The following is a 71,266-nucleotide window of genomic DNA, read 5'->3' as shown; positions in this document are numbered from 1 at the left end:
AACTTTTTTATAAATATTTTTTATATTTAAATTATTTTTTTATATGCATCGTTTCAACTTGCCCCGCGAATCGGGGCAAGTTGAAACACTGTGTTATATTCAGACGTAAGCTAACTTTGGCGTATTAATAACAAAATGTATGTACTCAGTGACACTCAAGACGCACGAGGTTGTAAAGGAGACTATAAAACTGCCAGGATTCGCATAAGAGTCCCATGTAAGTTTTTGACGATTTTAATTTTCTTTCAGAAATTAGCTGAAAATTGTCTCCTGTTTAAGAAAAACTGATGAAATAGTAGGCTTTGTTCTAGAAATTTGAAAACAAATCCCACTTTTGTTGTCTCATCTTGATATTTACTCGCATAAAAATCAGATTCCAGGTCTATCAAAACTTGTGTTCTTTTACACAAAAAACAAACTTATGGTCCATTTAATTGTCCCACAGCAATAAATACGGATAAAGAATATTATGTCATTTTTTTTTTTTTTTTGAAAGATACCAGTTTTTTTTCCAATTTATTATTATTTTTTGTATTTCTCCATGTAAAACAAGTTTGATAAATTCAACTGCAAATTACTCAAGTCGGTGAAAATGACATGGGACTCATATGCGAATAAGGGCAGTGCACAACAAAGCCACAAGCGTATTTTCAAAGACTTAATTCTGAAGAACGCACTACGCTGAAAATTTGTCAAATTGATTTCCTCCTACTGGTGACCACTCGGATTACTATTCAGGATGCTTCATTATTTGGTTCACTTGTATATTGCGCAGTTGATTAATTCGCTTGTGGCTTCTTCACAAATGCACATTAACTAACCAGCCATCATATCTTTCATAAACTCTTCGATTGGAGAAATAGGCAGCTGGGGAAGTGAAAGGTGGAGTTAACGAAATGTTTACATACTCTATGTTTCATTTTTCTGAGAGTCAGTGCTCGTAGATTAAGAATCTCAAAACTGCAGTTTAAACATGACCCCTTTTCATTCTAATGGATATTGTAGGAGGGTTGCATTCATGACCGAATGTGCGAAAATTTATTAAATTTATGTTCAGAAGTTTGCATATTTTTATAAATTTGTGTTTTTCGAATGTATGTTTTTTGAAACCATGCTGAAATCTGAAAAAAAATTACTTTTAATTGCAAGGGTGACGTTTTGAATTGTTGTTTCAACTTGCCCCGCATCACGCATTTCTATTTGCCCCGATGAGTTGAACATGCAGAGCAATATCAAACAACCAAAATACAAAAATTAAAACGGGTCTTTCATCCATTTTTCATAATCATTATGCTTATTCAACATTGAATGATTGCCTACCGTGAAAATTTGATGAAAAAACTCTTCCAAACATTGTTTTGAGACCTGTTTCATTGGCACGTCAAATAGTTGTTTTGGATTTTGCAAAGGGCAAAAAATAAACAATGGCAGGGATTGCCTTTGAAAGCTGCAACCTTTCGGGAATGGCAGTCAGAAGGTGCGTTTAGGCGAGAAGTTTGTTGAAAAAAAAATCAGAGCATTCGGTCTTTTCCTATCTGAATTACAGCTTCCGTTTCAACTTACCCCGCATTTCAACTTGCCCCGGTGTACCTTACGCACTTACCGCAGTGCGAATATTGAATCCGACCACTACCTCGTTGCATTATGTCTGCGCTCAAAACTTCTCGAATCGCTTCGAAACCCGTAGAGGGTTACCGCAAGGTGATGGTCTTTCGTGTCTGCTATTCAGCATCGCTTTGGAGGGAGTAATACGAAGGGCAGGGATTGACACGAAGTCCGTCCAGTTTCTTGGTTTCGCCGACGACATTGATATCATGGCACGTAACTTTGAGAGGATGGAGGAAGCCTACATCAGACTGAAAGGCGAAGCTAAACGGATTGGACTAGTCATCAACACGTCGAAGACGAAGTACATGATAGGAAGAGGCTCAAGAGAGGTCAATGTAGGCCACCACCCACGCCACGGTGGTGACGAAATCGAGGCGGTAGAAGAATTTGTGTACTTGGGCTCACTGAGAAATTCGGAGGCGCATAGTGGCTGGAAGTCGTACGTACTTTGGACTCCGTAAGACGCTCCGATCGAATAGAGTACGCCGCCGTACCAAACTGACTATCTACAAAACGCTTATAAGACCGATAGTTCTCTACGGACACGAGACCTGGACGATGCTCGTGGAGGACCAACGAGAACTGGGAGTTTTCGAAAGGAAAGTGCTGCGTACCATCTATGGTGGGGTGCAGATGGCGGACGGTACGTGGAGGAGGCGAATGAACCCCGAGTTGCATCAGCTGTTGGGAGAACCATCCATCGTTCACACCGCGAAAATCGGAAGACTGCGGTAGGCCGGGCACGTAGCCAGAATTTCGGACAGTAATCCGGTGAAAATGGTTCTCGACAACGATCCGACGGGAACAAGAAGGCGAGGTGCACAGCGGGCAAGGTGGATCGATCAGGTGGAGGACGATTTGCGGACCCTCCGCAGACTGCGTGGTTGGCGAAGTGCAGCCATGGACCGAGCTGAATGGAGAAGACTTTTATGTGCAGCACAGGCCACTCCGGCCTTAGTCTGATAATAAATAAATAAAAACAACACGAAGATATGAAGATATGAAAATATAATGTGAAAGTATTGATAAAAATATCACAATATGACAATATGGACATAAATATAAATCATGAGCATATGGAAATATGAAATGTAAAAAGTAAACATTTAAAAAATATAAAAATTAGTTTCACACTTTTATATTTGCATGCTATGAAAATAAAAATAAAGGTAGGGGGAAAGACGGCTTTGGCAGGTTTTGTTCTATTATTGGCAGGGGGTTTTGTCGACCAAACTTTATGAAATTTGGCCACAATATACTTTGATATGCAAAGAATGTTTAGGCCAAATTTGAGCATAATCAGTCATAAAAAAACCCCTGCCAATAATAGAACAAAACCTGCCAAAGCCGTCATTCCCCCTATGTAAATATGATTATATGAAAAAATAAATATATGAAAATATATAAAAATATTTCATTAAGAAACGATAATATGGATTATGGAAACAAGATAGCATGTGAATATAAAAATATGGAAATGAGATAGATGATAGAATGAGAGCGTGATAATATGAAAATATATTTGAAAAATAAATACATGAAACTATAAAGCAATAACATATGAAAATATATAATTAAAAAATATAGTTCTTTATCAGCATTTTAATTTGGGTTTTCCGTGTGAATCTCGTTGGAACTTGTCCTCGTTCCCATAGGAAATATGAAGTTATAAAAATACAAAAATACAAGAAGTAAAAAATATAAAAATATGACAATATAAAAACATTGAACTATAAAGTTATTAAAATATAAAAGTATAAAAATATGAAAACATGAAAAGATGGTAAAAGGCAAACATGTGAAAATAAATTAGAAAACGAGAAATTTAGCATACACCACTTTTGGGGTGCAGATACTCGATACAAAAAGTGCGAGCTAGGAGTATGAGGGAGAGAATGGCCATATTTCTAGCCGCGTAATGAATAGATCTCCATAAGAGCAATGACAACGACACCTCCGAAACATTTAACCCCCAAAACCCAAAGTTAAAACCATGGATCCTTCTCGATCCGACGTGAGGTGTCCAAAATATATTGCGCGAACACCGTTCCTGAGTGTCCTTTGTATCATCGATACAGTTCCAAACATTGCCACATTGCACATTAAATTCACTCCTACCAAATCCCCTTCGAAAGCTTCCGTAAATATCAAAGAACTATCCCCAAATATCAAATCCAACACCATCCGCTCCATCTTAATTAGGAATCATCCATCGATTTATTATTTTTTTTTTTTTTGAAGAAATTCCTGCATTTATACAAACCAAAACCAAAAGAACATACCATCTCACAGAATCTAAACAAAATAGTCCAAATATTAGGATTTTTTAACTAATTTTTTTTCTTGGTAGACTCAGTCGTGTATGACGCTTTGCGGAGCCGCAATTCTTTTGTATGGAAATTTTAGCGTTTCAAAACCCATCAAACTCTCTCACAATGATAGAGATTGCATTTAAATACCCCTGGGCTTTTAAACTCCCCGCCTCATCATGCAAGATGTTTTTCATTCAAAATATGTGTTTTTTTTTATTTATATGGAGCTTGAGAAAATAAACAACCTCCTCCTTTTCCCGTTAGCCCTTACATAATTAGTGCACGACCCTCGCAACCTTTAAAGTGCTCTCAAAATTCGGAATATCATACAATTATCATGAAATTGGGAAGAAAGTGCGGCCCCTCTATTTGAACGGTTTAGAAGCTTCCAACATATCACACAAACGTAAATAAAGTCGAGTATTTTCGCCATCTCTTTCTGCAAAGCCGTTCCGTTCCTGTGTTCGGATCTGGTGAGGGGGCTTTCCAACTTGCTTGTTCAGGCAAGTATTCTGAAATAAGCACATTTTCGAACTCTGAAGCTCGTTCCAATTGCAGCGTTATTTCCACTGTATACAATATCAGCTCCTCATTTACAAGTAACACTGTACATCAACCATCGTCGACAACGGAACGCACAATTAATAGCATTATGGGGCCCCTGAGCCATTCGTCACAGTCGAGCCCGGCCGATCTCTAGATGATGATGTCTGTTCCTGCCTATCAAGTCGTTCCGTTCCTGTGTACGGATATGGCGAGGGGGCTTCCCACCTTGCTAGCTCAGGCAAGTATCATGAAATGAACACTCCTTCGAACTCAGAGTCCCATCCTGCTTACAGTGTATATTCAGCGGGACAATCTAACAGCACCGTTGAACTCACATGCAACCCCAGTCGTAATGGAATTCTATCAACTACGGAACGCACTTCGAACAGCCTTATGGAAGCCCCTAAGCCGTACGACACAGTCGAGTTTTGTAATGCCTCTCTTCCTGACAATTGCACGAGTCATTCAAGCCGTTCCGTACCTGTGTTCGGATTTGGTGAAGGGGCTTTCCATCCGGCCTGCGCAGGCAAGTACAATGCACACTGGGCCACGGGGCGGAGCTAGCCCGACCAAATCTCTTAATGCCTAGAGGATGCGTTATTTTGAGTTGGTGTCTTCGGAAGAGTATCGTGTTTTGAAAAAATATGAAGCTCAGCGTCGAGCATTAGTTCAAATTTTTGCCGCATAGGTGGCGCTGCGATACAAACTTGTTTATTTTACGTTTTAGAGCTTCGGTGTCTTTGGAAAAGTTACAGAGTGTATAGAATAAATGTAGTTGCAGAAGACACCTAAGTTCAAAAAATCAAAATCACAGAGATATGGTTAAAATTATTAAATTTAATTGATTTTTTTTTTGTATTTCGCGCTATGTTAACCAAAATTGACAAAAACTAATCACACGCGACAGAACTAACTGATTTACACAACTGATTATGGTTATGGTCCATGCTTGAGTTGTTTTACTGTAACTTGGTATAAAAGTATCATAGAGTTAGGGAAGTTATTGAATTCGAAATATTAAACTATCATATTAAGATAAAGGAACCGATCAGAGTAGTCCATATTTTTATCGAGTAACAAAACACACAGTACAAATCATCGGATAAAGATCGATTTCAATGAGTTAATGCAATCTAAACGCATAACCTCAGACAAACAGACATAACAGTCGTCAAATTTCCATAGTTCACTGATTTACTGGTCAATTCAAATAATCATTTGTTGGCCAATCGATCACACGTGGCGCGCGTATCGGACTTGCTCGAGTTTGACGTTTGCTCACTATCGCCATCTGGTTCGTGATTTGCCCAACTAACTGAAATCAACAGATGTTGTTAGTGTTTGAACGACTATGAATTTGATGACTAAATGTTCAATGTGTTATGTCTGTTTGTCTGTGGCATAACATTATTGACATTTTTAGTCATATATATTTGTTTACGATAAATTCAGTCCTACTACTAGGATGTTCAATTGGGTTGTTTAGCAAAGAAAAATATGAGATTTTATATAGTATAACATAAAAGCATGCTTAGCTAATCTCGAACAAATTTTTATTTTGTTTGTAAACCTTTTATTTACATGTTTATACAGCAAACAATAAGCCATTTCAATCGATAGAATGACACTAACATTCATAGAATGACAGTTGGCCCATAATGCATTCAAAATGCAAATTAAAAATAGTTCCGAGGCTCAAAAAATTCTGAAAAATTGGGGTTAGGCTCAGTTTTTTATGCAGATTCAGAATATGTAAAAACATTAATACCCCTAAACAACCCAATTATAGTTTATGTTGATAATCGATGCACAGTAACGTGTTCTGCAAATATTTGCCACAACATATCGATTAAGAATCGTAGTAGGCAAAGCGTATGCTGTTGATCTTAGTATACATATTTACTGAGGGTTATGCAGGTGAGATTTCAAAATCAAAACATTTCATCTTCATTAATTGTGGTTTTCTTGTTAAACATTATAGCGAATGTAAAAAACACATTTGCTTTTATCCGATAATCGATATGGCTCAAGGTAAGCTATTTAATCAGTTTATACATATCATACATTTATTAGTATATCAGTATCCAGTATCACCATACGAACATTTTTTTTTTATTTCTTTATTAGAGTGATTTTTTAATATTTGATTAAGTTCATCACTACCATACGAACAATTGTCGAGAAAACAGTTTCCTCAAACGGCCAGATATTTTTTCCCAGAATCAGTGCAACTACTATTGAAGTGAGCAAATAAAAGCATTTTCATAATTGTTTGTATATTAGTAATTTTTATTATTTTTTCTTTCATATGTCACGTTGTCCAATGAAAGTTGAAGTCTGGGAAAAATAATAGAAGGCAACTGAAGTGTATTGAGTTTGCAAACTCGTTTTCTTGGTTAGCCATGAATTGTTTGCTTTGACCCACTAATGTTTCAATATTCAGGTTAATATTTCTCTTTCAACTTGATGAAATATCAAAAACTCTTGCATAAACCATGAGCACTATCAACTGTGACAGACTACTATGTTTTAATATGTTATTTTTTACATTTTTCGTAAATAGTCCAAGAAAATCGAAAAAAGATGAAACTTTACTATTTTACTATATCTCTGCAAATAGAAGGTATACAGCTTAGGTGTCTTCGGCAACTACAATTATTTTTCCACGTTCTACAACTTTGCCAAAGACACAAAAAAAAGTTTGTATTGCAGTGCCACCTATGCGGCGAAAATTTGAACTAATGCTCGACGCTGGGCTTCATATTTTTCAAAACACGAAACTCTTCCGAAGACACCAACTCAAAATAACGCATCCCCTAAGCTCCAAGGTATTTTGTCAGGCTGGCTCCGCTCCGATTGGCCCAATGCACAATGGTCCCAGAGTCGAATCTAGCAAGACAAAAATGTTTGCCTAAAACTATTAGTTTTAGATATATAGTGTCTTTGGGAAAAAATTCATATTTTTGACGATTTTTTTTCCATGTAGTGAAATTAAATTGGTACCTATATTTCCGAAGTTCATAATATCAACTTTTAAATTTTTCGATAAAGACTTGTGCAATGTTCCACAGAGTTGTAGAGCAATTAATTTTGAGCAACTTTGCCGAAGAAACCATTTTCTATCACTTATGGTTCACAAGTTATGAGCTTTTCAATAAATACGTTAGGGCGGTCCCTTAAAATCGGTATTCTTCACATAACTTTTTATACATTCATTTCTCAAAAACTTTGTTCCGAGCACTTTTAGGACTTTTGAAGACGCACATTTTGTTAAAGAACCATGGATCTATCTCTTTTAACACAAAAGTTATTCGAGTTTTGTATGAAAAACATGTTTTTTCATATGCGTATATTTTAAAATGGAGCAAACCGATTTCCAATCTATTGGTTCTATTCAGCTCACACTTTTCTGCGTTTATGGTGGGAAAACTGAGAGAGCGTTTTTTGTTCAAAGCGTTTTATTTCATTTTGAAAAGATATGTTTTAATCGAAAAATGCCCATGACTTGATAAATAAACGAGATAGGTGCATGGGTCTTCAACAAAAAGATGTGCCTTTAGAAGTTCTAAATGTGGTCCATACAAAGTATCCCTCAAAAATCAATACATAAAAATATATTTATAAAAAACGGTTTTCGTAAGGAAATAAACGTTTGTTAGATCAAAGTAGGCTGGTCGACAGAGCGTTTGATTTTTCTTGACGTTATTGTGCCTTGCAACAAAAATTACAACTTTCGTGATAATTTTCCAAAGCTCTCATAGATGTGAAAAATTTCTCCGCAGTACAAATAGCACGTGCTATCCAAGCATTCTCCACTAGGATGCACCACGTGGCGGCCAAATGTTTAACGTAATAATAATAAAAACATTTCAGTAGCTAACCACTGGTCATCTTCGCTTTCTCCCACTGGCGATACCGAAAACAATCTAATCAAAACAAGATAGGCTTGTAACAAAGGCTATACTTCAAAAGTGACGTACTTTTAACGCTACATATCCAACAGAAAACCAAGCTACTACCATTAATATGCATAGTAGCCTGATTTTTTGTTTGATGTTTAGCATGGCACACAAACGACATGGCAGTCTCAATGCGTATGTAAACATTCAGTATGAATGAACCGGTGAATCGAGAAAATGCGCTCTCTAGTTCAGCCTACTTTGATCGATCTAATGTTTATTTCCTTACGAAAACCGTTTAAAAAAAAAAAAATTATGTATTGATTTTTGAGGGATACTTTGTATGGACCACATTTAGAACTTCTAAAGGCACATCTTTTTGTTGAAGACCCATGGACCTATCTCGTTTATTTATCAAGTTATAGCCGTTTTTCGATTAAAAACATATTTTTTCAAAATGAAATAAAACGCTTTAAACAAAAAACGCTCTCTCAGTTTTCCCACCATAAACGCAGAAAAGTGTGAGCTTTCGAATAGAACCAATAGATTGGAAATCGGTTTGCTCCATTTTAAAATATACGCATATGAAAAAAACATGTTTTTCATACAAAAACTCGAATAACTTTTTTGTTATAAGAGATAGATCTATGGTTCTTTAACAAAAATGTGCATCTTCAAAAGTCCTAAAAGTGCTCGGAACAAAGTTTTTGCGAGAAATGAATGTATAAAAGTTATGTGAAGAATACCGATTTTAAGGGACCGCCCTAACGTATTTATTGAAAAAGCTCATAACTTGTGAACCATAAGTGATAGAAAATGGTTTCTTCGGCAAAGTTGCTCAAAATTAATTGTTTCTAAAACTTTGTGGAACATTGCACAAGTCTTAACCGAAAAATTAAAAAATTTGATATTATGAACTTCTGAAATATAGGTACCACCCTAATTTCACTACATGGAAAAAAATCGTCAAAAAATATGAAATTTTTTTCCCAAAGACACTATTTATCGCAAAACTAATAGTTTTGGCGCAAAGATTTTTGTCTCGCTAGATTCGACTCTGGGACCATTGTGCAATGTGCAATGTATTGAGCAAACTTTCGAACCCTGAATCTCGCCCTGGTCCTAGTGATAGCCCGTTTCGGAACGATAGCAGCTGCATCGACTCTAGTCCTCATCTGAGTTCATCAACGGAACGCATATCAAACAGCCTTATGGGAACCCCTAAGCCATCCGTCACAGTCGAGCTGCTGCGTTCACCTGATGTTGATTCCTGTTATACAAGTCGTTCCGTTCCTGTGCTCGGATTTGGTGATAGGGTTTCCCACCTTGCTGTCCTAGGCAATTATTCCTCGTCTAACAGTAGCAGCACTACGGAACTTCAATCCGAGCCTCTGAACACTCCTGTTCGCGTCAATGCATCGTTGGCAACAAATGTTCGAGTGATACCTTGCAATGTACCCCCGATAGCCTCGGCTATGGAGGGCAGCATTGGAAATGTTAGCCATTCCCAGCAGTCTATCGAAACCCCTCTGATTGGTTCCAATGGTCTCCTGGTCTACTACCATAATGTGCGTGGATTACGAACCAAAATTGATGACATCTTCACGGCTGCTATGGTTTCGGAATACGATGTTTTGGTTCTCATTGAAACTTGGCTCGATGACCGAATAGGTACATTCCGCACAACTATTTGGTAATCAATTCAATGTATTTCGGAATGATCGCAATCCTTTAAATAGTACGAAGACACGTGGAGATGGCATTTTAATTGCAGTATCGAAGCGGCTAGATTGTTGCTTGGACACCGCTGTTATTAGCACATCAGTTGAGCAACTTTGGGTGCGGATTACAGTATCCAATCGTAGGATTAGTATCGGTGCAATGTATCTTCCTCCAGATCGTAAACATGACACGGTATACATCGAAAATCACATCAATTCGATCGGTGCAGTATTTTCCCGATTGAACAATAACGACTTGGCCCTCCTGTATGGTGACTATAATCAAGCTGGACTGGTTTGGAATGTCGCTAATAACGAGCTTCCATCGATTGACTATTTGCGATCCCATATGCCGATACAATGTTGTACTCTGTTCGACGGCTTCGATCTACATCGTCTGGCGCAAATCAATGCGGTGTTGAACCGCAATTCCCGACTACTCGACTTAGTTTTGGTGAACGATGTTGCACTTCCTAACTGCAGAGTATCCGAAGCTCCTGAGCCTTTAATAGGACTTGATGCTGATCACCCAGCTTTGGAAACACTGGTTGATATTTCCATCCCTATTCAGTTCGAAAACATAGAAGATCCTGTGGCGTATGATTTTAATAGGGTGGATCTCGTTTCTATGAAGCACGCACTTACGCAGATCGACTGGCGACTTGTTGATACGTTTGAAAGCATTGACGATGCGGTTGAATTCTTCACCCTTACTCTAAGTCAAATAATCTCGGACTGCGTTCCTCTTCGTCGACCTGCCCCTAAGCCTGCATGGGGCAATGCGCGGCTTCGCTATTTAAAACGTTTAAGAGCTAAATCACTTCGGAAATACAGCCAATCCAGGAATGTTTTCACCAAGCGATCCTTCGTTCTAGCAAGCAATAATTATCGTATCTACAACCGTTACCTATACAAACGTTACACCAGGCGTATGCAGCAAAACTCCGTCGTCATCCTAAGTCATTCTGGTCATTCGTGAAGTCAAAAAAGAATGAGGGAGGCCTTCCTGCTGAAATTTATCTGGGAAACAGACGCGCTCGATCTGTCGTTGACAAATGTAACCTTTTGGCGGATCGCTTCCAGCAAGTTTTCAACGACACTAGTGCCTCAATTTCTCAAGTGGAGGCGGCACTCATTGATACACCCAACGATGTAGTCAATTTCAACAGCTTCGTTGTAAGCCTGGATATGGTTGAATTGGCTATCAATAAGCTAAAATATTCCAACGCTGGGGGCCCTGATGATATCCCACCGTGTATTCTGAAGAAATGTTCTGCCGAGTTAATCTTGCCGCTGTCTAAGCTCTTCAGCCTCTCCCTGCGTCAAAGTACATTTCCTGAGCGCTGGAAATTTTCTTTCATGTTCCCTGTGTTCAAAAAAGGCGACAAGCAAGACGCGGAAAACTACAGAGGGATCACATCTCTGTGTGCATGCGCAAAAATTTTCGAAACAATTGTGAATGACGCACTGTTTGCTGCCTGTAAATCGTATATATCACCTGATCAGCATGGATTCTACCCTAAAAGGTCGATCTCAACTAATATCGTTCCATTTGTATCGTTGTGCCTGCGTAATATGGAGCTAGGAGCCCAAATGGATACAGTTTATACAGATATGAAAGCTGCTTTCGATCGAGTTGATCACGATATATTGCTTGCGAAACTGATAAAGCTAGGCGTCTCTCCAGATTTAGTACATTGGTTCGGCTCGTATCTGAAAAACCGCAAACTTTGTGTAAACATTGGATCGACACAATCCGAACATTTCACATGCTGTTCGGGAGTACCACAGGGTAGCAATTTAGGGCCGTTGTTGTTCTCAATTTTCTTGAACGACGTTGGATTCGTCCTTCCTTCTGGATGCAGGGTATTCTATGCCGACGATGTCAAGATATTTGCTGTTATCCGACACCATGCCGATTGCCTGCAGCTACAGCAGTTCATCAACGATTTCAGCGAATGGTGCAGTAGAAACTTCCTTACGCTGAGTTTCCAAAACTTAAACTTGATTAGTTACCACCGAAAGCAAAACCCAATTCATTTCGATTACACAATTAACGATTTAACACTGCAGCGTGTTGATACAGCACGGGATCTTGGTATTATGCTAGATTCAGCTCTTACATTCAAAACGCATTATTCGGATGTTGTTACTAGAGCTAATAGACAATTGGGATTCATCTTTAAGATCGCCGATGAATTTTGGGACCCTTTTGCCTGAAAGCACTGTATTGCTCACTAGTTCGATCGATTATCGAATTTGGATCAGTTATTTGGTGCCCGTATCAGAGAGTTTGGATATCTAGACTGGAAGCCGTGCAAAAGAAATTTGTTCGCTACGCCCTACGTCATCTTCCTTGGAACGACGCTGTTAACCTACCGCCCTATGAACACCGATGTCAGCTACTAGGATTAGACACTCTGGAGCGTAGAAGATCGATAGCTCAAGCTGTTTTTGTCGCGAAAATACTTGTAGGTGAAATCGATTCTCCTGAAATGCTTGCTGCTCTTCGAATGTATGCACCAGAACGACCACTACGAACCAGAAACATCCTTTACCTTCCACCACGTGTTGCAAATTATGGACTGCACGATCCTGTTCGGTACATGTCATTACGCTTCAATGAGTACTACAGTGCCTTCGACTTCAACTCCACGCCCAACGCCTTCCGACTACGGCTGGTGCGTATTTTACGCAACGGAATCAGTACTGGACGATGAATCTAAAGATGCATTTATTTTAACACTAAGACCATTCTTATTTTTATATTGTATTTGTAGTTTTAATCTGTTATGTATATGTCGAACCAGCTTTTGTAATGTTTGTTAAAAGATATGGGGTTTTTATGCCTCTTTCAGTACAGCACATCGCTATCTCAAATAGGCTTTTCCCCATCCCTATTTCATTAAGACATTTTTTGTCAGATGAAATCAAATAAAATAAAATAAAATAAAAAAATAAAATAAAATAAAAGAGATCCAAAAACTGTAAAGCAGATTTATGCACAAGTAATTCATGGAAACACAATGAAATACGCTCAAACTAGATACGATTAGAGGACATTGCGATTAAAAATCCTCAGTTTACATCACGCATTAAGATTCCCCCAAACACGCGCGACGCGACAGTCGCGACGCGATTCTATCGCTTGGCGACAGCGATTTTGTCGTCGTTGGTATGGAACCGTTAAAGAATACTGCCTGCAGCGACCCAACGATAGAATCGTGGCGACTAGTTGTCGCCGTCGCGGCGATGAAATCGCTTAGGTTTGGGGGAGCCTTTAAGCTATAAATAGTACAATGAATCTGAAAATTAGATATGTATTGACTAAATCGCACCATTACTAGAAATAGAATCGCACCATTATGAAATTCAACTCTTATGTTTGTAAAATAAGGTATATCGAAAAGATAAGCTATGACACACATAAAATTAACTGATAAGTTGTAAAACTACAACAAAAACTGCAATTTTGAAATTATATTTCAACTCAAATACAAAACATTTAAGAATTCGGCATCACTGCAATCATATCGTTACGTATACCCACGAGTAATAGTGTGCGTATTTTATGTTGGAAACAGTATTATTGATATAGGCATAGGATTAACCGATTTTGAATGTTATTGAATGATGTTTTTCAGCTAAATAATCCGGCTCTCTTTAGCCGTGCGGTAAGACTCGCGGCTACAAAGCAAGACCATGCTGAGGGTGGCTGGGTTCGATTCTCGGTGCCGGTCTAGGCAATTTTCGGATGGGAAATTGTCTCGACTTCCCTGGGCATAAAAGTATCATCGTGTTAGCCTCATGATATACGAATGCAAAAATGGTAACTTGGCTTAGAAACCTCGCCGTTAATAACTGTGGAAGTGCTTAATGAACACTAAGCTGCGAGGCGGCTCTGTCCCAGTGTGGGGATGTAATGCCAATAAGAAGAAGAACTCCTATAATGTGATAAAAATTTCATTTTTGAAGTTTTTGAAGTTTTTGTTTTCAATTGTTGTTTTTGTTCAAAATTGTTCAAAACGAGTTGTTTTCAATTAAAAATTACATGAGCCGAACATAATTATTCTCATGTTTCTTGATTATTGGGTGAGAAATCAATGCACTTCATTGCTTATTGCTATTGATATAGGAACAGAGATTTAACTACACTCAGTGGAGGGACAACACTCCCCAGAGACAACATTTTTATAAGAAATTTTTTTTCGAACCCTTTTAATTTCAAAAAATGTTCAGAAACTAAAATAACCCAACCTGACCCTCCCCCCCAGGCCAAATTTCTGGCTACGCCTCTGATCACACTGTACACGAAGAAAAAATGTAGTAGAATCAATCAGATTCTGCTTCAAATCAACAATATTTTTGCATTGATAATAATATTTTTGGTTGATACAACCACAAATAGGGTTGAATCAACCATATACGATAGTTGATTAACTCTCATATATATTTGTTTCAACCATGCTTTTCAGCTGTCACTGTCAAATAATACATCAGAAAACAACAATATTCATGGTTGTTTTTACTTTCGAAAATGCTGCGAGACTACTTTATCGACACTACGATGACATCAACAAAAAATTGCGACAGAAATGAAATCGAACTATTTCCATGGGGTGTGAGAGTCATACACCTTACCTCTGCTCCATGCTTACTTCTTGTAGATGGAATGATTTATGTTGATCAGTATTGTGTACTGCAACTGATATGTATTGCAAATACTATCTGAGTGTATTAGTTTTAAAGTGCTTGATTCAGCAGCAGGCAGCGCTGCGCGCAACACTGCTGCTGCCTTCGTGTTTAGAATAAACGAGAGCTGAGCTCTCTTCTGCTTCGACAGCCTAACGAACAACACGTTCTTTTTATTATACTCCCGCGAAAATCCCTTTTAAACAGTGTGTAACTCGAGATATAATAGTGGCGATTATGCAGTTTATCCATATTACGGAAAGGTTGTCAAATCAAAACGATATTATTTTTGTTTCAATCATGCGATGCAGGATTGAAACACCAATAATGTTCCATTGAACTAAGCAGTGAATCAGCGTTGAAGTAACAATTTTGAAGATTGAAACAACTACATATATCCACGTTGTTTGATGCAACAATCGAAATAGTTGTTTCAATCATACAAGATTGTTCTGCGTGTATAAAATGCTGTCGAATGTTAATGTCAAAAGAAGTGCAGTGTGAACCATCCAATCATTTCACACAATGCAAATCTGACGTCATTCACTGTGCGGGAGAATGGACAAGTTAACACTTTGCAATGAAACACAAGCACTGACTGGTTTTCTGCTCGCCGCTGCCAGCATTCAGGCAGTAACATATGAGGGTAAAAAGCAACATGCAGTTAAATCGTTTATTAAAGAAGTTACATTTTGCAGCGCCACCTGTGGCTAAAATTAAAGCTACAAATTTTCGCCGTTCGATGCGCTATATTTTTGTAAAATTTATTCCCGAAGACACTGATACCAACCTTAAAGTGGTAAAAAAAGTTCACGATTTTCGCCAAACGCACCACTGTGGTCCCGAAAAACCCAGATTAATCCACCTAGCGTTGATGGTGCCTTTCTCGCATTTAGTTAAGACACCAACCTTATATGGAGTTTATATGGTCCGATGTACCATTTTCTTCATAACTTTTAAACGCAATGACCAATCGTTATAAAATTCAATAGCGATCAACAAGGCTTTGTCCCCTGTCGAATGAAACTTGTTGCGAGAAAATCGGTTAAGGATTACTATGCGAAAAGTTGTCTAATGTTTTTTATAGTTTTTGTGCACACACATACACACACATACACACGGACAGACAGACATGTGCTCAGCTCGTCGAGCTGAGTCGATTGGTATATAATACTATGGGTCTCAGAGGCTTCTATAAAAAGTTCGTTTTCGGAGTGAAATGATAGCCTTTCGGTACAACTTAGTTGTACGAGAAAGGCAAAAAATAGTTTTTAGCTTCCACTTTCATCAATTCAAATTATTTTCAAAAACTGTCTTAGCAACGCTTTACGGTCTTTTGGTTACATAAGATGGTTAATAGCTTCATTTTCAAGCATAATATAAGCATTTTTTCAATCATATTCTGAAAGTATACATTCAGGCCCATCAAAATCATAATACAGGCATACCTGGACAAACGGACACAATGGACTCACGATTAGATGGACTGGCAACGACAACAATAATGGTAATGGAAATCTAAAAACAGATTCTGTGTGGATTCTGCACAGAAGAATACCACAGTAAATCTCGGCACAGTAGCGGTTAAGTAACACAGAGTGCCTAAACAAATAAATAAAGAAATAAAAAAAATATTATACTATTATTTTAAACAGTTCGAGGAACATCTGAAACAGCAGATAACATACTCTAAGGATAATGACATGTTGACGCGTCGAGCGATGTGGAGCGTATCCAAGTACGCACAAAGCCGATTATCAGCAAGTAAACAGGAGTTCTCTTGTGTTCAACGTGTCTTGGACACGTTCGCACACGCACACGCGTGAGTATGTCATCGGCATAAGAGTATTATCAGTAAGGGTATGCGATAAGACACTTTTTCCTGACGAAACGAAACGAAACGAAATTTAAAATGTCTGTATTGATTCGAAACGAAACGAAACGAAATAAATATTTTCTTTCGAGATTTCGAAACGATACGAAATCAACGTCAATTTAATTCGAAATTTTTCGAAACGAAACGAAATTTCAATTTTTTCCGCGGAATTTTTGTTGAATTGATTTTACATTATGTGCGCAATTCTGATTTCATTTTCTCAAAGTCAAATAACTGCTTTGCGATCAATAGAATTGTAGTTACAGAAGAAGCAGTCTGTAATAAATCGCCGTGTGTGCATTTGTGCCGCTTTCAAAGAAATTCATCGTGGAATGAGTGCTCGCAAATGTGATCAATTTTATATCAGTTCAGCTTTATATCAGTAAGTATGTATATAAAAATATAGGAATTGTGTGATTTTTTTTGTATTCTGATTCAAATTCTATTTTAAACCTTATTTCATTTAAGACTTATGTTTATGCTGAAGCATACTTCATATTCATTTATCAGCGTGGTTTTATGGTATTGAGCTAAATCAAAACCAGAATATACGAATATAGTTTATGCAGATAGAGAATTGCTAATAGCATACATTTGCTCACTAGACGAATCCTCTGCACCTTTCTAAAATGCACAAAGATATGTCTTTCAGATTGTGTTTCAGAAATGTGATCGCAAAGTTTTTACGACTACAGTTTGCCAGGTATGAAGAAATCTTTTCAATATCATTTTCTTCCAAATTCATCTTTTTTATAGTAGGCTCGGAAACCCATAGTCTTTTATACAATCAACTCAACGAACCAAGCTATTGTCAGTTTGTCCTTGTACATGTGTTTGTGCATATGAGGCATGCAAAAATTGTTGTCAAATTTTCATCCTCAACCGACATCAATAAGGTACCAGTCAAAACGATTAATGCAAGAGATGGCGTTTTTTCAATGGTAGTAAAATCGAAATTTCATCACTATTGGACTACTAATCAGTGCAAACTAAGTGCAGGAGACAATCTTTTCACCTCATACTTCATCCTTATCACTACTTTCTTCAAAAACACCACCATTTTCCATAAATTTGCAAAATACTTGATTTTCCCATACATTTTATCGATTTGCAACTACCATTCTTCCATGAGTTCATGGTGGAAAATGTGAAAATCTCAGAACATAAAGTAGCAGGCTTAACAGCACAGATAGAAACGGCGGTATCGCCACTCAGTGACGAGTACCGTAAACATGGTGCACGGAAGGTTGTTGTCTACACTTTTTACGGCTGCTGCACCCTGGAAGTAAACACCATCGATGTAAACAGTCGGTCCCCCATTGAGTGCAAGAAACAGCTGCTATGGGCAGTATGAGCCAGTCACGCCCTTACAGTCAATTTAGGATCAGGAGAGGAAAATTTGTTTGATACTTATTATTATAAGATAATAAGAGGAATGCTCTGCATCTCCGTGAGTGCCACGGGAAAGGAATGCTTTGGTTTGTTGAAAAGGTAATTCATGTGAAGCCACCTTGGTAAACAACTAAATATTAATTGTGAACGAAGTTTTTTTTTTTGAAAACTCGAAGACGAAAACCGTGTTTCAAATCAATCCAACGCAAAATCATGTGCTTCGTTTAACGTTTTTCTTAGGGCTAGGGGTTCTATTTTTCCCGGGGATCAACTTCTATCTATCGTGGAGAATGGTATGAAATAATAATTTAGGATAAAAATATACTTTCGACCTAAAGGGATCGATGCTTGCAAACATTGTCCTCATATAATAAATGAATTGTTGAAAATTCTGAGATTTTTTCTGTTCAGTTGGAAAAGCGGTAACTCTTTCTGCAAAACGTTCGCCACTTCATGAGTATTATTTGGCGCTATGTGCTACATTTCCATAATGTTCGCATTCATCCTTGAAAAAGACGACATTGGGAGGATTTGTTCTATCATTTGTATTGTTGCCGGAGAGTTTCTAGCATTAATCATTCTGAAACTCGCCCATATATACAAACAATCTTTTGGCCAAGGTTGATTGAAATACCGTTTTGATTAATATTACGAAAATTTGAGCATATTTCCTCTTTAAATTTAGGGTATTTGAAGTAATTTTTGAAAATACATGTTTTAGAAAATAAATTGCCACAGAAAAAAAAAACAGACTAGCACTTGATGGCCATACCGTACTTTCAAGATTAAATCATTCTTTCAATCAAACTAAGTTTTATATTTCTTAGAGCATTAAAGACGCCTAAAATTGCGGCACGGTTTTGTTGTAAGACAGTTGTAATGACCTCAAAACCTAAAATCTGTTTATTTTTATACTAACTTTTAAAATAATTTGGAAAAAGCCCATGATATATTCAAATAAAATATTATAGTGACATATCTAGAAACTAAGAGTATACGGAACATAAGTCTGTTCGGTATGTGAATCAAATTAATCATATTTTAACATAATAATTTCCCATGAAATTCTGCAAACTAAAGTGTACATCCCGGGAAACGGGAATCCCGGGAAATCGTTTCTTGAAATGGAAACCCTACTTAGGGCCTTCTTAACTCTTAAGCTGTGCTTAGTCATGCGCTGAAACCTGGTTTGAGGTATAAGAGGTGAAGAAGTTGGCCTTTAATAAAAAAGAGGCGCTCTAAAAACAATTCACAAGGGCCTCAAGAATCCGCGCCACAACTGTGCCTCTTTGAAAAAGTTGTACTGATAATTAGGAATAGCCAATTAGCCAATAAATTAATTTCGATAAAGTTGTACTGATCTGATTCATTCTGATTACATTTCGAAATTCCACGGAATTCCGTTAAATTTCGTTATATGCTAGTTTTTTCTAGCGAAATTTTTATAATTTTACGAAACGAAACGAAATCAAGAAATCAGATTTCGCCATGCTCAAATTCCGCGGAATTTCGTTTCGAACCACCTCAAACGAAATTTTTCGAAATACCGCATATGCTTAATTATCAGCAATAATTAAAATTTTATGGGTATGATTTTCTTAGAAAGCATTAGCTATATCCACTCGATTGAAAAATTATTATGTTTATGAATTATTTTATCTATCAAAGAAGTTCTATTTCTAGAAACCTACCCCATGTATTAATTCACCTGAAAGATAAGATAATATTTCCCCGAGGAGTAAATTAATTCCATCATGGGAATGGTGATTCATAAAATTGAATTTGCGACAAGATGTTTGACTGTTTAATTCAGTTTACAGTAAGTTTAGTTCCATTCCATCCACTTGTCGGTAACATTTTTTTTGAGAGACAAATTAGCAGCGTTTCTAAAATGAGGATAAATTTATTTGGTAGAAAATTTCCTCTGAGACGTCTTACTGGGATTCCCGACAAAGTTTATCCTGGAACAGTAGTTTTTCCCAAGGGTTCGTCCTTAGAAGTTTGGTCGAAAATACCATACAGGATTTCACTTGATATTATATCTAGACATGTGAAATTTGATCGACGGTGAGGCGTGATAGTTAATTTTCAGCCAGTGGTGGTGGCTTGGTGGCGGCATGAATCAATTTCGTGTATTACAAAATTTCCGCTAAATGTTCCTCCGGGAATTCTCCAGGAAGTTCCTCCAGGAACTCCTCCGGAAACTTCTCCGAAAGCTCCTCTAGGAATTTCTCCGCGTTTTTTTAAGAAATTCCTTCGAACATCCATCTTAAATTAAGTATTTCTCCGTTAATTCTTCCAAATGAACCATAGAAATTCCATTATTTTCTCAATGGTATCTTCAGTAATTAGCTCAGGAAATCTGTTAGAAATTTCCACATCTCCTTCCTAGAACTTCCACCAGAAAATCATTCAGAAATTCCCATGTAAACTCCTCCCGACATTCTCTAAGAAGTAACTTCAGAAATTCAACCAAGATCTCTTCATTAATTACTTCTTCACTCACTTAAATACTGCTTTACTCACGCCTCGGGAATTCTTCCGTAAATTCCTCGAAAAACTCTCCCGGAAGTTCCCGGATTTTTTTCTTTCGAAATTCTCCCAGAAATCCATTGCAAAAGTCGTCTGCAAAATCATCATTTCTCCAGATATTCTTACGAAAATTTTGTCAAAGCTCTTTCGGAATAACCTACAAAAATTCCCCTTGAAATTCCTCTGGAAATTATTCAAGGAATTCTCCCGGAAACTCCTGCGCAATTCTCAAAATTTTTGCGGGTACTCCCCTAAAATGTCTACAAAAAGTAATTCGCAGCAATATCTTAAAGCAATAACCCCGGAAATTCTTCTAGAAACTCTCCCACTTTTCCTCTAGAAATTCTTCTATGTATTCTCTCAAAAATTCCGCCAAGAATTTCTCTGGGAGTTACTCCTCCTAGGGCTCCTTTAGAAATCCCTTTAAAAGTTCCCCCGTAAAGTTCTTAAAGAATTATCCAGGAATTCGTTTCGGAATTTCTCAAGCTATTCTGCAGAAAATTCCCTTAAGACCTGCTCTGGGAAGTTCCTTTTTTAGGAAGAACTAGTTTATTTGTATACGCAATAGCGCCCGTGGTAAGTGTTTTTTTTTCAAATTTTTAAGAGTGATATACTATTTTCTGCATTTAAAAAATCAAAATTTTCAACCTCTGTTGTCTGTGATTTTTTTCATCAAATGCTGTGTCTGGTTGTCTAAGGTTGTCACTGGTTTTGTTTTCTGCATCTGATAGTAAAAAAGAATTAAAGTGTCAAATATTTTATTTTTTGTTAGAATTTCCCCGCGTGCTGCGTCTGGTTGGCTAGTCACCGGACAGACAAACAGGGCTATAATTCTTAAAGGAATTTTCCTAGGAGTATTCGGATGGATTTCTTGAAGAATTTCCTAAATTAAGCTTACACAACCTCACTTGATCAGTACAGTTGCTGATGAAGAATGTGTATAGCCGCCAGACATTCATACTCACGCTTCTCTAATGTGGACGTGTACTATACGTGTACTGTGGAAGTGTTGGCTTGAGAAATGGATTGCGAGTGATTTGACTATGCGTCCAATTTGGGAATCTCGAGCTCGTTCAGTAGCCGCTAGGTTGCGAAGGCCGACGGAGGTCCTTCGTAGCTTAGTTGGTTAAAGCACCACACAGAAAATAATAATGAAAAGTAAACAGCGCATAAAATTTGTCATGCGGATATTTACACTATTCTTCGCTGAAATGGTCCTCTTCCTAACAAGATTGCGTACAACTTGCATGCAATATAGATGATTCACGACAAATATTGTATACATTTAGGCTATATTCCGTGTTGAATTACGCTAATAATGATGTTCCATTTATGTGCATGATTGTTAGCGTAAATTTCAGTGAATTTTTCTATCTGTGCAGTCTAGCGTACTGTAGGGTCATGGGTTCGAGTCCCATCGAAGGGAAACTGGTTACCTCCAATACATTTTCCAAATCAATATCTTCCACATAACGTACATATTCACATATGAGTTTTCATAACAATATCCTTTCATTTCTAAAGACGATGGATTTGCTCAATGCTACATGTAGGCACCATTTCAAGAAAAATCTGGGTCATGCTGGTCCGCTGTGTACTAGATAAAATATAATTAAGCTTAGATTGCAGAGCCTTCTTACAAAATTTTGGCTTCCGAGCAGTTTTATAAACATTCCACCACTCTTAAATAAATAGAAAAGCAAAACAATTTTTTTCTTCGATGGTACGTACACTAAAATTCCGCAGGTGTACGCACTATCGAGGTATGCCTGTATTTCATTTGTCCATCTTTGTCCACTTTTTTCTATATTCATAATAATTTTTGTATGAAAAATCAGCTATTCCATGGGAAACACTAAAATACATTTTCGGAGACGAGCCAGCCTCGGGCTGAAAGTCTCCTTAATAAAGACACACAAAAAAACTAAAATACATATCTCTGATTTTCGCAATATTTGGACGAATAATTTTTTTTTCTTCGAAAATAAACAAACTCACATTTTTATTTTGTCCAATAAACTAATTTCAAACCAGGGTCTCTCGTCATCCTAGAAATAAGAATATTTGTGGCGAAAGAATTATTACCTGTGATTGAACTTAATAAAGACTCATCTCTTAAGAAGTTCCTTGTGAAAGGTTTCTTTATCTCTATAATAACTGGGTCAGGTTGATACTACTGACTGGTGCTATTAGTGGATATAAACATACAAAATTTACAAATTCATCAAACCTTGATTAGCATGTTTGGTGTTATTGGTGATAGACGAGCTCGGTGGTCTAGTGGCAACCGCTGCTGCCTTATAAGCAGGAGGTCGTGGGTTCATTTCCAGGCTCGTCCCTTTCCTACTTTGTATTTCTATCCTAGTTCGTTCTGTGTTTCACGTTCTACCAAAACGATTCCTACTGTTATAAGCTTCCATACTAACAATTCCAAAACCTTCCGTGTCACTTATGAGAGGTCGTAGAGATGTCCAACTAACCATCCTTTCCCTTCCTCAGCATTCGCAAGGACGTGGCCAGGACAGATCTCGACTATTGGAGAGTGCATTGCCTCCATCTAAGAGATAGTGATTCGTCCCAAAACAATAATTATGGTAACGGATGAAAGTGATGTTACTCTCATACAATAGTCTTGACTTGTACCAAAATGATGTTTATTAAATAATAAAAAATTGTTTATTAAGCAAAACTGAGACAAATATATAAAGCTCTTTTAGTGGAATGTATTCAACCGTTGAAGCAAAACTGCTTAAAATTAAATTCTCTACAACTTTGGAGAATAATATGATCTCCTACCTAACTCAAAAGATTAAAAAAAACATTTCTAAAAAAAATTCACAAAAATGACACCCTAATGGATCCTGGACTACATTTCAAATACAGTCGAACGAAACAATAATAAACTCGAACAACTTGAAAGAACTAGACGGCTATCTACATATTGAAGATGTCGAAGACGTAGTCTATCATTGTTGAACGGCTGTCACCCTACAGTTCCGTGTCAGTTCAAATCTTCCAAGAACATCTGTAGCTCGGGCATAACCGAACAGATGTGCGAGAGATCTCTACGGGATATCGCGGTGTTTGAAGGAAGATATATTGAGGCGGTACTGGGGTCTTCTTTTCGGATAGTCACCTGATATGCCACAGCTTCGGTGCCTGCCTTCGGAGCAAGATCGACTCTATAGTAAGAGTGCTGTTATTTTGATTCCTAAACTGTCTATGATCGTAAGTAAATTTGTAACATTTGCATTTCTTTAAGTTTTGTTTTGAGTTAGGCCTAAGGATTGTCACTAAATTGTTGATTCTTTCAATTGGCCAGCTGAAATAAGAAGAAAAATTAGAATAAATTATTACGTTGTTGTGTAGTATTGAGCAAAGTGACCACACAACAATATCACTGAAAAATGTTGTATCCGGTATGCCTTGTTTCTCGAACATAAAAATACGCAAATAAGTTGTACCTACTCCAAGAACAAGCAGTGTTAATGTTACTAGGAAAGAATTAAACCAAAAAAAAGTGTTTATGTATTTTTTATAATATTTTTTGTTTTAGAAAATCATTTAGACTTCCATACTCACAAACTTTATCCTTTCATTTCGATTTACCCAATCTAGGCGAATCGAGAAAATTAAGTTTCCTGATGTGATGTATTAGCCATGTTTCTAAAACGTAAAAACATTGCTTTGTAATTTATTAACAACAAAATTAAAAACATCAAGTTTGAAAAGAATACTTCGACATTTCCTCATAGAACCGATTTCATTTGTTTCGAAGGAAACGAATGCCTCAAAAAGGGGCATTTTTGAAGGTGATCTTCGCAGGGTCGGTAGCGTTGAAGAATATTATTGTTTCGCCTGCTAACGGTTATAGCAACAGATACCGAACGAACGAACGGTCACTCAACCGTGGCGGGATCCAAGCAAACCATGCTGGACCTATTTGTTGGTTTAGCATACGCAACTGTGTGATGGGCGGCAGCGTCTGTGTTGGTGGAGGCGCAGGATCGATAATGATGGTGGTGATGGGACTGTTGGCGTGGCACAATGATGTCAACGCCTGCGTGTTGACGAACGCCGTTAATTATTTCAAAAATTTTATGTTTTCTGCAAAAAAGGAAAACTTCGCTAATGCCTACTAATTTGATACAAATAAGCACCATTCCCAATCTAGCACTGATTGTGAGAAAACAAAACGGGGGAAAATAGATCGCATGCGGATGAAGCTGCCTCGCACGGATGGTCGATGTGGAATGTGTTGATTGTCTTTTTCAAGATTTATGCGGATTTTGTAATTCAGTCGATTTTTCAAACGATTTTAGAATTACCGCGTGTTGATATCCCGCAGAAGGTCGCATGCATTATGTTTTGGCTTTGATTGTAGAACTACGCAGCCCCTCGTTCAGTGGAAGCTTTTTCCATCCAATAAGAACACGACAAAGCAAACTGTCACATTCTTACACGTAACAAATGACAACGAATACAGGTGTCAGAAGCAGTTTGACAAACTGTTGGTAGCACAACAGGCCGAAATCGTCATCTATGTTGAGCTCATTTTGTTTACCCGGTTAACGTGCCGAAAAAACACGTATGAACTCCATCCTATCGCTAAGTAGGTTTATAAATCGGCATAAAGTGCTCGCCGATATCAGTATCACTGCTAGTAAAGCTCTGCACGCAAACACGCATCGAAGAAGTATGGAACTGAAAAGGGACGAGATTCTACTGTTGTTCGACGTGGATGGGACCCTGACGCGGCCACGGGTAGCAATTGACGACGATTTCAAACAGTTTTTGTACAAGGAGGTTCAGCCCAAGGCAACGATCGGACTAGTGGGAGGTTCCGATTTGGAGAAAATGTACGAACAGTTGAACGGGCGGGAGATCATGGAAAAGTTTGATTACGTCTACCCGGAGAATGGTTTGGTGCAATATGCGAAAGGAGTGGAAGTGGGACGAGTGTCTGTAGCGCTGCATTTAGGTGAAGATGTTTTGAAAAAGTTCATTAATTTTGTGTTGAAATATTTCTCGGAGTTAGATATACCGATCAAAAGAGGAACTTTTATCGAATTTCGATCTGGAATGTTGAACGTTAGTCCTATTGGAAGGAACTGTTCCGCAAAGGAACGACAGGAATTCTTCGAGTATGATCAAAAGCATCAAATCAGACAGCAAATGATTGACGTTCTGAAAAAAGAATTCAGTGAAGTGGACTTGACCTACAGCATCGGCGGACAAATCAGCTTCGATGTGTATCCAAACGGATGGGATAAAACTTATTGCTTGAGGCATGCCACTAAAGGAACCAATTTTAAAGAAATTCACTTTTTCGGAGATAAGACTGATCCAGGTGGTAATGATCACGAGATCTACAGCGACCCTAGAACAATTGGACACAAAGTTACCTCACCTGAAGATACTAAACGCCAATTGAAGGAACTTCTTAAAGTTTAATATAGCTAAGAACTGCCAAATGTAAGATACTTTGTTTTTTTATTTAAAATCAACGATTCAGCTTTAAGCCATTATACATTTGACTGGGGAAAAATAAATGCACTTTCATATCACAACACTGTTACATCATTTTTTTTCAATCGAAATCCTGTCACTCTCCGATAAATTTTGGCTTACGTTTCTCTGCGAACGCTTTCAATCCTTCCAACCGATCCTTGGTTGGAATAATTTGGGCGTAGCAAGCTTCTTCAATGGCACATCCGGTAGCCAAGTCCACTTGCAGACCCTTATCGATAGCTTTCTTAGCCATGCGAACCCCAACCGGTCCGTTCGGAACGATTTCCATTGCCAAACCCAAAGCTTTCTGGAATGCGGCATCCCCATCTTGGTTAGGCGCCACTGCATGGTTAACTATTCCCAACGACTTTGCCTCCTCTCCGGTGATTTGCCTTGCCGTGAAGATAAGCTCTTTGGCAATCGCCGGATTCAGGATCCGAGGCAGACGTTGAGTTCCTCCGGCTCCGGGGATGATCCCCAGCTTGGTCTCAACCAGGCCCAACTTGACATTACTGGTCACAACTCGCATGTCACAAGCCAGAGCCATCTCCAAACCACCTCCCAAAGCCGGCCCGTCGATAGCCGCAATAACCGGTGCAGGCAACTGCTCCAGATTGGTCATCATGAGGCGCAACTTCGATACGAAGCGTCCCACGTCCTGTTGGGTCATAGTGGCCCGTTCCTTAAGATCGGCACCGGCACAAAAGATTCCCGGTACCAGGCTACGCAGAATGACACAGCGGACATTTTTGTCGTGGGCGAGAACTTCGATCGACTCGAGAATGTTCTCCACCAGGGATCGACTGAAGGAGTTCCGAGCCTTCGGGCGGTTCAAACCCAGGACGGCTATTCCTTGCTTGTCATCTTCGGTGAGGTAGGTGAGCTATGGAGAGGGGGATTGTTGTCATGCAGTATGATGAAAAATGAACTTGTTATGGGTTCGAAATACCTGGAGTTCTTGATTGGCTTTGACATCTACTGTGGTGAAGCAATGTTTCGTAGTAGATAGTGTACGGATACTTCCTGTAGCTATGATGGATGTTTGAGGTAGATAATTGATAGATTTGACGAGTTGTAGAAGCATAGTTGAGCAAATTTGATTACGACGATGTTACTTAATGAGTGGATATTGTCAAACAGCACCACACTTACATAAGCTACTGTGCTTAGTGACACTAATGAAGATCAAGCTCTTGGCTGGTTCGTTTGATAGTTTGTGTTGTGCAGTTTAAGCAGGGATGGTAGGGGATAACATAAATTTAGTTTAAAATCATAAAAATAGTTTATCAAATAGTGCCTTTTAGAAATGATTTCCAAAATACAATACACGAGGATTATAACCAAATTTTGAATTTTTCCTGTGGACTATGAACATTAAAACAAATACTTCTTCTTCTTCTTATTGGCATTACATCTCCACACTGGGAGCCGCCTCGCAGCTTAGTGTTCATTGAGCACTTCCACAGTAATTAACTGCGAGGTTTCTAAACCAACTTACCATTTTTGCATTTGTATATAATGAGGCTAACACGATGATACTTTTATGCCCAGGGAAGTCGAGACAATTTCCAATCCGAAAATTGCCTAGATCGGCACCGGGAATCGAACCCAGCCACCCTTAGCATGGTCTTGCTTTGTTGCCGCGCGTCTTAGCGCACGGCTAAGGAGGGCCCGAACAATAATTTTTGAATTAATAATCAAAATATTTTTTCACAAATTTCCGTGAAAAGGATTCGCTGCCCTATTTGTCTTGGGACATTAAGGTGGCAGCGGACATCCAGCCAGGATAGAGATCTTCCTAATCGGCCCTACTGCACTATTCACGATACACCGGAGCCAGTCCAACGACGGAAATATCGTGTTTTAGTGCTTTAGAGAGCACCGCACTCCTTAGACCTGTTATGATGACCTTTGCAACAACTTGCAAAAACAAAAATGCAAAGTTCATGTCTGATATGTCTTGATATGAATCTTTTATCGACAGAAATTATTTTAAATCGAAAAGCTTTAGACTCACTAAAAATACTCTAAATAGTTTTTCTCATTTCTCCGTGTAGACACACATTGTTGTTGTACTTATGACAACAGATATAGGTAAATAAATACAAACATATCATAGAAACACAAAAAATCTCTTCAATCTGGAATAAATTGTTCCAAAAGGTTTCGAAAGCAGATTTTTTGGAAATATTAATATTAAATTAAACATTTGTTACATCTTGAACGGAATTCCATGGCGAATACTTGCAATTTCTGTGCCTATAAAGACCAACATGTTGTGGAACTCACTGAAAGCCCAATCGTGCACGAAATATCTATTCTGGATATAGCAGCAAAACATTTCTGGTTCACTGTAAGTTTTTTGAAGCTGCTGCAAATGTGCCCTTAATTATATTCAATCTGTATTACTTTTCAGAACAATGAACTTAAATCATTTTACATCTGTAACTCCTGTCGGAATAAGCTGCTGGAATTCCATCAGTTCTATAACCAAGTGGAAAAAATATACTCTGCTGATCCTGAAGCTGACCAAATCAAATTGGAACCGAGTGCGATTGAGACAGATGCGAATCATACTGAGATAGATATCACCAATATCAAATTGGAAACGAACGATATCGATGACGAACAAGTTATCGAAACCGACGTTGGAAGCGATGACCCCGAAGAAAACGACTGTCCTGAAATGGACAATAAGGAAGGTTTGGCGAAAGGGTTCTACCGTCGGGTTACCGATGAGGATATTCGTCTCTTCTGCCAGCTAAAGTGCCAAATCTGCTCAGATGAATTCGATAGTTTTGCCTTCCTAAAACTTCACTCTCACAAAGTCCACAACCAGAAGAGCTTCGTGGACTGCTGTGGCAATCGGTACAGTGAAATTGCCCGCCTACAGGAGCACATTCTTCTTCACATCGATCCGAGCATTTTTCGCTGCAAAGTGTGTGACCTGGCAATGAGTTCGCGGCGCAGTCTATTACGGCACCGGGACCGTGTGCACCTATCGGAAAACGTGAAGCCATTCCAGTGCAAGATGTGCCCCAAACGGTACGCCAAACAGTACCTGTTGAATGTCCATTTGAAGTACAATCACCAACCAACAAACAGAATCAAACGAATCGTAGACCATCAATGCTTGCACTGTTCGAAGGAGTTCAAATTTCAAAAGGCGCTTGCGAACCATCTTCAAAAAGTGCACCATGTGGATCAAAATCAGTTCATTTGTGGTGAATGATTTATGCTTTTATAAAGTAAACGTTATTATTTGAAGTAACTGCAAACTATTCTCATGATTATCGTTATTTTAAACAACAGTGATTATGTACACCAGAAGGCTGCTTTTTATCCGGATCAGTGACGGGAAATGTCATATCGATGTCATGGGACTAACTTGCTAATAACTATTCTCACAAGTCATATTCAATTATGTTTTTCTTTTAAACATGTAGCCCTCAAAGGACCCGAAAACTTTTTCTTACAGCTAATTTCTCTAAATATGATATTGGCGGCGTGAGAGCCGAATTAGTGTCAAATGACATTAATGTCATGACATTCCGTGACATTTTTTTAATCTCGCCCTCATGGCTCACGCTTTGTATTTAGAACAATGATCTGTTTGACAAACTTCTAGGACCCTTTAAGTACTACATGTTAATCAAAAAATCCGAATTGTAAATGACTTTTGGAAAAAGTTATTAGAAAATTAGTAATAGCAATGCCATGACATTTTTTTGACATTTCCCATCACTGATCCGGATAGATATTTTATACATTTTTCAGTACGTTTTTCTTTCTTGTTTTTTTTTTGTCGAATTGTTGGCCACCTAGGGTAAGTGTACCGGTTTTGGCCACCTTAGTTCCTAATTTGGCCAACTCTGAAAAATGCTTATTTTCTAAATAATATCGATCAGTTTCAACAGCGAATAAGCATGAGGGATATACCTCCTGTTAGAGCTAATAAATCCCTTTGGAGTTTTGCCTTTGGAGAAACCGGCCAAATTAGGAACATGGCCAAAACTTGTACAGATACCCTATCACGATTTCTTAGCAAATCATAACTTATTAAATTATTTGATCATTCGTTTTTTTTCTTGGGACTTCTTCATTTTCAGATGACAAAAATTTCCATCAAATTTTAACGACATTGAGCAAAACGAAAGGAAACCTTAGAAAAACCAAGACTGTGACAGCGAATTTAGAAAAAAAAAATCAGAAAGGAATCGAAGGCTAGATTAGTTGCCCAACAAAAATGTAAAGTTCATGTCTCATATGTCTTGATATGCAATTTAACGATAATCTTTTATCGACAGAAATTATAATGATGCTTTAAATCGAAAAGCATTGAACTCACTAAAAATAATCTAAATAGCTTTCCTCATTTCTCCGTGTAGTCACGCATTAGGATTTCTGCTAGCGTGTACGCACACGCACATTTCATTCACACTTTTACTCAGTTTGTTTGCAACCACGAGCAGCTGTCACGGCAAAATCAAATGGGATTGTTTGCAACCACGAACCGTGCGTTCGTGTTGGTGAGAAATGTCGGTAAGACCCTAATTGTTGCTGTATACCTGAGATCTGTATACTTATGACAACAGATATAGGTAAATAAATACAAACAAACATATCATAGAAACACAAAAAATCTCTTCAATCTGGAATAAATTGTTCCAAAAGGTTCGAAAGCAGATTTTTTTTTGAAATATTAGTATTAAATTAAATTATTTTTATAGCTTGAACGGAATGCCATGGAAAACACTTGCAATTTCTGTGCCTATAAAGACCAACATGTTGTGGAACTCACTGAAAGCCCAATCGTGCACGAACTATCTATTCTGGACATAGCAGCAAAACATTTCTGGTTCACTGTAAGGTTTTTTAAGCTGCTGCAAATGTGCCCTTAATTATATTCAATCTGTATTACTTTTCAGAACAATGAACTTAAATCGTTTTACATCTGTGACTCCTGTCGGAACAAGCTGCTGGAATTCCATCAGTTCTATAACCAAGTGGAAAAAATATACTCTGCTGATCCTGAAGCTGACCAAATCAAATTAGAACCGAATGCGGTTGAGACTGATGCGAATCATACTGAGATAGATATCACCAATATCAAATTGGAAACGAACGATAACGATGACAAACAAGTTATCGAAACCGACGTTGGAAGCGATGGCCCCGAAGAAAACGACTGTCCTGAAATGGACAATAAGGAAGGTTTAGCAAAAGGATTCTACCGTCGGGTTTCCGATGAGGATATTCGTCTCTTCTGTCAGCTAAAGTGCCAAATCTGCTCCGAAGAATTCGACAATTTTGCCATCCTAAAGCTTCACTCCCACAAAGTCCACAACAAGAAGAGCTTCGTGGACTGCTGTGGCAATCGGTACCGTGAAATCGCCCGCCTGCAGGAGCACATTCTTCTCCACATCGATCCGAGCATTTTTCGCTGCAAAGTGTGTGACCTGGCTGTAAGTTCGCGGCGCAGTCTATTACGGCACCGGGACCGTGTGCACTTATCGGAAAACGTCAAACCATTCCAGTGCAAGATGTGCCCCAAACGGTACGCCAAACAGTACCTGTTGAATGTCCATTTGAAGTACAGTCACCTAACAAAAAACAGAATCAAACGAATCGTAGATCATCAATGCTTGCACTGTTCGAAGGAGTTCAAATTACAAAAGGCGCTTGCGAACCATCTTCAAAAAGTTCACCATGTGGATCAAAATCAGTTCATTTGTGGATAATGATTTGTGCTTTTATAAAGTAAATGTTATTATTTGAAGTAACTGCAAACTATTCTCATGATTATCGTTATTTTAAGCAACAGTGATTATGTACACCAGAAGGCTGCTTTTTATCCGGATAGATATTTAATTAATTTTTCAGTATATACCTTTGTTTTTTTTTCTCGTGTTTTTGACGAATCGTTGGTCACCTAGGGTAAGTGCACCGGTTTTGGCCACCTTAGTGCCTAATTCGGTTTGCGTAGAAGCTATGCGGAAACACATGTCTTAAATTATCCCAAACTGAAGCCAAGAAGGTGCTGGATAAGGCCAAGCTGAATTTGGATTGGTCGGAATGCCCTTTCATCATAAACCAACAACCTCAGCCTTGATATAAGCGGTTCGGCAATGGTCATAAGTCATATTGTTTCGTCATAGGACCCGATCGTAGCAAACTATGCCGGAAGTGTGAAGCAGACGGCCAGGCCTCAGCGAGGAGTTTTATCTGCGCCCTCTACATAGACAACAAACAATCCGTTCAGTAGTCATGTCTGTCCATCCATTAGAACGCAAGCAAAAAAGTAGCCAATTATTTACAACATGTAAGACAAACCCAGTGCATCACTCAACAGCGGAAGCTGTGAGCAAAATACAAAAATGTCCTAGGGTAACTGTACCAGTTTTGGTCATGTTCCTAATTTGGCCAATTTCTCGCATAACTCCGAGAACAAAGTAATTTCCGTGGGTTTTATTAGCTGTTACAGGAGATATATCTCTCATGCTTCTTCGCTGTGGAAACTGATCGATAGTTTTTGGAAAATATGCATTTTCAGGGTTGGCCAAATTAGGTACTAAGGTGGCTAAAACCGGTACACTTCCCATATCGCAACAACTTTACATGTTACCGTGGACCCCCGGTAATATGACCGCTTTTAATCTGAACACTTTTTAATTTGAACCCCGTTCGTTTGAACATCGTTCAAATTAAAAATGGTTCAAACGTCATTTAACACGTGGAATCGAGGAAAGAAAAATGGAACATCGTGAAACGGAATGCAGAATCAAAACAAACCAGCAAAGAGAGCAGCCAGAAACCAGTTTTTCTGATGCAAATAGAGTAACCAGAAGTTCAAATTAAAAATGAACCCCGTTAATTTGAATGATGTACCGTTCAAATTATCGGGGGTCCACGGTATTAGTGAAAGCTATAAAAGCTTTCCACATCACTGTGTTAGTATGTATCGAACAGCCCCGTGGCAAGAGATGCTTCTCAGCGTAGCGAACATCTTCATGAATATGTCCAGCACACATTTTGAAAAGTACTTCTCCCGAATCGTGCTTTTATAAGCAACTGGATTTTTTCCAAAATATTGTTGGCTACCCTTTTTCAATTTGTTCAAAATTAATACCAGCTGTTATGGGCATGAAAATATAATCCTAAAACATCTTTTAGCACACCATTTATTTCATTTTAATTTCACTAATGAATGTTGTTCGATTTGCATCCGCGGACCATTTCAACTGTGATGCTCAACACAGTATAAACAATAATAATATCTTTTGTTTGATTCGGAGCGGGAGAACACGTTACGAAAAATGATTTCGTGTAGCGCTTGATTTCACCTGTAGATTCCCTCCAATTCGTGAGTTTATTATATTTTATCATCAAATAACATAATTCCCATGGTCATAGATGTAAATCTAGCAAATTATTTTGAAAACAATTTTTAGATTTAACCAAAACAAATAGTAAACAAAACACATGATGTTTATTTTCGTACAATAACAACGGACGGTAATGAGCTACCGTCCGTGGACATGGTGGCTATTGTCAAACCCCTTGTGATAGTATAGGACGCCAGGGGGGTGGTATCGAAACTTTATTTGACGTTTATTTGTTGATCAACAATGCGAAATTTCTAAATTAAGTTGATCTCAGCATATCAATCATATAGTTTTATAACTTAACTTTATAAAATAAACTTCGTAGCATCTGATTCATTATGGACAACGCATGCAATTTCTGTTTTTGTAAGAATCGAAGCGTAGTGGAACTACAGCAAAACGGTAGCAGGCAAAATCCACCAATGCAGTGCATCGCAGCCAAACATTTTTGGTTCACTGTAAGTGCAAAACAGGGTTTCGCGCCCATTCATCATCCGACAATAACCATTCATCTTTTTGTTGCACATCAATATTTTAGAACGAAGAACTGGAATGCTTTTACATTTGTGAATTATGCCGTAACAAGCTGCTAGAATTCCATCAGTTTTACTGTCAAGTTGAGAACCTTTATGCCGCCGATCCTGAACTAGACCAAATCAAATTGGAATGCGTGTCGATTGAAACTGATACAGATCACGGGGAGAACGAAGACGTTGACGAAAAAACGGAAAGTGAAACTACCCAAAACGAGGAAACTATTCATGAAAGTGAAACCACCAGTAATAAAAACGTTCATCGCCTTACACAAAGCAAACTTTCAAGGAGAAGAAAAAGAGTCACATATTCTAAGGACCAGTTCCCGACCTTCGATCACATTACCGACGAGGACATCCGAATCTTCTGCCGGATGGAGTGCCATGTCTGCGCGGAACAGTTCGATCATTACGGCAATCTGAAGAACCACTGCGTCAGCGCTCACAATCAGCACGGGTGCTATGTGAACTGTTGCGGGTGTCGGTTCACATCGTTGCAAAGACTGCAGGAGCACATTATCGTTCATCTTGATCCGACGTACTTCCGGTGCAAACATTGCACCAAAATCATGAGCTCGCGGCGCAGTCTGATACGGCACTATCATAGCGTTCATCTTTCGGAGGAGGGTAAAAAGTTTAGCTGTGACATGTGTCCAAAAAAATTCGGCAAGCAGTTTCTGTTGAACGACCACATCAAATGTGCACACGACCACAACAAATGTGATCCGACGTACTTCCGGTGCAAACATTGCACCAAAATCATGAGCTCGCGGCGCAGTCTGACACGGCACTATCATAACGCTCATCTCTCGGAGGAGGGTAAAAAGTTTAACTGTGACAAGTGTCCAAAAAAATTCGGCAAGCGGTTTCTGTTGAACGACCACATCAAATGTGCACACGGCGCGAGAAATTCAAACAGTGTTAATAAAGGAAAATAAGATTTCGAAATTAAGGCTGATAGGCAATCTTAGTACTTAATACTAATTTATTAAAAATTAAGAAGAAATTAAAAATCGTCACGATAAAGAGTATACGTATGATTAATTCATTTGGGTAAATAAAGGTTCCACAGGAACTTGAGACATCTAGGGGAACTGCTCCTTGAATTCATACCATGTACACTCAGAAATAGAACAATCCTAAAATAGTATAAGAACAAATCTGTTTTCATATTTTTGAAGTTTATACTAAGCTTAGTTTAAGTAGTATACTATTCAAATTTATCATTTAATCTTTCGCCAAATTCTGCAAACCTATTCCACTGATGCATAAGTTTTTCTGTAATTTGCTGTTAACACATTTTTTCCTATCTGATCAAAACAGTTTGATTATTTTTGGTTCATATGTTTCAGCATTTGGAAATTGCAAATCCACGTCCTCAAATGTTAGAATATAAGAAGAAAGGATGTTGATTTACGGTGTTGTATGTGACATACATTGAAGGTAAGTTATCGGATTAATTTCCCGATGTAATCGCTTATTGTGCATCAATTTTAGAAGATGACTATCTCGTTCCCGCACCCTTTCAAAGATCTGTATGAGAGCTTGCGGCGTAAAAGGATCTCGCTGACTTCACTGTCGTAATGCCGTGGGTTCTCCTATTCTATTTACTCAAAATAAGATTTCCCGAGACGAGTCAACTGCTGGTCCAGTTTTAAAATACAGCGTTCCGAACCAGAACCTGGATGATGGCATAGAGGAAAAATCCACGCGAAGCGATTATCCTGTTACTTCTTGAGCGGAGGTTCTACACGAGGACAAACGATATTAACCATCGGCATTGGAGGTATTTAGTTTCATATCAAATAACAGAAACTTCCGGACATGCGACGCTCAAAAATGTGGATCGAACTGGCCATTTGCACCTTGGAAAAACGATATTTGGGAGCATCCACAAATTACGTAACGCTTAGAGGGGGGGGGGTTGGTCGAAGTGTGACAATCCTTACAAAAATTTCAGATGTTTCATACAAAAAGTGTGACATAGGGGGGAGGGGGGGTTGAAAATGCCCAATTTTTGCGTTACGTAATTAATGGATCTTCCCTTTGTTGTCTATTTAGCATAACAAACGGATCCGAAGTTCCAGGACATGGACGAGTGGTAGTTGCGTTAGACGGACACAGTATTTACTGATCACGGACACGGTGGGAGTATTGAGGCAAATCCAATAACGCTGATCTGACCGGACGTGAAGAGCAAGTGATTCTTTATAAACATATTCGACACTCCAGGAAACTTTTCGAACGACAAACTGCCACAATGTGTCTGTACAATGGAGTTGTTCTTTTAGTGGATGCAGCAAAAGAAGTGTCCTCGAATAAGGGAAGATTGCTGAAGCATAGATTGCCGGTTCCGATGGGTACATATGCCAGAAAATTGGAGATGTGCCTTTTGAAGTCCTGCAAAGCATCATCTCACTTTGGTTAGATCATAATCTAATCTTTATTATTTTTGGAACAACAAAATTGTAAAAACATTAGCGTGTAATTTGATATTCAAAGAGAATAAAGATTTTTTTTGCAAGATTGTTTCCCTGAGATGTTCTTGTTTATTTTTTTTAAAGATGAATTCAAACCAAAACAAAAACCGACTAAGTATACTATTTTCGATAGCGTCGCACTATACTATTCGTGTATAAATGAAAGTTATACTAACCAAGTATAGCCTGCACTTAAACGAAGCCGGGGTCAACCAGGCGAATAGTCCATTAGAATGACTTTTAATCTATTTAGTTTTAAAAAATTTCAGAGTGTACCCAAATCAATATAGGATGTGGTGGGGTTTGACAGTGGGCCCTGTTAAACCTCTACAAAAATCTGCATGAATCCGCAAGTAGGCTCCGCCAAAGCGACCGTGTGCCGCTCAAAGCGCACAAGCCCAAGTCCTGGTGTTAGGTGGGACGCTAAACAGCCCTGACACGACGGCCTTCCGACGAGACAGGAGGTTTGCGCAAACACTTAATTTATTTTAACGGGCTCGGTAGACGAATTACCGATTTCTCAACAGCTGAGCTCTCGGTAGTCCGCTCTTTAAAAAGTTCAATATTTTACCGAGTCCTCGGTTTGCTTTTCAGATGGTGAAATGTCAAACATTACCGATAAGATCTGTAAAAACTACTGAGCGCTCAGTAAAAATATACTGAAGAATCTGTAAAAAGAATACAGACCTCGGTTATGAATATTACCGAGAAAAATGTATTTTAATATTTGTTTTCCTCTTTGATAAAAAGAAGTAAAAAAACGTTTTTGATCGAAATGTGTTTATGTATTTATTTTCAAGAATGGTAAATGTAGATATACATCGTAAGGAAACAAATTCGGCCGAGCCGGTTACAGAAACATCTTTAATTTATACAGGATTTGAGAGTTGGGCCATAGAGTTCATGCCAAATCCTGCCGCCACCAATGCCGTTCCGTTCCATTACGTTCGGTGTGGGTGGTCCAGCAGATACAACGGTGAGCAAAAACATTTGATCCCCGGTCTGGCGCTTAACGGATACAGCAAACTTCCTGAAAATTTAAGTATATTTATATTATCCTTTATGTGGGCTGTTAGTGGAATCGGTTCTACTTACCGAATTATTCTCAAGAAACTAGTATTTGTTTATTAAAACCACATTAAACCTCGTGCACAAAGTAACAGTTGAAAACCCAGAAAATTTTTATTATACAATATGGCGTCACATCAAAGTGTCATGTTAGTCCTGAACAGACCTCGGTAAAATTATAACCGAAAGGTCAGCAAAGCCTATTTTTTTACTGTTTGCTCGGTATTTTGTTTTGACAACTACAAACAGAGTTTGTTGAACTGAGCAACTCGGTTATCTATTTTACCGACGTTCTGTAAATTGCATTATATTACTGAGAGGTTGGTATAATTTATTACAAAAATCAGTAAACTTTTAAAAATTAACTGACCTCTCGGTTTATTTTCATGTTTACCGGATAAAACCAGTGAAAAAAATTACCGAGGTGAAATTATCGATTTAAGTGTGCAGGCCCAATAAGCCGCCTTTAAAAACAACTATTACGAACGACATAGAAGATAATACGACTCGATACAATCGGCAACGACCTAGGCGACGAATAAAAGATCACGATTGGAAGCTTGGAACATGGAACTGCAAGTCGCTAGGCTTCGCAGGCTGCGACAGGATAATCTTCGATGAATTACATCCCCGCAACTTTGATGTCGTAGCGCTGCAGGAAATCTGCTGGACAGAACAGAAAGTGTGGGGAAGCGGGCATCGAGCGGCTACCTTCTACCAAAGCTGTGGCACCACCAACGAGCTGGGAACGAGCTGGGAACGAGCTGGGAACGCGTGATTGGGTGGCAGCCAATCAACGCAAGGATGTGCAAGCTGAGGATTAAAGGCCGTTTCTTCAACTATAGCATCATCAACGTGCACTGCCCACACGAAGGGAGATCCGACGACGAGAAAGAAGCGTTCTATGCGCAGCTAGAGCAGACATACGATGGATGCCCACTGCGGGACGTCAAAATCGTCATCGGTGACATGAACGCTCAGGTAGGAAGGGAGGAAATGTATAGACCAGTCATCGGACCGGATAGTCTGCATACCGTATCGAACGACAACGGCCAACGATGCATAAACTTTGCAGCCTCCAGCGGAATGGTAGTCCGAAGCACTTTCTTCCCCCGCAAAAATATCCACAAGGCCACATGGAAATCACCTAATCAAGTAACAGAAAACCAAATCGACCACGTTCTAATCCGAGTTCTAATCTACGGTAAATTCTTCTCCGACATCACGAACGTACGCACTTACCGCAGTGCGAATATTGAATCCGACCACTACCTCGTTGCAGTATGCCTGCGCTCAAAACTCTCGACGGTGTCGTCCGCCGCGGCTAAACATTGGGCGGCTACAAGACGGTAGGCTAGCCCAAGACTACGCGCAGCAGCTGGAAGTGGCACTCCCAACGGAAGAGCAGCTAGGCGCAGCATCTCTTGAAGATGGCTGGAGAGATATTCGATCCGCAATTGGAAGCACCGCAACCGCTGCACTAGGCACGGTGGCTCCGGATCAGAGAAACGACTGGTATGATGGCGAATGTGAGCAGTTAGTTGACGAGAAGAATGCAGCATGGGCGAGATTGCTGCAACACCGCACGAGGGCGAACGAGGCACGATACAAACGGGTGAAACAGACAAAACTCGATTTTCCGGAGGAAAAAGCGCCAGCAGGAAGATCGAGACCGTGAAGAGACGGAGGAACTGTACCGCGCTAATAACGCACGAAAGTTCTATGAGAAGTTGAACCGTTCACGTAAGGGCCACGTGCCACAGCCCGATATGTGTAAGGACATAAACGGGATCCTTCTTACAAACGAGCGTGAGGTGATCCAAAGGTGGCGGCAGCACTACGAAGAGCACCTGAATGGCGATATGGCAGACAACTGTGGCGGTATGGTAATGAACCTAGGAGCACGCGCGCAGGACATGCGACTTCCGGCTCCGAATCTCCAGGAAATCCAGGAGGAGATCGGCCGGCTGAAAAACAACAAAGCCCCTGGAGTTGACCAACTACCAGGTGAGCTGTTTAAACACGGTGGTGAGGCACTGGCTAGAGCGCTGCACTGGGTCATTACCAAGGTTTTGGAGGATGATGTTCTGCCGCAGGAGTGGATGGAAGGTGTCGTGTGTCCCATCTACAAAAAGGGCGATAAGCTGGATTGTAGCAACTACCGCGCAATCACATTGCTGAACGCCGCCTACAAGGTACTCTCCCAAATTCTATGCCGTCGACTAACACCAATTGCAAGAGAGTTCGTGGGGCAGTACCAGACGGGATTTATGGGTGAACGCTCTACCAGGTGTTCGCCATACGTCAGGTATTGCAGAAATGCCGCGAATACAACGTACCCACACATCATCTATTTATCGACTTCAAAGCCGCATATGATACAATCGATCGGGACCAGCTATGGCAGCTAATGCACGAAAACGGATTTCCGGATAAACTGACACGGTTGATCAAAGCGACGATGGATCGGGTGATGTGCGCAGTTCGAGTTTCAGGGGCATTCTCGAGTCCCTTCGAAACGCGTAGAGGGTTACGGCAAGGTGATGGTCTCTCGTGTCTGCTATTCAACATCGCTTTGGAGGGAGTAATACGAAGGGCAGGGATTGACACGAGTGGTACGATTTTCACGAAGTCCGTCCAGTTATTTGGTTTCGCCGACGACATTGATATCATGGCACGTAACTTTGAGAGGATGGAGGAAGCCTACATCAGACTGAAAAGCGAAGCTAAACGGATTGGACTAGTCATCAACACGTCGAAGACGAAGTACATGATAGGAAGAGGCTCAAGAGAGGTCAATGTGAGCCACCCACCACGAGTTTCTATCGGTGGTGACGAAATCGAGGTGATTGAAGAATTCGTGTACTTGGGCTCACTGGTGACCGCCGATAACGATACCAGCAGAGAAATTCGGAGACGCATAGTGGCTGGAAATCGTACGTACTTTGGACTCCGCAAGACGCTCCGATCGAATAGAGTTCGCCGTCGTACCAAACTGACTATCTACAAAACGCTTATTAGACCGGTAGTTCTCTACGGACACGAGACCTGGACGATGCTCGTGGAGGACCAACGCGCACTGGGAGTTTTCGAAAGGAAAGTGTTGCGTACCATCTATGGTGGGGTGCAGATGGCGGACGGTACGTGGAGGAGGCGAATGAATCACGAGTTGCATCAGCTGTTGGGAGAACCATCCATCGTTCACACCGCGAAAATCGGAAGACTGCGGTGGGCCGGGCACGTAGCCAGAATGTCGGACAGTAATCCGGTGAAAATGGTTCTCGACAACGATCCGACGGGAACAAGAAGGCGAGGTGCACAGCGGGCAAGGTGGATCGATCAGGTGGAGGACGACTTGCGGACCCTCCGCAGACTGCGTGGTTGGCGAAGTGCAGCCATGGACCGAGCTGAATGGAGAAGTCTTTTATGTGCAGCACAGGCCACTCCGGCCTTAGTCTGATGATAAATAAAATAAAAATTTAATTTGGTGAGTCACGTGCCCCAGTGTTCAAGTCCACAAGAAACAAATTCTTTCCTTCTCCAATTGAGACTCACTGCCAGCCTATGACATATGCATAATTTATTCTTACATTAAAACGACTCCTCAATCGAACCTTTAATTAAATTATGCGAATACAACATGTTCACTTTCTCACTTCCTGATTTCCCTGATTGTCTGAAGAATTTTCCAAGTTGACAATTCCCTAATAATTCCAGGTTTTCCTGGTAGTCGACACACTGTCGTTGTTAAAATTCCACTAGTTACGGAGTTGAAGTACTGGTCACAGTAACTTACTAAATGATAAAAAAATCAATCCTTCAGTATGGACAGCAAGTCCTATATAGGTCATATGTCCAAGGGCTTGACTACTCAGCCCTAGGCCACTGCGAGTTGTGAGGCTTTCCTAGAATGTGGTGGAGGTTGACAGTGGGCTCTGTAAAAGTTCTATGAAAAGCTGCATGTATCCGGAAGCAGGCTCTATCGAACTGTAAGCAAAACTGTGCTTTATGGTTTCCAAGAAATTTGTTCGTCCAGAAATATATTAGATAGCCCTCCGGATATTTAGGGGCTTGGTTTCAGGCCCTACAAACCTAAAAGGCCAAACCTAAAATATGCAGCGAACAATTAAAAACGTGGTAGAACATTAGATCAAGTTGGATCAACGGCTTTTACCAAAACCCTGCCAAATGTTTCCGAAGAGCAACAGGAGTTGAAGCTCATAATGATATCCAACCGAAAAAAAAATCCCATCCTCCAGCAATAATTTGTTTGTTCTATTATATTCTCATTGCCGTCGACAAGTTGTGCGCAGAATCTCATAAAACCGCTTTTTTTTTTCAAACTGAAATCTGTCAACGGAACCCTACAACGTCGCATTCTTCCAATAAGAAAGAAAAGCGAAAGTTTTTTTTTCAGCTGCATTTTTTCCTTTATATGAAAAAAAGCGACCATGTCATTGTAAGTATACAAGCAGTGCTGAGCTTCGCAAGTGCCGTGTGTGTGACTTCGTGGTTTATTTACCAACCACCCAGCGTCCCGAACTAGCCAAACTCAGCGTATAATCGTTGCCGTGGCGCGCTCCAGCCTGCCGGTGATGGATGTGGAGCAGCACCAGTCCAGGTAGGTCGGAAAATTCGGACGGCAGAAAATTTTTCCAGCGGGCCCCTCTTCTAGTCGGGAGAACAAAGATGTCGAAATCAATTTTCTCTCCACACACTCGCTTTGGGCTGCTCATTCGGTTGGTTCTTTCCTTTCCTTCTCTGCACACCTTCTCCGCGTGCCCTAGTTGTGTGCAGTTTGTATACAGAAGACGGCGGAACGGTGTGCGCGCTAGTAATGCGTATTGTTTCGTTTCCACTTGTTGGGGGAGCAGTCTCGCTCACTCCTTCAGGAAAATTGTGCTCCAGTCAGCCACGGGTGCCAGTGTGTGGACGTACAGGAGATAACTATGGTGTAATAATCCGGGATATTGTTTGGGGTGGACGTTGTTTCTTGTAGGACTACTTCCCAGCCGACGGAAGACGACAATGTTATCTTTGTTGAACAAGAAAAACCGCTGGGATTGGTTCGGAGGAAATGCATCATGTGCTTGCTACCTTTCGACGAGCTGGGATCGATCGAAACCGAGTCACCGGAAGAGCTGAAGCGAATCGTGGACAATGTGTACAAAATAGCCAAGATCGAGGTGAGTCTTTGTGATATGCGTTCTATTTATAAGCCATCCCACCGTTTAAGCAAGTTTCCGCATTATTGGGAATTAATCTCCAGCGCTGAACAGACTTGCAGAATTGTTCGCAATCAGCGTTACCCTCAATGGGTTCTTCTCTAATGCATAGAAGCAGTTCGTTCAGCTTGTCCGAAGAATATGGTTGATCGAATTTGGAACTTTGATTTGTTGATATTATTCGGTAACACCTACTTCCGATTCTGCAATAATTTATTAAACACTGTTTATTACACACATAGAATATTTCTATTATTAGTACATCCCCTGTATGGTATTCAAACTAAACCCTCCTTGTAATACCATTTTTTATTGATTTTCTAGGCTCAGTCATTTGTAACACTTTGCAGAACCATCACCAAATGTCTTGTATTCTAATTACAAGAAAAATCTCATTAAACTTGATTCAAACTAATCATGATATATTTAAGTGTGTTCAAGTGCAATACCGTACGATGCTGCTATCCTCGCTTTGGCATCTTCAGTTGTCTGTTTCCGCTCGTTTTCGTCTGTGATTTTACGATGAGCAAATCCGAAAATAGGTTGCCAGCTCTTTCGGTTCCAGATGGACTTGTTACATTTTACTTTATAACGACATCAGATAGATGGTGTTGCTTCAATTTCGTTTTTTTGCTTTCTGTGCAAAAGTATCACCACCAGATTCATCAACATAGGGAGCTGCTGTTGCCTTTTTGTTTTCGTCTCGATCGCATTTCGATCGCTTGCCATAACTTCTGTATCGCTTTGATCGAATATTTTTCTTCTTTTTCCAACTGACAAGCTTTTTTCAGGTGACTACATATCCGACTTACATGTAAAACATTTCGTCTATATTTCATCGTAGTTGTTCCTCCTTTAGCGATGGTTGAAATATATCGGGAATACCCTACTCGATGTAGGCTTCACGTACTCCAGTGGACATATCCATTAAGAATTCAGGTGGGAATCGTTCACGTAAGGCTCATTTGTCTTTGCCAAACTTGGACAACATCGAAGATATAATAAAACAGCGGAACACAAAATCAGACAGTCTTGCACATTAGTCACGAATCGGTAATTTGAATCGCAACCTTGTCCTTAGGTGGATGAAATTTTTGGAAGAAGTCCAATTCTTCATTGTTTGTTTATCATTTTGATTTTCCAGAAATAGTTGTTAAAACTCACCCCATGATCTGAAAAGAAAAAATGGAAATAAAATATAAGAATTTCAAATCTGAAATGAACAATGAAAAAAAAAGAATTTTAAAATCATCACTATCTTCCCCTTTTAGATAACCCCCTCTAATGGCAAAATCGGACCCCTCTGTGGTAGCTGCCGGGCAAAACTGGGCTACAACTTCGATGAGGATGCGTACTACGAAATGCTGAGTAAAATGTACAGCGAAACGGGCGCACCCAACCACCCCCCACTGGGCATCTTACCATTGATGGTACCCAGGGGGCAGCAGCCACCTGGTTCAGAGCAATCCGATTTTCCCTCGCCGGGTAGCCCACTGTTGGATGCTGCCTGCGGTACGTTTGTCGTAACTGAGATGGGCCGAGACGAATCAGAAGCCTCCTCGGACCTGAAGTGTGTCATCTGTTCCAAGGTGTTCAACTTCAAGTCCACACTTCGGCTACATATCCGCAGCCACCACAACAGCACCAACCTCCGGGAACCGGAACCGCACAAAATTCCACGCAAACCGCGATTGTACGAATGCATCGAGTGCAATCTGAGCTTCAAGCTGAAGTACGACTACGACAAACATCAAGCCATGCACAATCGAGCAAATCTGTTCCAATGTGATACTTGCTACAAACTATTCAAACACAAATCCTACTATCTGATGCACCGGAATGCAAAACGATGCAAGGCGATGCCACTGAACTTGAGTGCCGACGGGATCGGAAGCATCGTTCGAAGTCAAACGGGTCGGACCCTCAGCGATGGTATCCGGAATCCAAGCTAGAAAGATTTATCAAGCATGTAAAATTCTTCTTACGAACGAAACAAACTTCCTTCGTTTTTGCCATAACTATCATACACACACATTATATGTACGTGTTTTTAACAATTATTAGCGATAGTGGTTACTAATAGATGTACTTGATGCCGAACGGTGTACGAGTGGAGTCGAATCGATACCAAATTGGCCATGTTCCTCCGATCTAGTCCGGAATTGTCTTACGACAAAGTTTTTATTTATGTTAAGCTTGTTTTTGTTGATATATTTATTATATGTTTATCTTATCCGAAATTGTACAGCACCGAATTATTTATTTCAAACGTGCTGAGAACGCACACAACTCCACCCGAAACGTTACGGCATCAAACAAATCGGATTCTGGTCTCTTCGTTTTAGTCAATAATCTTGTAAACGAATGTTTAATCAATACCAACAGCTGCATAAAACAATAGAACCCGGCACTCGGTAGATTTAACCGCAACCAAACACTTCTAATAGCCCATACGTCAAATTATATCAACAATGCTCTATTTATACATAATTCTCTTCAAAATTCCTATGTATGTGAAAGGTAAACTAATTCAAACTAATGGTATTTGACTTCTTGTTGGTTAAGATGGAACTAAACACAACAGCAACCGGAAATACTAAACGAACGGATATGCAATTCCTAAAAAAAAATAAACAAACGAACCTATTTGCAACATTTCTATAGATGGGACAGCCAATGTTACAGTGTGTGAAAAGGAAGAAATACGGAAATGTGTTACTTGTGATGAAACAAATTGTGAAAACCAAAAATAAAACAGAAAACTACATTTAAAAAGTACGCTAGAAATTAGGATCCTACATTTTATCTTCAATGAAAATAAAAAAGTGATTTTTACAAACCAGCTAGATAGACTTGTGTTGAGCGATCTTATGAAGAAAAATATGCATCTACCGATGATGGTTTCATATGCACCCTTCACAAATTGAACCGAAAATATGAACACATAAGACAACAGCTAGGACAATTTTCTGAAGAATTCAACACTTAACCCTTTTTATCCCATGGTAGCTTTTGCACCTTCCAACTTTCATCGAATTGTTTTCGAATTGTCCGACTCTTTTAATGTCCATGCTTCATGTCCATAAAGGGCCACTGGTAGGATCAGAGTTTTGTATAGAGCAAATTTCTGCATGTTGCGGGACCTAAGCTGGTTCCGTAATCCGTAAAAGGCCATATTTGCAGCAATACGTCTTTTCACTTCACAGGAAACGTCATTGTCACATGTCACAAGCGTTCCTAGGTAAACAAATTCTTCAACAACTTCAAACACATCCCCATCAAGCACTACCTCGGCACCAACACCACTAGGTCTTCCCCTATCTCTACCTGCCACCATGTACTTTGTCTTGATAAAGTTACGAAAATTATTTTGAACTTTCAGTGGAATTTCTTCACTTGTAATGAGACGAGTTTGTACAATCCCATTTATTTCCCCCACTTAATTGTACCATGACAGATACGTTTTCGACCTCAACAGTAAGGCCGTCTTCAGTGTCTCGTACTTGACTCGACTTGAGTTGATTGCGAGCCATCTAGCGTTGCACTTATCAGTCTAATCAGTTTCGCCGGAAAACCATGGTCGGACATTATCTGCCACAGCCAGGAATTGAATCCAAATCTCCAAACTTATCACATCTGTATACACTCTCGATAGGTAGCATACCGTGAGAGACGTTTTTCGGTAGCTGTTACGATAATGAACTGATTCGGGGACCTACAACTCACACACTTAAATCATTTCACAGATTTCGGTGAATTTTGCTTCAATTCACCGAAATCTCAACAGCAGAACTGTTCGGTAATTATTTCACCAAATGATTTTTCCTTTGTTCAACTGTCAAAACAACCGAAAATCTGTAAAATTATTCACCGAACAGTTCTGCTGTTGAGATTTCGGCGAAATTTCACAGAAATCTGCGATTTATTTTAATTGTTATAAATTTGATAATTTTCTTTTAATCAGCCCCAATTGGGGGGCACCGGTTCTGATGATGCATTTCAACTTATTTTACACAGCTGTGCGAATAAATTATGGCCCCCAACATAGAATGAGCGAGAACAACGCGTTTTATCAAACCTCATCGGTGGGGGCCGCCTATCCGAATCAGTTTTCTTCCAACTTGTATACAAGTGCAATAGTTTTGTTTTCATGGCTCGTTATGATCGAAGAGGTTTTTGCCTCTCTTTTATCGTTTTTTGTTATCTATTGAGAGCGATTTCTGCAAACCCTGGCCACAGCTCATTTCTTTTCACGTACGCTGCTTTGAAATCAATGAGTCTGCAAGTTGTTCTCCTGGAATTTATCAAGGATCATCCGCAGGCTAAACATCTGATCCGTCGTTGATCGGCCCTCACGAGAACCTGCCTGGTATTTGCCGACGAAGGACTCCTCAAGCGGTCTCAGTCTGTTAAACAGGATACGCGACAGGATTTTGTACGCCGAGTTCAGAAGTGTGATCCCTTTGTAATTGGCACACTCTAGACTCCCTTTCTTATAGATTGGGCATATGAGGCCATCCAACCAGCCGGCAGGCAGTTCTTTATCCTCCCATATTTTCTGGATAATGTGATGGATTGATTGATGCAGCTGCTCACATCCGTGTTTGAGAAGCTCAACCGTTCAACCGTCGATATCGTCCTTCCCAGCAGCTTTACTGTTTTTCAGCTAGTTTAGAGCCTTCTTAACCTCGTCCAGTGTAGGTGGTTCCACAACTTGACCATCGCCGACTATGTCTATCCTGCTCCTTAATACACCTTCATTTTCACCGTTCAACAAATCTTCGAAGTGCTCCTTCCACCTGACTGCCACCATACTTTTGTCTGTCAGGAAATTCCCCTCTCAGTAATTGCACATGGCGGGCACTGGCGCAGTCTTATGCCGCGCGCCATTGACAGTGGCGCAAAACCTCCGCATATCGTTTCTATCCTTGTTCTCCTGCGCATCAGCTATCACACTCTCTTCGTGTTACCTTTTTCTTCTGCGGTGGATTCGTTTCTCTTCTGCTCTTGCTACACTGTACCGCTCTCTGTTGGAACGGGTACGAGCCACTAGCATTCGCAACATTTTTCTCGTCCGTCACTCGCTGGCACTCCTCAACAAACCAACCACTTCGTTTGCGCCGCTGTGCAGTGCCTAACACACGTCACCAGATCCGATGGCATCTCCTATCCGCTCGTCCAGCTTCTGGTGGTACTGTTCAGCAACTCCTTCAACAGACAAGCGTTGGCTATTGAAACGCATCGTTCTGTTGTTTCGTAAATTCGTGACGCTAGAAAGTCGCGCCCGAATTTTTGCAATTACTAAGTAGTGATCCGAGTCAATGTTCGGACCTCTGAAGGATCTTACATCTATAACATCCGAGAAATGTCGTCCGTCGATCAGCACGTGGTCTATATGTGAGCAAGTGTCTCCACTCGGATATTGCCGTGTGTGTTTGCGGATATTCTTAAGTGCAAAGTAGGTACTGCTGATTGCCATCCCTCTAGCAACAGCAAAGGTTACAAGTCGCAGACCTTTATCGTTGGTAGCGGAATGAAGGCTTTCCGTACCAATGTCAGGGCGAAAGAAACTTTCTCTTCCGATTTGCATCCCCGATGACAATCTTAACATCGTGTGTTGGGCACTCTCCGTAGGCCTTATCAAGGCACTCATAAAACTCATCCTTCACGTCATCAGGCTTATCGTTCGTTGGGGCATAGATGCCAATCACCTCAGTAACCAAAAATCCCTTTAAGAGTACGTTTTTTGCTTAAGCAGCTCAGTGAAGCTGATTAAGAGTACGTTTTTTGCTTAAGCAGCTCAGTGAAGCTGATTAAGCGAAAAACGTACTCTTAAATGAACTTTTGGTTACTTGGGCAGGCTATAGGCACGCAAATACGGTCGCTTATCGGCTTCCACCGGATAACACGCTTCATCTACTTCCCGATCACCATGAAGCCAACTCCTCGTTCTGCTCTGTCACCGCCGCTATACTAGATGTGGTACTTGAATAAAGTGTTCGCTAAGCGATCCACCGCCCGGAATTCACGTTCTTCAGTTCTGGGCCACCTTATTTCCTGGATTCGCGAATACGAAAGTAATGCCTCTACTCACTCTTATGGGAAAATCTCATTGCTATCTGTCAGACTGTGCGTGAAACATGGCCGCCAATCACCCATTCTTGTTCCTCCACAGTAAAATCCCATAAGGAACTGTCAGACTGTGCGTGAAGCATTTACCTTCGTAGTCGCGAATTGCTGCCACACTCACGCCGACCTTCTGCAGCTCACGAGCCAGGGGCCCAACACGTGCGGGTTCATTCAAAATTCTCACGTTCCAAGATCCAACATTCCAATCGTTGTCCTTTATTCGTTGCCGGGTCTGTTGCCGTTGAATCAATCCGTTTGCTCTACTTTTGCCTTTCTTGGTAACTTTAGAATCTTCGGTAGGCTACCTTACCAGGATTGCGCTACCTACATCACGTTGAAGGGGCTGCCTTCTCGATGCTGACACGATGCAAAAGTTTAGTTTAGAGTTCTCGCTGGCACTCGGACGATGATCAGCTGCCTTTAACATGGGGAACAGACGCTCACGGATACAAATTTCATCCATTTGCTTCAAAAATATACATGTTTATTTCCAAAATGGTAATATGTTTGAATCAAACATATTTATTTTTAAAACCAAATTAAATCCCTGTTTGTTTTATACATTCACTAGTGGGCAGCCCCTCGCTCGCTCTTGCAAAAGTAAACAAACACTCGAGTTCGGATCGGATCCGATCGGAAGCAGCAGAGGAGTAGAAGCAAGAGTAGAAGCAGATGTTTTCTTGCTTCCAAATTAATGATAAGGATGTTTTTTAGGTACAGAAAGGTAAGTAAATGAAATATGAACGTTTGGAATTGTGAAATCTGGTAGTCAAATGCTACCAGAATATGAAAATTGGTGGAATTGATATCAAAATATTATGAGTGGTCGAACCAAAACAATAATATCCATGTTTGCTTCAAACATTTAGCTGGTTGAAACAACTTGAAACGCACATTTGATTCAAAAAAAGTTTTCGTTCGCTTCAAATGCAACAATATGTTTGATCCAAACATATTTATTTTTGATGCCAGAACAAACTAAATTTATGTTTGGATTTACCTAGAATATGTTTGTTCTTAACGTAGTTTTTTCTGAATGGTTTGTTTATCGGCTTTATCGGTCATTTCTACTCAAAGTATGAGGGAGTAGATAATCGAAAGATAATTGAAAATCATCAGATTGAAAGCCGTTCGCTAGGGCGCGAACAAGTATGAAGCGAAGAGGGTGAAAGGGAGAAAGGAAGACCATCTATTGAACAGCACACAATCGAAGCGTGAATCTTCTTGCCTAACGTCCTGGTTGTGGACGGCTTGGTTAGTGGTATGGAAACCACCGTGCCAAGACAGGCAAAAAGATCCAGGCAACGATCTCCCCATGTGCTGTTCTGTTTAAGAGCCGATAAACAAACCATTCACCACAATTATAGCCTATTCAGATTACGCCATTAATGACATAATAATTGGCGTTTCAGGGTAAATACGCTTTATGATGTCATTATTTACGTAATATTCCATACATTTTGCGCTGTCAAAAGATACCCGCTAAAAAGAACTTATTACGAACAATTATTACGAGAGAGCTCTCGTTCTAACTGGGATGCAGGGAGAAATTCAACAAAACAAAACTGCCAAGCGTCACGCTCTCTTTGCCAGAGAGAAAATTCTCTCTGTTTTCATTTCGTTTCGTAGTTGACAGTCATGCTCTTTCTGTCGCAGCAGGGTCGAATGCATGTTAGATGGAAAAATCTTCTGAGCGCTGAAGAATAACTCGGATTGTGATGGTTTTGTGGAAAGCATTTTATATGATGAAAAATAATGATGATAATTATTTATTCTCCACTTATTCAACATGAATTGCTTAAAAAACAGATGCTCTCTGAATTAACATAAAGTATTTAACTTAAACCTAGATTTAATGGAACAAATCGAATAAATTTTCAAAGTTCAAGGGCCAATGCGGAAGACAATTTAAAACGTAGGAATGGTTGTAAAACGAATATATTTGATGAATAAACATGATTTCATAAATTGTTTCAATTCTGCTCCTTGAATGGCTTAATATACTTTGGATTTCAACATTTTTCACGTGGGACAACTGTACGATTTGAATGGGATGTATATATAAAGTAGAACAACCTTAAATAAAACATGGATTGGTAATGCATTAATTCATCCAAAATCCAGTTTAAATTATATCACATTCACACGATTCGATTTTGTTAGAAGCTGTATCATTGATTGTCGAGTAGAACGCAATGGTTCCGTTTCCATTTTTGAAAAAAAAAAATAAATTGCTGAGTTGCCCTTCATACATGGAGATACTGGTGGAAATACATTTTAGTTCGATAATATTTCTTGAAAATTGGTCCAATTGTCCTTTTTTATTTATTTGTGAGAATTCCCAAAAGTATCTAAATTTTTCTATCAAATCTCCGTTCGATCATAGTACAGAATCAAAATACTTTTTAAACTTAAAAATAAATTGAGGAATAGTCTGATTCCCCAAAGAACGGCGCACCCAACTAATGAATGTAGCTTCGCTCATTATCCTTAATGAGAGCTTCAAATATTCTTCAAAAATCCCTTTTCATATTTTTTTTTTCATAGAAACTTTGATCAGAAAAAAATGTTCGATTGTCGCCACACAAATGCTTGATTTCGCAAATTAAATTTTAAAACTCTCCTTGAACTCAACCCTGTATTAGCGTGCAAATGAGGAAACATGGAAACGTCAAGATATATTATCTTGCTGCAGTCTGAACACCTCGTAATAATTGGATACCCTCTCACTTAACAAAGTCATAAATAGCCCAATCTGAATAGGCTATTAGAACGAAAGCTCTCTCGTAATAATTGTTCGTAATAAATTCTTTATGACTCTTTTTAGCGGGTATCTTTTGACAGCGCAAAATGTATGGAATATTACGTAAATAATGACATCATAAAGCGTATTTACCCTGAAACGCCAATTATTATGTCATTAATGGCGTAATCTGAATAGGCTATAAGCATCTTTGCCGTGGTATATATAGTCCATCCATGACTTTGGAACGCTAGCAAGCCTAGCGGTGGAAATAAAGTTTTTCCGAACAAATAAACAATTAAGACAGAGCAGTATCGCATGCTTTGCTGTCTCTTTCTTTCGCATTGGATGTACGGGAGTGCCGTTCGTTGATTTGTAAGGCTTGCTGACGTTTATTCATCTTTCTCTTGCACGCGCAGACAAGATAGGATTTGTTTTCAGCGTCACGAAAAGAGGTCAGGAAGTACGAGCTAATAACTCAGCCGTTTTTCAACGGATTCTGGAGATTTTGGTATGAGTCGATCAGTGAACTTTCTAATGAAACGTACACACGGTCAAGCAGTTTGACCAACATTGACTCCACTTCTAGTTTATTCAAACATCCATCAAGTTTTACCAACAGCGGCACGAACAATCAATTTATTCGACCAACAATATCACACACGAACGACCGAAGCGCCAACTTGAGCACCAACCGTCAAAAAATATATGGGGGTTTGTGCAACTTCACTACAAATGCTCAAACATGTTCGGCGAACCTTGACTCCACCCCCCGACAACTCAAACCAAAATCAAACAATTTTAATTTTTTCCAACCGAGCCGCCAACTGTCAAATGGTTATTCGAACAACTTCATACATGTTCAAACAAAGCAGCAACCGAAGCGTTTTCTTGGAGGCGGAGTGAATGTTCGTCAAACTGCTTGACTGGTGTGTACTTTGCATAAGATTCTATACAACTGTTGTGAACAATTGATTCAATCCATTTTACTATTGAAAAATTCAATTTTGCCAGCCAATGCTGAAATTGCACTTCAGTAAATTGCCTACATTCCGGCTATTAGCCATCCGACATGAACATGCATAAAATGTTGATGTTCAAATTTTGCATAGACTTCTGTACTATACGTACACTCTTATTTTCACACTTAAATCGAGAAATCCGCCTCGGTAATATTTTTTGCGGATTTTACCCGGTAATCTTGTTTTTGAACCGAGAGTTCAGTTGATTTTGAAGAATTTACTGATTTTTGTAATAAATTATACCGACTTCTCAGCAATGTAAAACAATTTACAGTACATCGGTAAAATTGAATACCGGGTTGATCTGTTTAACAATCTCTGGTTGTAATTGTCAAATAAAAATACTGGGCAATCAGTAAAAATAATATGTTTTGCTGAGCTTACGGCAAACACCTTTACCGAGTTCAGGTTCCAGCGGACACACAGGACGCTGGATGTGGCGCCATATTTCTTTTCGATCTTTTCGGGTTTTGAAGTTTGTGCGATTAGTTGGATGTCATTCCATCAGAATAAGTATTTTCTGATTAATATTTCGGTAAGTAGAAGCAAACCAACTTGCAGTCAACTAAAATAAAATATAAAACCACATACCTATCCATTATTTGCAATTTTCAGTAAAATAACTGCATCCGTTGCGTTTGTTCCGTGCGCATATCAAGAACGGTGGAAGCCAATATGTTGCTCGGTTCAAAGCTGCGCGTCGCCAGCTACGCAGTCTACGGAAGATCAGCAACTGATCATCCTTCTGATTTTTGTACCCGTCGGATCAAGCAAAGAATGACAATAGATTGGAACAGTAGGATTCGGCATAAAATTCTTATGCGCTAAATCGCAAATCTTGCCGTTACTATCACCGTTCCGTTTCATTAGGTTCAGGATTTTAGGGAACTATCGAAAATCATTTTCATCGATTCAATCGAATTTGTTTCAAATAGTTGCGAAAATAACAATTTTCAAAAATAAACACATAGGGTTTCTTACCCCATTCCCGGCCTAACATGCATACGACTGCATTATTTAATTGATATTTATAACAGGAAACAACTTTTCCTGAATATCATGGGCCGTGCAATACTGCAAAGGGGTTCACTTCTGGTTAAAAATAGCTTTTCTTGGTAAACATCGTTTGAAAAAGCTTTCATTTGATTTAAATTAACGATGTGCAGTACTCATTTCAGTCATAGCGATTGCATATCCGGCCAGTTCCCGGCCTAAGCAAAATTTCGCCCAATCTCTCAACATCTTACTCTCATTCTCTCTCAAGACGGTAGAGAATGCGACGTAAACAAAAATATGCACGTTCAACGCCGACATGATGCCAGATGGTATTATTTTTAATATTTTTTGTTTGTTGAAAAGATATATTCACTCATCCAAATTACTTTCAAACGCTTAAAAACTATATTTTTTCACTTTTTGAAATCGAGAGAATTACACTACCAAAAATCCACACATATTTATTGGCAAAAATCCATAGATTTAACTTATGATGTATATCAGCGCACACATAACCATTCTCCACGCGAACTACTAATAAAAAATATATCCAAATAAACTTTATGTGTGGTCTCGAATTAGCAATTATTTAATTTATGTGTGGTTCTATATCGAATATATTAGGGTGGAGCTATTGCAAAAATTTATAACGGCGACACATATATCTTATACAGATATTTTTGGCAGTGTATAAATAACATGATAGCGGCAGCTAATTAGATAGTTTTCCTATGAACGATGAACGATTTTTTTCATACTAAAAAAGACTCCTGGCCTTCTGGCAGCACGGTGCGGCTAGAAGTTCTTAGGCCGAGGTGAATTTTTGTTCGGTTTGAGGATACATTTTTAAATGTATTCTAATATGTTCATATTAGTTCTAGTGAAACGAACAAAAAGAAAAGATTAAAGTGCGTGAGTTTAGAATTATTGTGTGGTGATTAACAGATTGAAGCAATGATTGTAACGAGAACTGTGACGATTTTCAGGTAGGTGTTTATATGCAAATGCCGTTTTGTAAAAGTGAAAAGATTCACTCCGGCTCAGTGGTGTAGCAACGGAGAGCGAATGTTCGGAATCTACATTTTTATTTTCTATAATTGGACCAATTAGGAGTGAAATAAATAGTTGGAAAATATTGAGTATTGTGCGAAATAAATGGGAGACTTTTTAAAAATTATCAATCATAAACCTATGGCTTCCAAAAAGTATAAATCCTTAGTTTTCTGTGCAGTGAGCCGGGAATCGGGTCCATAGGCCCAAGTAGTGCTTTACCCTACCTATCGAATTAAAATGTTTTTTCTTTTATTTTTTATCCACACAGAAAGAAAAATCATTAATCAAATTAAAAGAAACGTTGGTTAAAATAAAAAGTTGCGTTGGTTCTTTTTCGTAGAGAGTTCAGTATATTTAAAACAAAAGTACGAAAACTTTTGTCACGCCTAGGCTTTGAAAGTGGCATGAGGATCTGAAAATAAAAGTACAAAACTTTCAAAATAATATTGTGGAACTGTCTGTCAAACTGTAGAAAAAAAAGTTTAGTATTTTCAATCTGAAAAGGAAGGTTTAATTTCCCCAAAAAAGTTTGTCTATTCATGCTTTCTTTCAAAACTTTATGGAATCGATTTTAGATTTTATGTTATTATATATTTATTTTGAACTTCAACTTTATTAATTAATTTGAGTTGACGCGGACACATGCGGATGTCCTCAAAATGCCGTTTATCGCGCCATAGTCGTTCTTCCAGTCAAAAATCCCGAGCCGAATCTGTAAGAAAAATAACAAGTCTCACATAAGGATCATCAACAAGAAAACAGTAACCAAATCTAGCGCTTCAATAGCATGAATGGAGTTGGGTGCTTATTTAGATTTTTGGTTTCCTAAATTTAGATAAGAATCAAGGATAAGAACCCAAATCCATTCACGCTATTGTAAGTTAGAGTTAGCACCAAAAACAGCCTATAAACATAAGCATTTTTGTGCAACATTTAACATGCATATCAATAATTTTTTCTCACCTGATCTCTCCTTGGTGTTTTTCTGGTTGTTTGCGCCATGGCCGTAGAGTGGGTGCCTTTACTTATTGCAACGTCGCACGAAAAATTCTGGGGAACTGATTATTTTGTATCTGTAATTAAATTAATAAAGATAATAAATATATGAGCTGATAGTCAGCTAGCACTCCGGCCTTTAGTATTTATACTTACCAGCAGCTAACAAGATTTAGGAGCCGAAGCCAGAATTTTTACTGCACACAAACTCGTGCAAAAAAGAAAGCAAGTTGACAACTTCTATTGTTGTTGTTTGTCATTGACTTAAAAGGATACTGGGTGGATTGACAATTCAACAGTTTTCTTATCAAAAAGTTGTACTTTTAAATCTACACTCAATGAAAACGGATAAAACTTTTAACCAAGAAATTTAACTTTCACTGAAAACAATTTAACTTTTATTTTAACGTAAATTGGGCAACTTTAATATACAAAGTATGATATTTTCTGTAGCACAATATTATTTTTTTCTGTGCATGAAAAGCTGAAATAATAAAATACATTTTGCTCGGTAATATTCATAACAGAGGTCTGTATTCTTTTTACAAATTATTCAGTAGTTTTTTTACTGAGCTCTCAGTAGTTTTTACAGATTAACTCAGTAATATTTGACATCTCATCATCGAGAGTGCAAACCGAATACTCGGTAAATTGTAAAACTTTTTTACCGAGGGAACTACCGAGAGCTCAGCTGTTGAGAAATCGGTAATTTGATTACCGAGCCCGTTAAACTAAATTAAGTGTGTTCCAAACGTCATTATTACGTGAAAACATAGGTGGCTTTTTTCCATCACCTTTTCCACGTAAGTGCTACGTGAAACGTAAGTAAACAAAAAATGAACTCATAATTCACCTGAGTGTCACGTGACAGCTACGTGATTTTTTGGTGACTTACACGATATATTACACGATATAAATATTTTGATTAAAATGCAAGTTATTTTTCGTTAACTATTATTAGTCCAAATATTTCATCGAGTGAAATAAAAAAATAAAAACTACTCGAGCTAATTAGATATTTTAACTAGTATATTTATTGAAAATGGTTCACATTTTTTTAACTCGATTCATAATGTCTTTGCCAACAGAGTTTGTAAAATAACTTTTGATAGAATTGAAGAATTGATTGCATTTTTTTTGCATGGGTTTCTGGGTAGCCATCTGAATTGATTTCACGATTCAATCAATTCCCTGTAAATATAAGCAAACATTTATTCACGATTTGATTCAAGCACAATTCGACATTGTTGTTTCAAAAGGGCGAAAATCGCAAACGTAAACATTGACTTCTTTTGCTGATTTCAGGAGGATTAGAGACTTCTGGCGGTATTTTCCACTTCCATTCGATAGAAGGCGCGGAGCGCCACCAATTCCAAGTGGTGGTTAGCTGGGAGCGGTCCTAGGTGTTGAGGAATTTGCAGGAAAAGGCATTGTTTACGTTTGCGACATTGGCCCTTATGAAACAACAGTGTCGAATTTAGAAAATATTCTCTCACTGGCGTAGTTTTTTTGCTTCGCTAGCTCCCTAATTACACCTTTATTTCTATCTGCGATATTTCTGTAGACTTGGTGTTTCACAAACAAATAATAATGTTACTGTGTTTAATTTTACAATTGGGAAGCAGCAAATCTATTTTGGCGCGAGGCCTGATCAGTACATTTCTAGAATGAATGCGAGTATTTGCTGTCAAAATGAACATCAGTCGTGTACGTGATTTTCACGTAACAGTGAAGAAGCCGTAACCGTAAAAGCGACAGGATGTTCGTGTAAAGTCTATATTATGTCCGATAATGGCTACCGTTGTCAGATAAAACTGTAAAGAAGTTCATTTTCTGCGATCTACGTGATTTTCCACGTAGCATGGACGTGTGGATTATGTTGAGTGTAATTCTACGTTCAATTTGCGGTCTTGTGTTGGGAAATGTACGTTAAAACACTCTGATTATGTGAATGTTTACATTTTATCCAGTTAAATTTCATGCACCAAACAAGCCGAAACAGTTTGCAAAAAAAAATGTACGCGACATCGTGACATTTTTTTTTTTCGATGAAGCAAACAGTTTGTTTGCTGCTACATTAGAGTCGTGCCGGCGTGCGGTCAACAGTTGCATGAGATTTTTTGTTTCGGCTCGTGCACAGCGCTAACAGCACAGAATCGAGTTTAATTACCTGTGGCGCAAAGCCTAGAAGGAGTGCTATCCGTTGGTACTGATTTATTCGTTCTTATCTTTAAAATGAGCAAGGAGTAATGAAATGATTTTTTCTCACCAAAAACGGTTATACGTTGTGAAATTATTGTACGAAAACATTAATCGTGGGGAGAGAAAATAGAAAAAAAGCATGTGCTGACTGTCATCTGCTTGGCGTGGCCGCTGCTGCGGCTGCCGTTGTTTTGTTTTTATTTTTTTGCATGGAAGAATGGATGGTAAAAAGAAATCGACACAGTTGTTTCATAAGGGCCAATGTCGCAATGAGCTCGAATGGAGAAAAATGGGTTCCAATGTTCCATGACATGTTTTCAATTGTAGTACAAAAATTAGATGTTATTTTAAATGTTAATAGTTTGCATGAAATACATCCACATCTAATCATTGAAGCCCCATATAAATAAAATTTACTTTGGATTGATTTCGATTTGAAAATATGATTTAAGAACTAGTCGTCCTTTTTTTCTAACAGTGTACACTTGCGCCCTAATGTTTTTGGCAACATCCTTTTCGCCCAAATTTCACGCCCGGCTGTCAACCTATTTGTCAATATCGCCTGTTTGCATCGCCCCGTTGTGTTTTCAAAGTACCGTTTAGCCCTTTTGCTCACATCCCCATAAAACATCCTACCGACTTTTCCCCCGACTTAGTCGGTTTTCGTCGGTCGGATCGGCCTACTTTGCATCCGACTAATCGGTTGTTTGTTGCACAGACGCTTATGGGAGCTTTACATGGGCGTTTAGCGATTAAACAATACATTAAATCGGCCGACTAAATCAATAGATTTGAAGAAATTTAGTCGGTAGACTAATCGGCTAGCATAGTCGACGGCAGAAAAGCAATCAAACCGACAAAATCGACTGATGAAAATCTGAAGAATTGGATGATTAATCAACTGTTCAATCAAATAATGAAATGCAGCCGACGAAATCGGCTGATTAAAAGCAAGTAAATTGCTCGATTAGTAATTGTATTCTAATGGACAGTAGACGATTCCCGATGAAATCGGTTGTTTTTGGTCTACCAAAATAAGTTATTAATCGGATATTTAAAACCGAAAGCAAGCATAACCCGACGAAATAGGGTGATTTATTTGTATTTTGTTTGATCGATATTATCTGATTTAGTAAGTGATGAACTTATGAAAATAGATTCATTTATTATTCATTCAGACTAAGGCCAAAGTGGCCTTTACAGTACACATAAAAGTCGTTTATATTCGGCTCGGTCCAAGGCTACACGTCGCCAACCACACAGTCTACGGAGGGTCTGCAAGTCATCTTCCACCTGCCCGCTGCGCAACTCGCCTTCTTGTGCCCGTTGGATCATTGTCGAGAGCCATTTTCACCGGATTACTGTCCGACATTCTGGTTATGTGCCCGGCCCACTGCAGTCTTCCGATTTTTGCAGTGCGAACGATTAATGGTACTCCCAACAGCTGTTGCAACTCGTGGTTCATTCGTCTCCTCCACGCATCGTCCCCCATTTGCATCCCACCCTAGATGGTACGCAGCACTTTCCTTTCAAAAACTCCAAATGAATATTAATCACTATGAAATAGAGTATAAAAAATTAATTTGAGAGCATCTTCCTTCAGAAAGCAAGAAAAGCCGTAGATCCCGGCCCATGTCTTGATGGGTATACGATATGTAGGGTCCAGGAGTTATCTTCCTGGAGTTGATGGCTGCCATTCGTGAGGAAATAGGCTATCGGAAAATGAAGGCAACTAGAAATAGTTGGTTTAAAAATATTTCAAAAACGCGTTAAAAGTTTAGTTCACCTTTTAGATAATTATCCTTGCAACAGGTTGCATTTGAAGAGGATTCCTGTCCTATTTCTATTGATTATGGGCTGGATCGGAACTATGAGAAAAGCACCATTACCGCCAGGTGGATAGTTTAGAGTTTTGAAGAATTGAATTTAAAAAAGATAGAAATCTGATCACCTTTAGCTCATTCCCACCAGACAGATTCCTGACTTAAGATTGGAAGGGCTTCGAAAATTGTTCCATTCAGCCTCCATAATCTGCCTTTTTTCGTGTTTTGCTGAAATAAAAAATGTATTTGGTCATAGCTTCAGAGTTCATAATCTGATCCGATCATTTCACCATGGGAAACAGTGGGATAGAATTCCTCTCGAATGCAAGCAAGCCAATGCGAACAAATCAGTTGAAGATAAGTGCCCAAACATGTAGCGAAGAACTGGTTTATTACTAATTTTACAATAAAGTAATTTAAAAGAATGTAGTTTGACCAAAGACTCTTAGGGCCAATTTGTTCACCTCCGGTTTAACTCTAAAGCGGTATTTACCCCGCTTAAACCTGGTTTAGTGACTAAGCGGGGGTGAAGAAATTGACCCTTAGTCAATAGTCCAGTCCGACCAATATTCAATGGAAACCAAAAATTTCCGTCGAAATTTATTGCGAGTTAACGATAAGTGCCAAAAATGAACGATACTTTTTGCACACACACATACATACACACATACTTGCCATTTGATACTGCACTACGCATTTTGGAACTAACATGTTAGATATTCTCTTTCTAACTAATTTTAATAATTATATTTTGTGCAATGATTTCAACTGCTTCACTTGTAAACAATACACTAAACAGATGTACTTTATCAACTATTACCCCGATTAAATCGGCTATATAAACACTACTTGATCCATCGATTGATACGTCGATCTAAATAATGTCTAAGAGCCACCCGACTAAATAGGTTGTCCATGCATATGATTTGGTCAGCACCAGATTTAGTTGGCATCCATGATGGTTGATTTTCACTACACCCGATTTCGTCGGTGAATAAACAGTTGATTTCGTCGACACCTTGATTGGCACCCGATTTCGTCGGAGATAAAAACAGTTGTTTTCCTCGGCACCCGACTTCGTCGATGTATCAGGAAATTTTCCATCTGTCAAATGTTTTATGGGGATGTGTTTTTGGTGCAAGAGTGAAGTGTCATAATGCAAAAACGAAGCACAGTTTAGCCCCTTTGCTGCCATGGAGAGAACGGGGCGCAATCGCACCAAGAAAAAAATTCCAACGGAAATGTAATATCGCCCTTTTGATTGAACTGAACTTGAGTTGCGTGCTCTTGCCTACGCAATGCGGTCGGGTCTGAGCTTGACGACCGACTGGCAAATAGCTTACACAACCTCACTTGATCAGTACCGTTGCTGATGAAGAATGTGTATAGCCGCCAGACATTCTAAATACTCACGCTCCTCTAATGTGGACGTGTACAATACACATGTGGAAGTATTGGCTTGATAAATGGATTGCGAGTGATTTGACTATGCGTCCAATTTGGGAATCTCGAGCTCGTTCAGTAGCCGCTAGGTTGCGAAAGCCGACGGAGGTCCTTCGTAGCTTAGTTGGTTAAAGCACCAGTCTAGCGTACTGTAGAATCATGGGTTCGAGTCCCATCGAAGGGAAAGTGGTTACCTCCAATACATTTTCCAAATCAATATCTTCCACATAACGTACATATTCACATATGAGTTTTCATAACATTGTAAATTAACGTCCAAGTCGGGTGGTTTAATCCCCGGAAATAGGCAATTACCTTTGATTGAATCGCCCTTTTGTATTTTTCTGTTTTTTACAGCAAAAAAACAACATTTTGTACTATTTTTAATATGCTACATATAGTACATTTCCAGGAGGTTCGATCTATGTCATAAACTCGATTTGTTTACATTTGCGACTTCGGCTTCGGCCCTTATGAAACAACCAGAGTCTATTATATAGAGTTGCGCAAAGAGGATCTTCTTACTCTTATTCAGAATGATGCTCTTGTTATTATGTTGAAAACTTTCATTTTTGTTCAACCCTTCAAGTGACTTCACGGGAGTGATCACTTCTAAAGCTTTTTAATTCGATAACCAAAGTCACCTACAGAGTGCAAACACGTGAGTTTCTTGTTGCAACTTTATTGGGGGGTGTATTGAAGTTTTTTGAAGCTGTTTCTAGAACAAATCTAATACATTTCAATTCATGAGTTTTAATTCGCCATAATAATCAACAGGCGATAACAATACTTCCGCCTTACCAACAATCATTTGTTTACTTTGCTCGATAGGTAGACGGTTTGACAGTTCAATAGGTAGATTTGGCTTCACTCTTTGCGTAACTCTATATATATTGTCGGGCCGGCACCAAACCGGACCGCGCGATTGAGCACTCGCGCTGCGACGCGAGTCGCGACAATTTGAAATATTTCATTAGTAGTGCGCATCATGCACGCATGGATGTAGGGACACGGCAGGTATTTTCGTCTGTTCGTCATAGTCTCGAAAACCAATAAAAGAGACGCTTTTTTGTAAAACTCATACGTACCAAATCGTAGGCTCAGGAGCAACGTTCTGCTATAGTGGAGTTCTAGCAAATGTACGTTGCTTTCATTGGTTTTAGCCCCTACGACGATGGACGGAAATACCTGCCGTGTCCCTACTATCATGCGCACTAATCAGAAATGAGTTGCGACGTCTGATAACTGCAGATATTTCATTTTATTGAAAACAAATTTTCGATTTTCTACTATACACGGAATAATAGACTCTGGAAACAACTATGTCGAAATGTCAACCATTCCCGTCCCTATATCTCGCTTAACTTTTCAAAAGGACCTAAGTAACATTTTTTCCATGAATTAATTTGAATAACGCAATCAACAGAACAACATGAAAGTTTTTGATTGCAGTACTCAAATTAATTCTCGCTTAACTTTTCAAAAGGACCTAACTAACATTTTTTTCATAAATTAATTTGAGTACTGCAATCAAAAACTTTCATGTTGTTCTGTTGATTGCGCTATTCAAATTAATTCATGGAAAAAATGTTACTTAGGTCCTTTTGAAAAGTTAAGCGAGAATTCATAAAAAAAATGTTACTTAGGTCCTTTTGAAAAGTTAAGCGAGATATCTTTGATACAACCCTCTACTTTTTATTCGGGAATGCTTCTGTGGGTTGCAGCATATTCAAGAACTTTTTTTTGCTGTGTACACTTACCTGCAATAAGCCATTTTATAGAAAGCTCAAATGACAGCCCAAGTAACCACCAAGCATTAATTATTGCATGTAATCAATCACAGATCAGCATATTAAATGCTAATTGCATTAGATCAGTTTTAACGATGTAAAGATGCTTTTATTCATCAACTGTCAAGCAACGATGCACTAGCTCAGCATCACGAATGCAGCGATGCATTACTTATGTTTTATTTTAACATGTCAAAGTAATGGAGCATTATTTCGGTCGTAAAAGGGCCTTTTTCCACTTTAAGTCAGCTTTAATGGCTATATTATTTGCAAGCATATATAGCTCCATGGTTACTTGGGAGGAGACCAAATACTAATATTTACATTTTACAAGGAACATTTGCGAAAATGAAATGAAATGATGATGATGATGACGAAATGATGATAGTTTACATGCAAATGGATCAATCAATAAGCAAAAACTGCCGCTATGAAACGAACAGATCGAGCCACCGTAGACATGTTCTGTCAAAACAACACGAATAGAAATTTGCGTATACAGTGTCGCCGTTGTTTTGATGCGGTGAGTGCAAAATGAGTTACCTTGATTGATCCACCGAGCCCTCCACTCAAAATTTCGATCAGCTGTTCGAATCTGTCTCATAAAATGGCTTATACGAAATAGTTTACGAGAAATTCGGATGATATTTGAAGTATTCATCTCACATTTTACACAATTTAAATAATATTAATCTTTATATAAAACAAAAAAGAATTGAATAAATTCAGACAAACTTTAATAAAAAATTTGAACCAAAATGTGGACGCGCACGATGGATTCCACAGAAGAGAAACAAAAACGCAAAAAACAAACTTAAAAAACGGCTGCGCACTTTTGTTTTACGAAGAGAGAAACGCAACGTTTTGCGTTCCTCTCTCGCGCGGGAAAAGTCATCAGGAACGGAACGCAAGCAGCAAAATTTGACAACTTCAAACCCTCGACTCGTTCATTTCGTTTACTGCTGCTCATGCAAGCAAAAGGTTTTTATCTGGTTCAGCGCTGATCAAGAGATTTCTGATTACCTCGACCAGGACAATTACAACAATTTAAAATGGTAAATAATAAAACAGTTTCATGCATTTTCTGTAAAATGTAAGTTAAGCTAGCCACAGTGTTATATCTTAAACTTTTGAATATCAATTTTTGAAAACATTTCTAGGTTATGTTATCCGATTAGGATAAGGTTACACGTGTAGATAATTGCTAATCCTTCTATTTTATTTAACCATCAGGCCACCGCTGGAAAGGATGTCGAAAAGCCCGTTGCCGAGGCCGCCACCGTGCACCGAATCCGCATTACGTTGACCTCGCGCAATGTCCGCAGTCTGGAGAAGGTTTGCGCCGATCTGATCAGCGGAGCCAAGAAGCAGAAGCTGCGTGTTAAGGTGAGTCATCCGGTTCCTAAATTTCAGACTAAGGGAAGATCCATGAAGTACGTCACGCAAAAATAGGCGAATTTTGACACCCCTTTCCCATTTTTTCACACTTTTTGTATTGAAACTAAAATTTTTGCATGAGTCGTCACGCTGCTCGGAATCCCTTACCCCCTAGGAGCGTGACGTACTTAGTGGATGGCCCCTAATATGCATTTACCTGGGGGGTTTGGAATGTAAACCAACCTGTTCCTTTCCCTAGTTAAGTAGATGCTACAGCAAACTAAATTCCTTTGACTAAATTATTGCATGAGTTCATTGAAACCTGCCATAAAATCGAATGAATTTGATAATATATTATGAATTTCAATTTCTACAGTCAATTTAATATAGGTATTTTTTAAATAACATGTATGTTCATTCTTCCGCAGGGCCCCGTCCGGATGCCAACCAAGATCCTGCGTATCACCACCCGTAAGACCCCTTGCGGTGAGGGTTCCAAGACTTGGGATCGCTTCCAGGTAAATATCAGTTCAACCACCCCATCCAACAGGCAGACTATAAACCAAAGTGCATGTCCAGATCATTGGCATCATTTATGAAGGTCGCGCCGAGAACAATTTGTTCCTCGTCATAGTGCTTGATCGATGTCTAGAAATCTTTTCAAGTCTCTAATGGTTCATACACTTTTTTTCAATAATTTGCTGTTCTAGTGGTTTATTAAATGAAATTGTAACTTATTAACTATACGTGGATCTGGTAACTTTACATCAGGTCAAGGACGAATTCTGTATTCCATTTTTTGTTACCTTTGTTCCTTTACCTTTTTTATTTTGAAGAAAATTAAAGAATAAAATTAGATTTAAAATGTTTTTCATTAGGATTTTTTTTTTATTTCGATCAAGAATTTTTACGGATGTTTTTCTCTACTTCTATTACAGATGCGTCTGCACAAGCGTATCATCGATCTGCACTCGCCATCGGAGATCGTGAAGCAGATCACCTCGATCAACATCGAACCCGGTGTAGAAGTCGAGGTCACCATCGCCGATCCTTAAGCGGTTCGACCCTACCCCGGTCGAATGGGTGGGCGTGGAGTGAGAGTCGTGAGCAGATCAAAATGCTGACCTAATCGTCCTCACTTCCCCTGCTAGCAGGAACTTGGGTTCCACAGTCGGTTAAACTTTTTATATTAAAAAGTTGCAAAAATAAAACACCATAAAAAAAACGTTTTCTTTCAACATCTATTATAGACACCACCGAAAACATTCCCTGCGCGAAGTGTTGCGACTCAAAGGGGATTTTATCCCATTCGGCGCATTTTACTGATGATGATTTTATTTAACTTTATCCTAGCTAGTGATCCTAGTCAAGTCCTTATCTGCCGTTAAACGCATAATTGTCCCATGTTACGTTTGCTGAAAAAATCCAAACTCGAGTCAATTTGTCCCACTAATTTCAGAATCGAAAGCATCTTGAAATTGAACAAAAATTTTTTGGGTGTTATGAGCGTAGGCAATACTACTTCAGGATATAAAACGAATCGCTACTTATTTAAACGGGTTTCAGTCTCAATGATCAAAAAAAAACTTATTTTTTTCAGTGGGACAAATTCACTCGAGTTTGAGATTTTTCATCAAAGGTAACATGGGACAACTATGCGTAGAACGGCAGTTATGGACACGAGAAACGAGGGAAGATTTTAATTGGATACCCACTAAAAGGGGTACCTATACCCCGTTAGGCATTAGAAATTAGGAGTTCAATGAGTTTTAAGTAGCTCGGATTTTTTTTGTTTCAAGCTTATAGAAAATTTATAATAAATCGTCTGTCAGTTTGCAGGAAAGAATAAAAACCGAATTGTATGTATCTTACGAGAAATGAAACATGAAAAAGCTCAGCGTAGTTAATTATTATTTTCGTTATTATGGAAGCTTTTAGCCCTAGGCTCGTTCACCTTTTAACTTAGCCTATAGTTGATTTTTGTTATAAGCTAATGAATCACCTGCTTTGAGCGTAATTACAGCGGCTCACTAGGAGTTAACTTTCTGAAATTAGTATGGCGAAAGGCATCTAAGGTTCGATTTCTCAAAATTAAGCACCTTTATCGAAAAAATATTTGGTAGGCGTAGTAGCAGACACCTTCCTACATAACCGGTACCAAATAGTTTTTCATGAAAAGTTCCTAATTTTGAGAAAACCCGCCTTAGATGTCTTTAGACAAATTTCTGGCGGTTAACTCATGCTGGCTATTTGCGCATATACGATAGCGCCTGGATGTGGAAGCGGTGAGTAGAAAATCAGCCACTGCCAATAATTCATTGAGAAAATCGAATTTTAAGTAAATTTGAGAGGCCTACCTAATTGCATAAAAATACGTTCACTGTGGTTCACTCTTTCACACCCGCAGGGGGTTGTGTGATTGATCCAGCACCAAGCGAGTCCCAGAGGGTTTATCCAATTTTAAAGTTTTGACTTAAGCACGTTTCTGAATTTAAGCAAGGAGCACACATTTTTTGTCCCGCACTGGCACAAAATGAATCTGGTCATTTGTGCTTATTCTGTGTCTTGAATTACTCGAGAATTGTCGATTCCGACACGTCTCACATGAGACGACCGTGTAATTCAAATGGGAGGAATCGATAATTGTCGCCTCATTCGAAACGCCTCACCTCATACGAGACCCAGATTAGGGGCGATTTTGTCCTAGGCGAAAGTGTAGAAGTGACGAAGCGACCCTTCAATATAAGCTTTGGTGAATTCACGACATCGGAGGAGATCGCCTCGGCCAACGAGAACCAAGGTGGAGTGGTGGCGACAAAGGCGACCATCCGCCTGCGAAGAGGACCGCAAGGGACGCAGATTGCCACGGTGCGGATACCGGCCACCGACGCCAACAAGGTTCTATTATTTTCTAACTGTATATATTATCAAAAGTCCAAGGTCTTCCATAAAGCATAACAAATGAGCAGCTCCGTGCAGTGAACTCAACCACATTTACACGATTACCCAGAAAGATCTACGATTTGTGTCAAATTTTCAGCGCAATCCGCCGGACCGAACAGAGATATTGAAATTATTCACGTTATGGCCAATATTTTTTCCCATTGTGCACCGGTAGTCGATAAGTGCTCCCGCTGCCTCGAAGCGGGACACAAGCCGTGGACTTGCGAAGGGCAAGAAGATGGTCATAAAGCGCACACCTGCGGTAAAGCACCATCGTGTACGCTATGTGCGAGCACGGAAGCAAGAACACAACCACGCCAATGGTGGACCTGTGTGCCCGTTGAGTGGTTATACGAGAAAACCGTGCAAGTAACACAGCTCAACCTCAACCATTGTGCGGCCGCCCAGCAGTTACTGTGTTACACAAGAGCGGAGGGTAATTGTGAAACGGTTCGAACGAATCGCATTCGTTCGAAAGTATCGTTCGTCCATAGACAAGAAGTACCTTTCATTGAAAAGGAATGGAATCGATAATAGGAGTAACGTTCTGCAGTCCAAGTTTAGTCGGTGATTTGCAGTGGAGGGTCGACGACGGTTACACCCACAGTGAACATATGGCTATCCGTTTCAGGATAAGCAGCAAGGCAAGGAGAGAAATTCGAGGTGCTACACCTACAACCCGGGCGTGAAAGGTCGTCCACTTCGACGGTGGTACCTCCAGAGAGGCTATGGGCAAAGATTTTCAAGTACAAGATAGCCCACTCTTCAATATCACATACATGCCACTGGTGAACCATTTTTATTGATACCAGCGCAGCCTGGTGCTGAAAAGTCGGACCATTTTAATGAAAATAATCAAGTTGACCATGATTTTTAATTGTTACTGAAATGTTACTGTTCCCTCATAAACCAATTTGAAATGGTTTTGAATTGGCTTTGTGCCAGATGTAAGCCTCGCCCCGGAAAGAAATGAAAGAAATCTTCGATAGGAGGACCTGGTAAGATCTCGAAGGCTCACCCCCGCTTGCTAGCATCCAAGAACTGATAAGTTCGGATCCGGAAGTGCACATGCGGAACGTTGGAGCGAAGATGAAGCTAAAGAGGGTGTAAACTAGGGATTCTATAATGAGAGATATGCGAAAGCGGCCATTGTAAGCCAATCGAGCATTGAGAACTGTCAAAACGTGAGCCAAATGAACGTTGATATTGTTGCAGATTGAGACGAGGTTGATAGATATTGGCGCTTTGATGTTGCATGAAGAAGAAGAAGCAGAAAGATGATAATCGAAAAAATCTCCACGGGAAACCATACGGAGAAGTTTTTAAAACTCTTCTCAAAAATTCTAAAAGCAATTTAATTAAAAACGGTAAGCAGTACGGGGTTGGACTTTTCTTCTACTGTATAATAAACACAATATTTCTATTCGAAATTTTATTTTCTAATATTACACTTAAAACACAGTTTAAGAAAAGTCCAACCCCGTACTGCTTACGGTTTTTATATATATTGTTTTTAGAATTTTTGCGAAGAGTTTTAAAAACTTCTCCGTATGGTTTCCCGTGGAGATTTTTTCGATTATCATCTTTCTGCTTCTTCTTCTTCATGCAACATCAAAGCGCCAATTGAGATAGATTTTAAGAAAAGTTTCATCGAATTTGTTTTACTTTCGCGAGTAAAAGTAATATAGTTTATGTATCGTGTTTCGCCTGTTTGTATTGCACTTTTATTTTAGTGATAATGCTTATTTAAACACTGTTAGTGGACAGACAAACATAATCCAAAGTGTTATCAAATGCAAAGTCATATACAAGCTTCAACATTTTGCGCTGCGGCAAGTGTTGGAACCCTTTGCTAACAAAAATAACAGCGTTGCTAAATCGTCTAGAAAAGTAAATATTTGCATATCTCTCATTATAGGATCCCTAGTGTAAACCAGAGAAACTCATGCATAGGGATCCTACATTCAGAGATATGCGAAAGCGGCCATCTTGAGCCAATCGAGCATTGAGAGCTGTCAGAATCTGAGCCAAATGAACATTGTTATTGTTGCGGATTGAAAGGTATTGCGATTGTAATGAAAAAGATTTTACGAAAAGTTTTGTCGAAAAAACAATTTGTTTTACATTGGCAAGTTGAAATAGTCTAGTTTATGCATGGTACTTTGTTCATTTGTATTGCACTTTTATTTTAGTGATAATGTACTGTTGGACGTTAGATAACGAAATCTGAAAATGCCATTATACGCAAAGTCATGTTCGAGCTCCAACATTTTGCGCCACGGCAAGTGCTGGCAGCGTTTGTTTACGAAAGTAACAGCGTTGCTAAATCGTCTGGAAAAGTATTCGCACATCTCTTAATATAGGATCCCTACTCATGCAGCATGGGAAGTGAGCTCCCATACACGGTAATCGACTATTGGACACATGCGTTTCTCTCTTGATTTATGCTTGCTCATCCATGAGCCTCAACAGATCCCGAACGACCACATCGATATCGCCCTTCGATTCATAAATATTGTAAAGAAAGAATAAATGTTTAAGACTCATTTGCTGTGTTATTTTTTATATCATCTGGAGATAGCAATTAACGTCTTCTATTGGTTCGCCTACGTTTTGAGTATTGCCTGATTTTCTCAAAATTGCACGCGGCGAACCTTTCATGAAAGGTACCGCCGCGCTTTCTGCACCCCGTTTACTTGATTCTTATGGATGAATAGCATTGCGGTGTATCGTTTGTCGCGGCCGTACCTTTCGACAGTCATTCGCCGCGTGAAGTTTTGTGCAAGTACCCATTTGGGAACATTACAAACGCCGCGCAGTGTATCATATCCAGAAAATCTGACAATATTTGGTCTGTTATATATTCATCAGACGCAAGTCAAAATTGATAATTGGATAGCTGCTCCATGAGCTGACAAAAAGGCTATTACAATAAATTTTATGCATGCCAGTATCATTTTTTTTGTTAGTTGGGAAGTAGAATCCGAAGTACTCACGGTGGCTTGAGATGATTGGGAGGATGACATGACGTTTGTTTTAATTGTTTGACATTTTGTTTTGTTTTAATTGTTGGACGCAACGATGCGCTTCTACGCGTCGATATAGATACAATGATGCGCCTTCAAGCGTGGATTGATAGTTCGACCGCCATCCGTTGGAGCGCTTTTGTCGCGTTCGCCTGATTTTAGCAAGAGTGGGCTATATTGTTAATATATAATATTTGCTATGGGTCTGGAAGAAAACACGGAAAGTTTGAGCGGTGACGAACTGGTTGCGGTTTTGTCTCGAACATGTGACGCGACTATGCCGCGAAAGGCACGGAACGGCAGAGTGTAGCATACTGGTGGAGCAATCAAATTGCGGCAGTTCGAGCTACCTGCGCTTCAGGGCTAGAAGAAGACTACAAAGATCTCGCTCGGCGGAAGTGAGAGAAGAACGCATCGAGATTTTCAAAGCGGCGATGCTGGCCCTAAACAAGGCCATCAAAGAGAACAAGAAAGACTGCTTCAACATACTATGGCAGAACGCCAACTCGAACCCTTGGTAAGACACCTATCGGGTGGTGCACCATAGTGGTGCCAAAACAAGAGGGGCTACTCCCGAGCGATGTCCAACGAGACTGAAGACGATCATCGACGACGACCTGGTCTGGACGGGATCCCGAACTTAGCGTTAAAGGCAGCCATAATGACCAATCCGGACATGTTCAGGTCAGCCATGCAGAGGTGCCTGGTCGAGTGGACATTTCCGGTTATAAGGAAGAGACAGCGTATGGTTACCGAAACCGGACAAGTCATCAGGAGACCCCTCAGCGTACAGACCAATCTGTCTAATACACACGGTAGGGGAGCTACTGGAGAAGTTGATTCAAAACAGGCTGTCGCCGTACATGGAGGAAGCGGGAGGATTATCGTTCGAGCAATTCGGCTTTCGGTCTTTCGGTGCCATCGAATCGGTGGTTGACAATGC

General features: G+C 39.4%; 7 protein-coding genes and 1 long non-coding RNA gene across 10 annotated transcripts; 6 read left to right on the top strand and 2 right to left on the bottom strand.

The window, feature by feature from the left end:
* The first annotated feature begins 25,089 nt into the window (after nt 1–25,089).
* LOC134223424 (phosphomannomutase) lies at nt 25,090–26,148 on the top strand. The gene has a single exon (XM_062702560.1). The coding sequence runs from the start codon at nt 25,169–25,171 to the stop codon at nt 26,030–26,032; it is 864 nt and encodes a 287-aa protein (XP_062558544.1). The 5' UTR covers nt 25,090–25,168; the 3' UTR covers nt 26,033–26,148.
* LOC134223423 (methylglutaconyl-CoA hydratase, mitochondrial) lies at nt 26,055–27,282 on the bottom strand. The gene is made up of 2 exons (XM_062702559.1): nt 27,039–27,282; nt 26,055–26,972 (listed from the first exon to the last, which is right to left on the bottom strand). The coding sequence occupies exons 1-2, from the start codon at nt 27,171–27,173 to the stop codon at nt 26,184–26,186; spliced, it is 924 nt and encodes a 307-aa protein (XP_062558543.1). The 5' UTR covers nt 27,174–27,282; the 3' UTR covers nt 26,055–26,183.
* An 896-nt stretch (nt 27,283–28,178) lies between these two features.
* LOC134223422 (transcription factor grauzone-like) lies at nt 28,179–29,367 on the top strand. Its single transcript, XM_062702558.1, has 2 exons — nt 28,179–28,442; nt 28,506–29,367. The coding sequence occupies exons 1-2, from the start codon at nt 28,323–28,325 to the stop codon at nt 29,319–29,321; spliced, it is 936 nt and encodes a 311-aa protein (XP_062558542.1). The 5' UTR covers nt 28,179–28,322; the 3' UTR covers nt 29,322–29,367.
* A 924-nt stretch (nt 29,368–30,291) lies between these two features.
* On the top strand, nt 30,292–31,974 carry LOC134223421 (transcription factor E4F1-like). 3 transcript variants are annotated; one of them, XM_062702554.1, is made up of 3 exons: nt 30,292–30,631; nt 30,820–30,954; nt 31,018–31,974. In XM_062702554.1, exons 1-3 carry the CDS (start codon nt 30,626–30,628, stop codon nt 31,828–31,830), a joined length of 954 nt encoding a protein of 317 aa, XP_062558538.1. In that variant the 5' UTR covers nt 30,292–30,625; the 3' UTR covers nt 31,831–31,974. The 3 variants fall into 3 exon arrangements, with proteins under 3 accessions (XP_062558538.1, XP_062558541.1, XP_062558539.1); XM_062702557.1 differs by having other exon boundaries at nt 30,295–30,690; XM_062702555.1 differs by having other exon boundaries at nt 30,630–30,763.
* Nucleotides 31,975–33,687: 1,713 nt separating this feature from the next.
* LOC134223420 (transcription factor grauzone-like) lies at nt 33,688–34,959 on the top strand. Its single transcript, XM_062702553.1, has 2 exons — nt 33,688–33,932; nt 34,013–34,959. Exons 1-2 carry the CDS (start codon nt 33,813–33,815, stop codon nt 34,943–34,945), a joined length of 1,053 nt encoding a protein of 350 aa, XP_062558537.1. The 5' UTR covers nt 33,688–33,812; the 3' UTR covers nt 34,946–34,959.
* Nucleotides 34,960–42,002: 7,043 nt separating this feature from the next.
* Nucleotides 42,003–45,622, top strand: LOC134226265 (zinc finger protein 1-like). Its single transcript, XM_062706925.1, has 3 exons — nt 42,003–42,176; nt 42,555–42,741; nt 44,052–45,622. The coding sequence occupies exons 1-3, from the start codon at nt 42,151–42,153 to the stop codon at nt 44,730–44,732; spliced, it is 894 nt and encodes a 297-aa protein (XP_062562909.1). The 5' UTR covers nt 42,003–42,150; the 3' UTR covers nt 44,733–45,622.
* Nucleotides 45,623–55,292: 9,670 nt separating this feature from the next.
* Nucleotides 55,293–56,158, bottom strand: LOC134223417 (uncharacterized). The gene is made up of 3 exons (XR_009982569.1): nt 55,876–56,158; nt 55,687–55,796; nt 55,293–55,435 (listed from the first exon to the last, which is right to left on the bottom strand). It is a non-coding gene; the product is annotated as an uncharacterized LOC134223417 (long non-coding RNA).
* A 7,715-nt stretch (nt 56,159–63,873) lies between these two features.
* LOC134223416 (small ribosomal subunit protein uS10) lies at nt 63,874–65,507 on the top strand. The gene is made up of 4 exons (XM_062702552.1): nt 63,874–64,032; nt 64,211–64,363; nt 64,783–64,872; nt 65,293–65,507. The coding sequence occupies exons 1-4, from the start codon at nt 64,030–64,032 to the stop codon at nt 65,407–65,409; spliced, it is 363 nt and encodes a 120-aa protein (XP_062558536.1). The 5' UTR covers nt 63,874–64,029; the 3' UTR covers nt 65,410–65,507.
* The last annotated feature ends 5,759 nt before the right edge of the window (nt 65,508–71,266 follow it).

Source organism: Armigeres subalbatus, chromosome 3 (assembly GCF_024139115.2).
Source record: "Armigeres subalbatus isolate Guangzhou_Male chromosome 3, GZ_Asu_2, whole genome shotgun sequence".
NCBI classification, from domain to species: domain Eukaryota; kingdom Metazoa; phylum Arthropoda; class Insecta; order Diptera; family Culicidae; genus Armigeres; species Armigeres subalbatus.
The sequence above is the reverse complement of the archived record's forward strand: the minus strand, read 5'-3'. Positions and strand labels throughout refer to the sequence as shown.

What these genes read in the sequence shown, in the direction of transcription:
- LOC134226265 (XM_062706925.1), top strand. Translation starts at nt 42,151, where the DNA reads ATGGATGTGGAGCAGCACCAGTCCAG. An exon ending in GTGGAGCAGCACCAGTCCAG is followed by an intron (nt 42,177 to 42,554) that starts GTAGGTCGGAAA and finishes TGTTTCTTGTAG; the next exon opens with GACTACTTCCCAGCCGACGG. An exon ending in ACAAAATAGCCAAGATCGAG is followed by an intron (nt 42,742 to 44,051) that starts GTGAGTCTTTGT and finishes TTCCCCTTTTAG; the next exon opens with ATAACCCCCTCTAATGGCAA.
- LOC134223423 (XM_062702559.1), bottom strand. Translation starts at nt 27,173, where the DNA reads ATGCTTCTACAACTCGTCAAATCTATCAATTATCTACCTCAAACATCC. An exon ending in AAGCCAATCAAGAACTCCAG is followed by an intron (nt 26,973 to 27,038) that starts GTATTTCGAACC and finishes CCCTCTCCATAG; the next exon opens with CTCACCTACCTCACCGAAGA.
- LOC134223420 (XM_062702553.1), top strand. Translation starts at nt 33,813, where the DNA reads ATGGACAACGCATGCAATTTCTGTTTTTGTAAGAATCGAAGCGTAGTG. An exon ending in CCAAACATTTTTGGTTCACT is followed by an intron (nt 33,933 to 34,012) that starts GTAAGTGCAAAA and finishes TCAATATTTTAG; the next exon opens with AACGAAGAACTGGAATGCTT.
- LOC134223422 (XM_062702558.1), top strand. Translation starts at nt 28,323, where the DNA reads ATGGCGAATACTTGCAATTTCTGTGCCTATAAAGACCAACATGTTGTG. An exon ending in CAAAACATTTCTGGTTCACT is followed by an intron (nt 28,443 to 28,505) that starts GTAAGTTTTTTG and finishes ATTACTTTTCAG; the next exon opens with AACAATGAACTTAAATCATT.
- LOC134223421 (XM_062702554.1), top strand. An exon ending in CAAAACATTTCTGGTTCACT is followed by an intron (nt 30,955 to 31,017) that starts GTAAGGTTTTTT and finishes ATTACTTTTCAG; the next exon opens with AACAATGAACTTAAATCGTT.
- LOC134223424 (XM_062702560.1), top strand. Translation starts at nt 25,169, where the DNA reads ATGAACTCCATCCTATCGCTAAGTAGGTTTATAAATCGGCATAAAGTG.
- LOC134223416 (XM_062702552.1), top strand. An exon ending in AGCAGAAGCTGCGTGTTAAG is followed by an intron (nt 64,364 to 64,782) that starts GTGAGTCATCCG and finishes ATTCTTCCGCAG; the next exon opens with GGCCCCGTCCGGATGCCAAC. An exon ending in AGACTTGGGATCGCTTCCAG is followed by an intron (nt 64,873 to 65,292) that starts GTAAATATCAGT and finishes CTTCTATTACAG; the next exon opens with ATGCGTCTGCACAAGCGTAT.